At 43.4% G+C, this 72089-nt stretch overlaps 1 protein-coding gene and 1 pseudogene across 1 annotated transcript; both read right to left on the bottom strand.

Annotated features, from left to right (window-relative positions):
* Positions 1–16014: 16014 nt before the first annotated feature.
* On the bottom strand, positions 16015–51386 carry LOC118626170 (annotated as a pseudogene).
* A 3173-nt stretch (positions 51387–54559) lies between these two features.
* Positions 54560–56355, bottom strand: FOXQ1 (forkhead box Q1). Its single transcript, XM_036256871.1, has one exon. The coding sequence runs from the start codon at positions 55763–55765 to the stop codon at positions 54560–54562; it is 1206 nt and encodes a 401-aa protein (XP_036112764.1). The 5' UTR covers positions 55766–56355.
* Positions 56356–72089: the final 15734 nt, after the last annotated feature.

Raw genomic sequence — 72089 nt, 5'->3', positions numbered from 1 at the left:
ACATTCTATATTTGGTGAAACATCATTCTCATACTTTCCTTTAGCTGCTTAGATATAATTGCGTTTAGCTCTTTGGGTTTATTTAAAATTGCAGATTTAAAGTCTTTTCTGAAGAAGGCAAGAACATATAATGGGCTAAAGACAATCTACTCTCAATTAATGGCATTGGGAAAACTGGACAGACAGATACATGCAAAAAAAATGAAATGTTTTTTGAACTGTAAGACCATATTATTATACCATGTATAAGAATAAACTCAAAATGGATTAAAGATGTAAATGTAATACTTGAAATCATAACACTTCTTGAAGAAAGCATAGGCAGTAAACCCTCTGACATTTTTCTTAGTAACATATGTATTTTAATCCTCACCTGAGGACAAGCTTAAAGAAAGGAAAGGAGAGAGACAGAGAGATTGATGTGAGAGCGAACATAGATTGGTTGCCTTCCTCACATGCCCCAACTGGGGATTGAACCTGCAATCCAGGTATGTACACTGACTGGGAATTGAACTGAAAACTTTTTGGTGTACAGGATGATGCTCAACCAACTGAGCCACTCCAGTTTGGGCTTCTGGTAATACTTTTTGATATACTGTATCTCATTGGGCAAGGGAAACAAACAAAAAATAAATAAACAAATAGGACTACACCAAACTAAAATGTTTTGCACAGCAAAGAAAACTGTCAACAAAATGAAATGACAGCTTATTGAATGGGATAAGGTATTTGCTGAAGGTACAGCTAATAAGGGGTTAATATCCAAAAGTTATAAAGAACTTATACAACTTTAAACCAGAAAAACAATCCAATTACAAAATGGTCAGAGGACCTGAATAGACACCTCATAAAAGAGGACATATAGATGACCAACAGACATATGAAAGATGCTCAACATCACTAATCATCAGAGAAATACAAATTAAAACCTTAGTGAGATATCGCCTCTTATCAATGTCTCTCATCAATAAATAAACAACAAATGTTGACGAGGATGTGGAGAAAAGGGAACACTTATGCACTGTTGGTGGGATTGCAAATTGGTGCAGCTACTATGGAAAACAGTATGGAGGTTCCTCAAAAAATTAAAAATAAAACTGCCTTATGACCCAGTGATTTCACTTCTGGGTATATATCTGAAGAAATATAAAACACTAATTCAAAAAAATATATGCATCTGTATGTTTATTGCAGCATTATTTACAATGGCCAAGAAATGAGAGCAACCCAAATGCCCATTAATAGACAAGTGGATAAAAATGTTGTGCTATATACATACAGTGGGATATTACTTGGCCATAAAAAAGAATGAAATCTTATCATTTGCAACATGGATGGATCTAGAAGGTATTATGCTAAATGAAATGTCAGACATAGAAAGACAAATGCCTTTTTGTTTCACTTATATGTGCAATCTAAAGAGCAGAATAAAAGTAAAAACAAAACCAACAGAGTCATTGATACAGAGAACAAACTGATGGTTGCCAGATTGGAGAGGAGTTGGGAGGAGCATAAGTGGGAAGGGATTAAGAAATACAAATTGGGCCCTGGCCGGTTTGGTTCAGCGGTTAGAGCGTCGGCCTGCGGTCCTGAGAGACCCGGGTTCGGTTCCCGCTAAGGGCGTGTACCTCGGTTGCAGTTTGTCCCCAGCCCTGGTCGGTTGTGCGGGTGGCAGCCACTCGATGTGTCCCTTTCACATTGATGTTTCTCTCTCTCTCTGTTCCTCTCTCTCCCTCCCACTGTACCTGAACAAAAAATGGAAAAATGTCCTCGAGTGAGGATAAAAAAAAAAAAAAAAAAGAAAAGAAATACAAATTGGTAGTTACAAAATAGTCATGGGGATGTAAAGTATAGCATAGGGACTATAGTTAATAATAGTGTAATACCTGCCCAGCCGGTGTAGCTCAGTGGTTGAGCATCGATCCAAGAGGTCACTGGTTTGATTCCCAGTCAGGGCACATGCCCAGGTTGTGGGCCTGATGCCTAGTGGTGGCGGTGGTGGTGGGGTGCCGGAGGTGGCCAGTTGATTGATGTTCTCTCTTATCCATGTTTCTGTCTCTCCTTCTCCCTTCCTCTCTCTGCAAAAATTAATAAAGAAAAAAAATTAAAAAATTTGTTATACCTATGTATGGTGCCAGGTGGGTACTAGAATTATTAGGGGAATCACTTCATAAATTATGTAATTGTCTAACCACTATTCTGTACATGAAACTAATATAAAATAATATTAAATGTCAACTGCAACTACAAAATAAAATAAAAATAAAACCTTTTTCTGGTAAGTTTAATGTCTGGGCTTCCTCAGATATGGTTTCGTTTGTTTTCCCCACCCCATGTGTGAGTCATAATTTCTTGTTTCTTTCTGTCTTTTAAGTTTTTTGTTGTTGCAAAACTGGATATTTTAAATACAATGTGGCAACCTTGTAAATAAAATTATCCCCCTACCTAGGATTTGTTGTTGCTTTTGTTTGTTTATTGGATTTCTGTGCTCATTCTGTAAAATCTGTATTATTTGTCTTGTGTGGCCACCGAAATCTCGGCTCAGTGATCAGGTCATGATTGGTCAGCAATTTTTGTAAATGTCTCCAAGCAAGAGTCTTCCGGTTTTTGCCGAGGGGCTTTTTGCGTGCGCCAGGGCGCGCCTTGAACACCGCGGGGCAGCGTCCACTCCGCGTTCGCCCTGGCGCCCACTGGCAGGCAGCCTCGGGTCTGCCGGGGAACCGAAACCCCTCAGGGCTTTTCTGGGGCGCGCAGTTGGCCCCTGGACTCCCAGGAGGATGTCAGAGCTTGTCAGAGCCATCGGAAGACATCTCAGTCTCCAGCTTTTCCTTTCAACCTTTTTTGTTTCTCCAATTTTTGCCCCACTTTTTACCAGTATCAGGCAGTCATGATGTTACACAATTGCTCTCACAAATACCCCTGGGAAAATGTTTTTGGCACTTTATTTGAGTCAGGTCAAATAAAGTGGGATCTTTCAGAGAACACCCGAGAAGCCACAGAATGACGGTTCCCTGGGATTTGGACTCTGAGGAAGTTCCCACCTCCGCCAGCAGTTGCCGGGCTGCTGGGGCCAGGACTTGGGGCTGTTCGTTTCTAGGCTGCAGGAAGGCGAGGAGAGGTGGGGAAGGACCGTTCACAATGCGTGAGCTCTGTTCTCATCGAGGCTCCGCTGGTTGACCCGAATAGAAGATGCCTGAATTATTTCAAGCCTTGGCTGATTTCCAGAGGTCAAACTATGTTAATGATGACTATTTTTGCAAGTGGTTTTGTTGCTGTTATGGAGGAGATGGTATTTGGAGGTTATTACTCTGCTATTCATAGTGATATCTACATTGTTTTTACAGCAAAAACCTGAAAACAACCTTACAATCTGGTGGTTCATCAAGAGAGTTTGATATGCCATGGAACATCCATATCACAGGACACTGACAAACCTCTCAGAGGAATGAGTTAGAGTTATGTCTCTTGCCTTGGAGGGGTGTTCGTGATATTTTAAATTAGAAAAGTTGGAGACAGAATGAGTCCGCGTTTATGTATGTAGGTTGGTATCCATTTATCTTCTATTTTTTTTTTTTTTTAAACTTAACAACCCAAAGCCCCTATGTGTGTGTCTGTATTTTCCTTTGAGTATGGGGCCAAGTGTGTAAGGATAATATTGGGATGTCAAGATTGATTGCAGTGAGATTTGGGGAGCAAATGGAGAGAGGGTGTGTGGGATTGCTTATTAAGTTTTTATTATTTTTGCATTCTTTCAGAGACTCTGGTGAGCATGTGTTTACATTTGCCATTTCTAAAGATAATATTATCTTAAATATTTATGAGGATAAAGCTATCCATTATTTTACAATCCTAAGAAGTTTCACATTTAAAGTTTTCTCTGCTTTTTATATCCATTTCAATACCTTTTCACAGTCACAGCATGGATAAACTTGTATTATTCTTTTTCATGTATACCAAAAGACTTCATAGTTCAAACAACTAAATACTGTACCGACCGTCCATGTTTGTTAAGACGAGTTTTTAGACTCAAGAGAGATGAGCTATTCAGCTGATTCCCAAACACCCAGCTGTGCGCATGGGAGAGCGCGTTGCTCCTGTCGGCCGCGGGGCATCTTCGGGATGCAGTGAAGGGAAGGGGGAGATTTTCACGGAGGCTCGACTCTGTGTTGTAGAGGTCTTGTTGGATTCCTGCAGGACATTCTCTTTTCCTGCATACTCAGCCCTCAAGTGACCACTCTAAAATCTTTAGTTACCCAAGACCTCAGCTAGATGCACTTTACTCTTGAGAGGACACTACAGGAGAGGCCCAGAGTGCTCACTGCCCTGCTCCTGCTTTTCCTCCTGGGAGCCCTGCCTGGGCGGATGCCGGTGCAGGTTCCAGCGGTGGCTCAAGCAAGAAGAGCTGGAGAGCGCCCCCTGCCTGGTCAGCTGGGCTTCTGCTGCGCCTGCCTGGGACGCTGGCGAGCCCTTGAGCAGTCTGTGCTATCCCGACCCCCTTAGAGGTTCATAGAGCAGTAACATGTCCCCACCACACTGTGTCTGGGGATTCGTTCCTTAGCAATTGTGTACTGTTCACGACAGACACCGCGTGCTCGCTGGCTCCCTAGCACCGCGGCAGCATCTGGGACAGGGCACTGTTGTCTGAGGACGGAGGTCCATGCTGTTGCTCATTCACGTTGCTTCTCTCGCCACTGTTAGTATCTCTTATCCCTCCAAGGTCACACATCTCTTTTCTTTTGGTTACAGCAAATATACTATTTAAATGGTGCTACATTCAGGACGGTTACGCTGTTTTTATCCTAAACACTGGTGTGAGGTTGGGGGGGGGGGGTGGCTGCAGCACTGCTCCTGCCTGCACGTGGGTGAAGATCACTGCAGGTCACCACCTGTGGAGAAGTTCACAGCGCCAGCTGTGCGAGGTCTGCGGCACAGGTGTGAATGTGCTGGGATGCTGACTCAGGCCCGCAGTGAACCTGGAGGGCCAGGAGCAGGGCCGAGCTGTCTCCTTCCTGCCTCTCCGAAGAATTTGGCAGGTGGCTGGTTAGAAAACTCTGGGGGCAAAGTCTATGCCACTTGCCTCCTGCAGTCCCGGCTGAGCGCCTGCCCGCATTAGTGGTTGCACATGATGCTTTCTCTCCTGACAGTGGTCACATTTCATAAAGTGTCGACAGGCAACTCAATGACATAGCCCTTACAGCAGGGCTGCCCTCAGGATTTGGGGATCCATGGGCAGGACAACTATATGTTTCAGTTTACAAGATCAGTGTCCATTTTAAACACCTTTCCTGTTACTTCTATAAGTACATGTGTACTTGTTGAAATATGCCTTAATTTTGAGACTCAGAGAATACAGTTGTTTTATGGGTGGGATCTTTCTGGACACTGTTCTCCCAAATCTATTATCCATCTGACTGGTTTGATAATGTTGGAGTGTGTGTGCATACACACAGGTGAGCAAGTGAGGGGAGAGCGGACCCTGGAAGGAAGGAGCCAGAATTCTAAACATGTCACCTCACTCTGAGGTTAATGTTGTTTTTGTTTTCTTCCTTATAGTTTTCTTCCATTTCTTAGTTTATTTGGAACATTCAGTACATTTATGATTAGATGACAAAATAATACATTTTACATCAGTTTCTTCTAAGAGGATTCACACATCTAGCCACTCCATGCTTTTGTTTGAATGAAACAACCTTATTTTATTCTGAGAGCAGGTTTGGTGTGGGAAACAGAAGAGCCCCTTCTGATGCTCAGACTTTGAGTGGGTAGAGATGCAGAGTGAGACCCAGGAGTTAACTTTGAGGAGCAATGAGTACCCCAATAAAAAGAGTATGGGGCTTAAGGGGGGGAAAAACAACAAAATCTGACCTAAGGTCCATCTTAGTTATAAATATATGAAACTTCAGACTTATTCAGAAGCCTCCAGCAGTGATTATTATGGTGATGATTTTCAAAGTTCAAAGTTCACCGTAAAGCCCTTCTATCATAGTGTTTTCAGTGTTTTATTATTAAGACAGAGTTTTTGTGGCACTTGAACATGATTTTGACTTTCCTTAATTATTTTTTTTCCTTAATTATTTTCTGTCTTCAAAATTGTCATCTATTCTGGTGGATTTTGAAGTCATTCTCAGGCAATGGCTTTCACAATGCGAGCGTTGCACCAGCATCATCTGCATCACCTTGAACTTGTTTGAAATTCAACTTTTGGGCCCCATCCAAGACCTCATGATGACAATTTCTGGAGTGGGGCCCAGAAACGTGTGCTTTCGCCAGCCCTCCAGGGGTCAGAGGCCAGCCAAAGGTGAAGCAAAGTCACAGAGTGTAGATCACAGATAAACAGTGTAATAGCTCTTCTGAATTTGTTATATACACATTCATATACACACATATGTATATTTCTGTACATATATACACACATAGATAGAAAAAAGAGAAACGAGAAGAAGCAAGGACAGGAAAATAGCACTGGTATTTTGGAAGCCTTTGGATTGAGTAAGCCCACATTCTTGGAAAAATCAGAGCAGAAATGCATGAACAGTAGGAGTTAATTTGTTTAGAAAAGCCACAGAATTCCAGTAGGGCTTCATCAAGGACAAAGACCTATGACAAAAGAGAATAATGGTACAGAATAATCCATTATTAATAATTTAAAAAATTCATTATAAACTTGTGGTTTTAACAAATGGGTGGTTCCAAATGGTGCCAATAATGGGTTTGTCATGCTTAACTTCCTGCCTTGAGCATTTTATTTTAAAAGTCATTAAAGACATTGGGGCTGACTGAGTGGAAGGACGCAGGAAGAGAGGAGGCCAGAGGAGCATGGGGATGCCCATGACAGCGTGTCTCCTCACCTGTCCAGGACGAAATGCGTGTGCTGTGTTGTCACAAGCCATCTGGGTGTGTTGAATGCAGCCTTCATATTTCACACCAGGGTCCCACTTTGGAGCTTTCTGTGCTGCAGAGATGAGTCTGTGCTGCTACTTACACATTACTTTTTCAAACGCTAAGTTGACAGCTTTTGAAATCTTCAGCATTTCCTTTATGGAGCATCTTGGCTTCATGTGGGGGTTGGTGATCAGTAATTACTCTCTCACTGGTGACAAGTAGTTAAGAGAGCACTTTACAAACATACAGTTGAAGATACAAGTCTCACCAGAGTTAGAATGTGCTGCTAGTTAGTGCCAGGAGCTGGCGCTTGGAAAGCTGACCTCCAGACTTGCCTTCTGGGGGTCATGTCCTAGTTATTCAGAACACCCGGGGAATTGCGATAGTCAGTTTCTCTGGCGCTTATCCACTTATTGGTCCTTCATGTCCATAGCGGTTAGTCTGGGGGAGGTCAGTCAATTCATGGAATCATTCAGAGACTGTGCCAGGCACTGCGCAGTTTGCTGGGATACTGCAGGGCGCATCACAGGAGCCTGCGCAGTCTGGGGGCCTGGTGGTTCTCAGCGGTGGGCTGAGCTCCCTCCCCACGCGAGGTGCTGTGCGGGTGGCGCAGTCCTGCCTTCGCACACCGGCTCGGGATTCATAAAGCACAGCTGGTGCAGAGTTGGTTCCTGATGCAGCAAGGCCTTGGAAAAGTTGTTTAACCGTCCCAGTCTAGTTTCCTTACATGTAAAATGGAGATAATAACAGCACTGAGACCTAGAGTTATTAGAGTATTAAAAGAGATGTCAGACCAGCAGGTGTGGCTCAGTGGATTGAGCATGTCCCATGGACTGAGATGTCCCAGATTGATTCCCGGTCAGGGCCCATGTCCAGGTTGCAGGCTCCATCCCCTATTGATGATTCTCACACCCATGTTTCTCTCTAAAAAAAAATCAATAAAAACATTTTAAAAAAGAGAGAGATGATATATGAGAACTCAACACTTTGCTTAGCATATATATATATATAGTAAGCCCTCATATTAGGTGTTACCATTTTTGGATACAAGCCTGGGGGACAGGGTGTAGATGACTTTGTAAAAATTCACCATTACTGTTAAAAGCAACAAAAATAATACAGTTGTTCTTTTTCATGTGCCAAGGTGCAGATTTGGGCTCCTGTCAAAATGACCTCCCTGAATTTTGAGAAAGGGTCACTCACAGAGATGTAAATACATACTAAGAGAATTAAGCTGAAAATATAGAGTTTCTGTTTAAAAATAGACAAACGTATAAATATATATAACAACGATCTAGTTCTGACCTATGTGCTTCTGTTTGAAAGAGATGAGGGAGTTATTGGCTGGCCTTTTTGTTTTCTTAAGCTGAAAAGTTGAGAAATTTAAATGGTAAAAAAAAAAAAAAAAAAAAAGGCAACGAGTTCAAAAGGTGTGAAATATCTCCCTGGTTGGGTCCCCCAGTCCTTTTCCCTGAAGCAACTACATTGTCATTTTTTGGGGTTTTCTTCCAGGAATAATCTGTGCATATGCAAATGTATGCCAACTATTTATTTATCCTCTTGTTGTTACTTATTTTTAATTGTGGTAAGATACACATAACATTTGTCATCTTACTCCTCTTTAAGTACACATACTAGTCGTTTAAACTATATTCACTGTTGTGCACCCAACGATTGTGATTTTTTCATCTCGCAGAATTGACACTCTGTACCCACCAGCAGTGATGTGAGTTCCTGTTGCTCCACATCCTTGTCAGCATTCGGTGTGGCCAGTGCTTTAGATTTTAGCCATTCTAATAGGCATATATTGTTATCTTATTGTTTTAGTCTGTAATTGCCTGGTGACATTTTTGTATGCTTATTTGCCATCTCTATATCTTCTTTGGCAAGGTGTCTCTGGTCAGACTTTCGCTCATTTTTTAAATTGGGTTTTTTGTTTTGTTTTTTACTGTTGAGTCTTAGGACTTCTTTGTCTATTTTGGATACCAGTTCTTTCTCAGATAATTGCTTTGCAAATATTCTTTTCCTAGTCTGTGGCATGTCTTTTCATTCTTTTAACAGTGTTTTCTACAGAACAGAGTTATTAATTTTATTGTAGTCCAACTAATCATTTTTTGTCATGGATTATAATTTTGTTGTGTATGAGAAATTATTGCCAAACCCAAGGCTATTTAAATTTTCTCCTATGTAATCTAGGAGTTTTAAAGTTTTGTATTTTACATTGAGGTCTGTGATTGATTTTGAATTAATTGTTGTAAAATGTCAAAGGTCTGTATATAGATTTATTTATTTTTACATGTGAGTGTCCAGTTGTTCTAGCACCGTTAAAAATTTTAAATTAAATTTATTGGGGTAACATTGGTTAATAACATTATTTAAATTTTAGGTGTATAACTTTATAATATGACATCTGTATACATTATCATGTGCTCACCACGCAAAGTGATGACTCCTTTCATTGACATGTAGATGATCTCCTTTATTTTTTTTGTCCTCCCCACACATCACACTTCTGTTCTGGTAATCACCATTCTGTTGGCTGTATCTACAAGTTTGTTTTTCTTTGTTCATTTGTTGCTTTTATTATATCTCACAAATGTGTGAAGTCATACAATTCTTGTACTTAATCATCTATTTCACTTAGCATAATACTCTCACGATTCATACATGTTGTTCCGAATGGCAATGGTTCATTTTTTATGCCACTGCATATATGTATCATGTCTTCTTTTTTTTTATTTTATTTTTTTTATCCTCACCCGAGGACATTTCTCCATTTTTTGTTCAGACAGAGCGTGAGGGAGAGAGAGGAAGAGAGAGAGAGAAACATCGATGTGAAGGGACACATCGAGTGGCTGCCACCCGCACGACCAACCAGGGCCGGGGACAAACTGCAACCGAGATACGTGCCCTTAGCGGGAACCGAACCCGGGTCTCTCTGTACCGCAGGCCGACGCTCTAACCGCTGAGCCAAACCAGCCAGGGCTATCATGTCTTCTTTATCAAATCATCTGTCAAAGGATTGGGTTGTTTCCATATCTTGGCTATTGAAAATAATGCTATAAAGGACATAGAGGTACATACATTTTTATAGATAAGTGTTTTCAAATTTGGGGGGTAGATACCCACAAGAGGGATTGCTGAGTCATATGGTAACCCTATTCTTAATTTTTGAAGAACTGCCACATTTTCCATGGTGGCTGCACCAGTTTACATTCCCACCAGCAGTGTACAAGGATTCCCTTTGTTCTTCATTCTCTCCAACACTGGTTATTATTTGTCTTATTGATAATAGCCATTCTAACAGGTATGAGGTGGCATCTCATTGTGGTTTTGACTGGCATTTCCCTTATAGCTAGTGATGTTAGCATCTTTTCATATATCTGTTGGCCATCTGTATGTCTTCCTTTGAAAAGTGTCTGTTTAGGTCCTCTGCTTATTTATTTATGTATTTATTTATTTTTTACCTGATGGTTTGTGTTTTTGTTATCGAGTTGTAAGAGTTCTTTATATATTTTGGATATTAACTCCATATCACAGGTATTATTTCCAAATATCTTCTCCCATTTGATTGGTGGGCTTTTTGTTTGTTGATGGTTTCCTTTATTTAGCATTTACTTCCCTTGCCTTTGGAGTTAAATTCATAAAATTCTTTTTGAGACCAAGTTTAGTATCTATGTATTATTATATTGTGTTGTTTCAGGTCTTATATTTAGATCTTTATTTTTTTTCTACATTTTGAGTTAATTTTTGTGTGTGGTGTCAAATAGTAATCTAATTTCATTCTTCTGCATGTGGCTTTCCAATGACTCCAACTTTATTTATTGAAGGGACATTGTTTTCTCCATTGTATGTTTTGGGTTCCTTTGTTGAAAACTAGTTGCCCATATACATGTGGATTAACTAATTTCTGTGCTCTCAATTCTGTTCTATTAGTCTGTGTGCCTGCTTTCTGCCAACAACATACTGTTTTGATTATTGTAGCTTTGTAGTATAATTTGAAGTCAGGGAATGTGAAACCTCTGGCTTTCTTCTTTTTTTTTTCTCAGGATTGCTTGACTATTTGGGATCTTTTGTGGTTCCATAAAAATTTTATGATTTCTTATTCAATTTCTTTGAAAAGATGTCATTGGGTTATGTTGCATTAAATTTACTGCTTTGGGCAGTGTGCCCCTTTTTAACTATGCTGATTCTTTAATTTCGTGAACACAGAGTATCTTTCCATTTCTTTCTGTTTTCTTTAATCTCTTTTAACAATGCCTTGAAGTTTTCAATGTATAAGTCCTTTACATCCTTTGTTAAATCTATTAGTAGGTATTTTATTTTTTTTGTTGCAGTTATAAATGGGATTGCTTTCTTCATTTTTCTGATATTTTGTTGTTAGTATATAGATTATATATTGATTTTTGTGTATTGATTTTGTATCCTGCAATTTCACTGTATTTGTTCATTGTTTAGTAGTCCTTTATGGGGTCTTTAGGGTTCTTTAAAAAATATTTATAGTAATCCTATTTATTACAAAATGTATATTTACAATGTAAAATAGATTAAATTACAAATAAGTCTGCAATAATAAAAAAATAATACTTAAAATATACTCTCAAAACAAATCAATCTATTCTTGAAAAGATGCAGATAAGTAGTTTATCCTCTTCAAAACAAAAAATTAAATACAGATTTTTTTTTTTTTTTTTTTTTTTTTTTTTTTACTTTATGCAAGGGGCACATTCTATATGAACTGGAATTTAATTCAAATGTAGCCAAGCTTAGCAAGATAGCATAGAAGCTTTGTGGAATTATAAATCCCAACAAAGTATGATAATCACTCTTTCTTAACAAGTTTAAGTTTAGGTTTTCAAAACATCTTTTCTTAACTATATACTACTTTTAGTTTTATCCTACTTTAGGGTCTCCTGTCACCTTTTTTTTTTTTTTTTTTTTTAAATGTTTTTATTGATTTTTTTTTAGAAAGAGAGAAAAGGAGAGAGAGAGAGAGAAATATCCATGTGAAAGAGAAACATGAATCAGCTGCCTCCTGCACGCCCCCTACTGGGGATCAAGCCCCAAACCTGGCATGTGCCCTGGTCTGGAATCGAACTGGGACCTCTCAGTCCATGGGACTGACAATCCACTCAGCCACACCGGCCGGGCTCCTGTCGCCTTTTTCAATTTATACTCAACTTATCCCACTCAAGACATCAACTAGATGATCTTTTCTCTCTCATATTGGCTCCGTGCTCTCTCCTCAACCCCATGCCTCTTCTTCTTCTTTTGTGCCAAGATGTGCACTGCTCTAATTCCTGAGAAGAAAATGCTCTCAATAAAAATGTGGTAGTTATTTTTGCAAGGTTATAGTTTATCTGAATTTTATTTACTATTATAAATCTTTAGAAGTTAGGAAACTTTTCTGTGTCATATTCTTGCCCGCTGACAGGCTAACCATTAAGCTAAGATACAAGCCCTAGTTAGTGGGCTTCAAATAATGCTTCTCAAATATTTCTGCTAATAGGTGTCACTGGTACAAGTAATTTAATTTACAATACAATTAGCAATTAAGTAACTACTACTGCAACTTTCTGGGCTATTTTCCCTACTATGAAAAACAGAGTGGTTAAGAGTGTGGACTCTGAAGACAGGGTATAACTTAGACAAGTACCCCAACTTCTGGGTGCCTATGTCCTTCACCTGTAAAAGGGGAATCACAATAGCACCTTCACTCTGTAAAACTGAGAATTAAACTGTCCCTTGCACATTACCTGAGATGTGAAATCTGTAAATGTTGACTATTATTGTTTTCCTTATTACCACTATTGTTATTTCTGTCATTCACAGTATCTAAACCAAAGGTGGAATTTACTCTTTAGGATTTAAGGGTCCCCAAAAATAAAAGACAGAGAAAGGAGCTGTGGAACAGCAAGGAAGGGGGATCCTGGGACTTAACCAAACAGCCAGAAAACTGGCTATGGTCCTGCTAAATCTCACTGAAGGAGTCTTGCTTTGGGGGGTGGAGAAGAATAGAAATAATCTCTAAAATATAATCATATGATGATTTCTGTCAGATTAAGCCTTCTATTATAGCTGAGTAAAGCAGATTTAAGAGGACAGGAAAAGTCTGGCTGGTGAGGCTCAGTGGCTGAGCATCGACCCTGCACCAAGAGGTCGCCAGTTTGATTCCCGGTTAGGACACATGCCCAGGTTGTGGACCAGAGCCCGAGTGAGGGGCACACAGGAGGTGGCCAATGGATGTTCTTTCTCATTGATGTTCCCTCTCATCAATGTTTCTATCTCTCTCCCTCTCACTTTCTCTTTCTCTAAAATCAATAAAGAAAAAAAAAAAAAAAGACTACAGCAAAAACCCTCAAACGATCCAATTAAAAAATGGGCAGAGGGCAGAGGACCTGAACAGACATTTGTTCAAAGAAGACACACAAATGGCCAGCAAGTACATAAAAAGGTGTTTGACATCACTAATCCTCATGGGAATACAAATCAAAACCAAATGTTATCTCATACCTGTTTCTGTGTATATGTGTGTGTATAAAATGAATATTATTTAGCCACAAGAAAGGAGATCCTGCCTTTTGTGATGACATGGTTGAACCCTGAGGGCATCATGTCAGGTACGATATCACTTGTATGTGGCATCTAAAAGAGCTGAACTATCAGAGGCAGGGAGCGGAATGATAGCTGCCAGGGGGTGAGGGGTGGCAGAAATGTGGAGATGTTGGTTGAAGCGTACAGACTTCTTGTCATAAGGTCAGTAAGTTCTTGGGCTCCAAGGTACAGCATGGTGAGTATAGCCAATAATACTGTATTGTATACTTAAAAGTTGCTACGAGATTAGATCTGGAATGTTCTCACCACAGAAAGGAAATGGTAATTACGCGATGTGATGAATCAGTTAGCTAAGGCGATGGTGGTAATCGTTTAAAATACTAAGTGTATCCAGTCAACATGTCGTGCATCTTAAACATACACAATATGGTGCTACCTCAAAAAATTAAAAATTGAACTTCCATTCGACCCAGTGATCCCACTGCTGGGAATATACCCTAAGAAGCCTGAAACACCAATCAGGAAGAATATATGTACCCCCATGTTCATAGCAGCACTATTTACAATAGCTAAGATCTGGAAACAGCCCAAGTGTCCACCAGTAGACGAATGGATCAAAAAGCTGTGGTACATATACACAATGGAATACTATGCAGCGGTAAGAAAGAAAGATCTCTTATCCTTTGAGACGACATGGAGGGACCTGGAAAGTATTATCCTAAGTGAAAGAAGCCAAGCAGAAAAAGACAAATACCACATGATCTCACTTATATACGGAATATAATGAACATAACAGTCTGAGGAATACAGTAGACCCAGAAACATGGAAGTAGGGCACAGACTGACATCCCTCAGAAGAGGGGATGGGGGGTGGGGGGTGGGAAGAGATAAACCACAGAACTTATATGCATGTATGCATGACCAATGGACATGGACAACTAAGCCGGGGACAGGGTGGAGGGGGGGTGGGGTGGGGGGTGCCAATGGGGTAAAAAGGTAAAATATCTGTAACAAAAAAATAAATAAATAAATAAAATTAAAAAAAAAAAAAAAAAAAAAAAAATAAAATCAATAAAGGAAAAAAATGTTTTAAAAAAAAAAAATAAAATAAAATAAAATACTAAGTGTATCCAGTCAACATGTCGTGCATCTTAAACATACACAACATTTCATCTCAAGAAAGCTGGAAACAAACAAACAAAAGAGAGAAGGTATCCGTCTACAAGCCAAGGAGAGAAGCCTCAGAAGAAGCCAACCCTCCTGACATCTTGGGCATCTATAACTTCCAGAACTATAAGAGATAAATTTCTGTTGTCCAAGCAAAAAAAAAAAAAGTACCATAAATTTAGTATAAAGTACAGGTTATAGTGTTTATGCTCAGATTTGAAAATATTTATAACTTAGAGTAGAAAACATTTGGAAAAGTATTTGGAAATCTTTTTATTTTATTTTTTAGAATATTGATTTTCTATATACATAGTCCTATATTAGTTCCTTTTATCAGCATTCCACTTAGAGAGGTGGAAATGTATACATAGAGACCGCACACTCAGGTACTCAGGAAACTGCTGGATTGCAGCCATTTTGCCTCAAATACTTATTTATTAGCCTGTTGAGTTTGCAGCTGTCAAGGCTCATTCAAATGGAAAATTCTGTAGATCTGAATAGCTACGCAGACACAGTCTGGAAACTATTGTGTCTACCCTGCCACTATTAAGAGATGGGAAAGTAAATAAAGCAATAGTTTTTCTCCAGAATTTAAGGGAGTTAAAAATGCCAGTAAGTATAATAAACAGTTTGCTGTTCTGTATATGTGTACAATAATACATACCTGGCTTATGTTTCTAAAGTGCTTATTAGCACTTGAAAGAAAAAAGTAGTTGGCCCTACTAAAGGTAATGAAATCTATCTTGATCTCTTAATCCTCTTTATTGTTCAAATACTGGCATTATCTATACTCTTCTGTTAACTAAGGGGTTACTTAGTGAGAGAAGACAGAGGTGTAGTATTGAAAGTAACTTAAAGAAGGTGAGGTAGGATGGCCGGCATGGTAAGTGGAACAATGAAGAGTTATCATATTTATTTCATAAGGAAACTTGATAGCAATAAAAATGCATTTTTAAATAGACAAAAAGTAGGTATCTTCAAATAAGTGTACCTCTACATAGGTAAACAATTTCTATAAATTCATTCTATTATAGGTAATTCTTACAGAACTCACCTTATGGTTTCATTGCATAGATATTTTCTCCTTATTTTAAATGATGCCTCTGCAGTTCGAATACAATTTCACATTTATAGACCACTGTGCGTTTACCCATGAATTCATACAAACCCCAAAAAGGTGCTGAATGAAGAACATATCTTTTTTCAGATAAAGAAATTATAATCCAGAATGTTTTTCTATTACCTTACTATTCACAGAATTCTCTGTGTTATTCAATATATGTTCTTGTTACTCAAAATATACAATACCCAAGCCTGACCTTTGGAAACTGACTCATAGCAATTGTCTAGCAAAGCATTAGTAAGGGTAGTTCTGCACAGCAAGTACTTTGCATCCCAGTGTTAGCTAGGTTAATCTTGAATCCTTCCATGCCTCACAGAAAAAGCAACAAGTCTTCTGTAAAACACTCCCATAAGATGATGGTGAGCACCACTATTCCATACATAAGGAAGTGTACACTTGGCTGATGAACACAGGTCTAAGAATCCCTGCTGCACTTCCAGAAACTGTTAACCAGTCCACGTACACAACCTGAAGTTTTGATCCCAGAATTTTTAAATATAATGTATAGGACATAACAATGCAGGATGGATAGCCTACCCCAATTAGCACAGCTGATGTGAGGAACTGGGCCAGATGGATCATTGGGGTGGATAGTCACTAGGCCTGCTCAACTGGGCAACCCGTTGGTCCTTCACTGTGATCTTCTCTTGGAGACCTCCACAGAGAAATAATAATTTTCCCAAATGTGGTCTTATGGGTTCAATTATTATGTAAATCTTTCCACTGCAGTTTGGAAAATTGATTTCCCCAAGGTAACAAGCTGACGAAGCCAACCTAGACAATGATGAGTCCTCCCAGTAGAATAGCACGCTCATCAGTCTTTTGGAAAGTAATTTTATCCCCATGAAAATAATAACTGCCTCAACTCCAAGAGGAGTTTCATGCTGTATTAGTCCATCATATAGCACAGCTTGTTCTCTTTGTCCAGGCATACATACCCATTGTTAATGGAGTAAGGATGGTTTTAACAAGGGCAAAAGATAGGACCATAAAGAACAGAATATTGGTAGTCACAACAGCAACTTGATCAATATGTTTCTGGAGAGCCTGAACTTCTTCTGTACTTGCTTCTTCAAAACTAATATTTTACAGTCTTGTTCTGAGTCATCCACATGATATTCTCTTAATATATTAAGACTCATAAAAATATTTAAAATGCCAAGGAAGCACCAAGTAAAACTGGTGCTGTATACATGTTTATCTGTAACTTCATAGTCTCCACGTCATGCCCTTTCCTCCAGTGAATGCGAAACAGTTCTGAAAAACTGGGTGCTTGATATGCACTTGTGTTTGCCATGGAACTTGTTCTTTCCTGAAGGGAAGTAGCACCAGAAATATGTGATGTAATAACTGCTACATTTCCTGCTCTGAATCCCACTAGCTCTTTAGTAATCAACATGTAGTATTTATTGTGGGAAGCTGGGACATGGACATACGTATAGAGGCAGTTGGCTGCCTCTGAAATGAAGGTGGACACAATAAGAGGTTCTTTTCTTGGTCTATAATTAGACTACAGAACAAATGTAGGTAAAGCTACCATTTGGCCGAGACTAAGCCAAACAATAATCCAGCCCGAAATACTTGCATCAGAGGTCTGATCAATCTTTTGGAGATATGGCCATATTGACATTATCACAATAGAAAATCCTACAATCCTACACTCCTGAGAAACATAGTAAGATAAAGGATCATAATAGATTTCCATTGGCTCTTATAATGCTCCCCAGTTTCCATAATATCCCATTCTCTCCATGTCTCTCATGAAAGGCCATTAGCTTCTGCCATTGCCCTGGCACCCCTTGTTTTGCCCAGTACGGCTTATGCCAGTAAAGGGGTCAGTTACAATGGTGCACAAGGGTGGAGGTGGCTTCCCCCCACATCTGCTCCTAGGTTTTTCTAAATATAGAATCATGTCATTGGCAAATAATGACAGTTTTACATCTCATTCTCAATTTGGATGCTTTTTATTTCTTTTTCTTGCCTGATTGCTCTGGCTATGACTTCTAGTACAATGTTAAATAAAAGTGGTGAGAGGGGGCATCCTTATCTTGTTCTCAATTTTAGAGGACAAGCTTCCAGTTTTTCACTGTTGAGCTTGATATTAGCGAAGATTTGTCATATATGGCCTTTATTGTGTTGAGGTACTTCCCTCCTATACCCATTGTACTGAGTGTTTTAGTAAAAATTAGATGTTGTATCTTGCCAAATACTTTTTCTGCATCTATTGACATGATCATATAATTTTGTCTTATTTTGTTAATGTGGCGTATCACATGACTGATTTGTGCATGTTGAACAATACTTGCATCCCTAGAATTAACCCTATTTGATCATAATGTATTATCCTTTTAATGTGTTTTTGTATTTGATTTGCTAGTATTTTGTTTAGGAATTTTGCTTCTATGTTCATCAGAGATATTGGCTTGTAATTTTCTTTTTGTTTATTATCCTTGCCTGGTAATATTGGCCCAGTAAAATGGGATTAGGAAGTAGTCCTACTTTGGTATTAATTTTTTAAATATTTAGTAGAATTCACTGGTGAAGCCATTTGGTCCTGGATTTTTTATTTTAGGGAGGTTTTGATTACTTTTCAATTTCATTAGTAGTGAACAGTCTATTTTGATTTTCTAATTCTTCATGGTTCAGCCTAGGAAGTTTATATGCAGGGGTAGGCAAAAGTAAGTTTACTGTTGTGAGTACACAAAACATAGAGTTTGTTTATTTATTTTTCAATCCTCATCAGAAGATATGCTTATTTTTAGAGAGAGGAAGTGAGGGAGTGAGGTAGGGGGAGGGGGAGAGGGAGAGAGAGAAACATCGATGTGAGAGAGAAACATTGATTGGTTGCTTTCTGTATGTGTCCAACTGGGGAGCAAACTGTGACCTAGGTATGTGCCCTGACTGGGAATTGAATCTGCAAACGTTCAGTGTTTGGGATGATATTCCAACCAACTGAGCAACATAGGCCAAGGCAGAGTTTATTCTTGTATTATTATTTATTAATTATTATATTATTCTTTATATTATAACTGTAAATCTACTTTTGCCAAACCCTGGATTTCTAAGAATTTGTTCATTTCCTCTAGAATATCAAATTTGGTGGTGTATAAATCTATGGTGTTGTACCTTCTCTTTTATTTCTAATTTTATTTATTTGAATCTTTTTTTTTAATCCTCACTCAAGGACATGTTTTTATTATTATTATTTTTAAAGAGAAAGAAACATCTATGTGAGAGAGAAACATTGATTGGTTGCCTCCTGTATGCAGCCCAGCCAGATGCAGAACCCACAGCCTTTCTGTGCACGGGACAGTGCTCCAACCAACCAAGCCACCGGTCAGTGCATTTTTCCTTTTCCTTTGGTGAATCTAGTTAGAGATTTGTCAACTTTATATTTTCAAAGAATCAGTTCTTTGTTTCATTTATTTTTCTACTGTCTTTTTGTTCTCTATTTTGTTTTTGTTCACTTAATTTGTTATTTTTTTCTAGTTCTTTAAGGTGTAATATTAGATTGAGTTTTTTTTGTTTGTTTCTTGAAGTAGGCCTGTTGTGCTATAAACTTCTTTCTTATTACCACTTTTGCTGCATCCCCCAAATTTTTGTATAATATATTTTATTTGTCTTTTTGTATTTTTAATCTCTTCTTTTATTTCTTCTTTGACCCAATAGTTGTTCAGCAGCATGTTTTTTAATCTCTACATTCTTTCTTCTTGTAGTTAATTTCAGTTTTACACTATCGTGGTCAGAAAAATCTTTGGTATGATTTCAATCCACTGAAATTTATTGAGACTAGTTTTGTGCCCCAACATATGGTCTCTCCTTGAGAATGTCCCATTTGCACTTGAGAAGAATGTATATTTTGTATTTTGGAATGGAAAGTTCTATAAATATTGATTTTGTGTCATTTCAGGTTAATATTTCCTTATTGACATTCTGTTTGGGTGATCTTTCCATTGCTGTCAATGGGGTATTCATGTTGCCATTGTACTTTTGTCAGTTTCTCCCTGTAGATCCGTCAGTAATTGTTTTATATATTTTGGTGCTCCCCAGCTAGATGTATATACATTGATGTGTTATGTCTTCTTGATGAATTTTTTTTGATCATTATAAAGTGTCCATCTTTGTCTCATGTTACTTTTTTTTTTAACATTGAAATCTATTTTTTCTGATACAAGTACAGTTACACCCACTTTTTCCCCTCTTTTAAAAAACATATTTTAAACATATTTTAATTGTTTTCAGAGAGAGGAAGGGAGAGGGAGAGAGAGAGAAACATGGATGAGAGAGAAATATTGAGGCTGCCTCCTGCACGCCCCCTCCTGGGGATCAAGCACACAACCCAGGCATGTGTCCTGACTGGGAATAAAACCAGCGACTTCCTGGTGCACAGGACAATGCTCAACCAACTGAGCCATACTGGCCAGGACATTTTCTCTGGATACCACTTGATTGGAGTATCCTCTTCCACCCCTTTACTTTGAGCTAGTGTTTGACTTTGTAGCTGAGAATGGATCTCCTGAAGGCAACATGTAGTTGGGTCTTGTTTTTCAATCTATCCCACTACTCTGCTTTTTGACCGGTGAGTTAAATCCATTTACATTAAAGGTAATTATTGACATATGAGGGCTTATTACAGCCATTTTATCTTTTGATTTCTGGTTGCTTTGAATCTCCATAGTTTCTTTGCCCTTATGTTTCTGTATGCTATTTTAGTTTGGTGTGTTTTTTTATGATTTTTTTTTCTCTTTTTTTGTGTTATGTGTCTCAGCTCTAGATTTTTATTTGTGTTTATCTTTATGGTTTATGTAAAAAATATTTTATATATCAGTAGTCCTTTTTCTTCTGATTGCATCTAATTTTTATTCACATATGCAAGTTCAGTCCTTCCCCTCCTCCCCTTTTATGTTTTTGTTGTAAAAAATTATCCCTTTTTATGCTGTGTATTTTTTTTCCCAATGCAGAAGTTATAGTCTTTTTAAGTGCTTTTTCCTGCTTAACCTCTATGTTATAATTGTTTAATATTGTATTCTGAAACAGAGTTGCAATTTTCTGCTTCTGTCTTTTGGTTTGTCATCTTACTCAAAGTTTTATAAATGTCCTGCAGTTACAGGTAGATCTCCTTTATACGCTTCTTGTAATGTAGGTCTTGTGGTGACACATTTCCTCAGTTTTTGCTTGTCTCTGAAACCCTTTATTTCTCCTTCATATCTAAAAGATAACTTCACTGGATATATTATCTTGGCTGGTGGTTTCACTCTCAATATTTTAAATATTTTATTTCACTCTCTTCTGGCTTGTAAGGTTTTTTCTGCTGAAAAATCTGATGATAACCTAATGGGGTTTCCTCAGAAGGGTACAGTCTTTCTTCCTCTGGCTGCCTGGAGAATTTTTTTTCTGTCATTAACCTTGACAGTTTGAATAAAATGTGTTTTTGAGAACGCCTTTTTGCATTGAGATAATTAGGTGTTCTGTTAGATTCTTGAATTTGAGGGTTCAGCTCTTTCTATAGGTTTGGGAAATTATCTTTGATTATTAATTTGAATAAGCTCTCTTTTCCTTCTCTGTCTTTTCTCCTCTTGGAATTGTTATTATTTTTTATGTTGCTCTTTTTAATGAAGTTCAAATACTTCTTCTAGAGTTCTTTTACTTTCTTTCTAACTCTCAGTTCTTTCTCTTCTTCCACTTGAGTCATTTCTAGATTTCTATCCTTGAGCTCACTAATTCTCTCTTCCCTCTGGTCTGCTTTATTACCAATGCTCTCTAACACATTCTTCTTCATCTTGTTTTTTTGATTTCTTCAGCTTCCAGAATTTCTGTTTGGTCCTTTTTTATAGTTTCAATTTCTATGGTAAAGTACTCCTTTTGTTCATTGATTTTCTTCTTGAGCCTACTGAACTGCCTTTTTTATTTTTCTTGTATCTCATTGATGTTTTTTCATAAGTTCACCTTAAAGTACAGCCTCCCATGTCTTGTAGTTTTGTTTCTGGAGACTTTTTATTTTCTTTCTGAGGCACCTTGTTACCTTGGTTATTTGTGTTACTTAATGGATTGTTTCTCTGCCTGGGCATTTGAGGTAGTGAACCCTTTTTTTTTTTTTTTTTAACTACTCTTTTGCTCTTAACAGTTCAACAGGTTGATAAATAGAGGTCTTTCTTTTGTTTTCCAGTAGATGGTGATATTAGTGCAGGTTTTGTTTACCTTTACCTGCACTATGGGTACCCCTGGGATCTCAGTGGGGCAGTGTCGCCTTGGTCATGGAATATGCTCGGTATTCCCCAAGGTGGTGAGCTTCCTCTGTGTCTGTGCTCCTCCATCCCCCCAGGACCTATTCCTGTGGTGAGATGTGGCATGTGATGGGCTTCAGGTCTGCAAGTGTCCGGAGCTGCCTCATTGTAACCAGAGACTGCTAGCTGCTCTGTGATGCCCAAGACATCTTCACTGCCTTCACTGTGCTCTGCCGTGAGGGTTGGCAAACTGGAGGTGGGCCGTGAGGCGAGGCCAGTGCTTGAGTCTGCTGCTAGTTCACAGCAGCAGTTCACAGCAGCCGCACCACTGTGCTGTGTGTCTGCCTGTCACCAGCTACACCTGCAATGGGCTTCAGCTACTCAGGTTAGAATGTTTGTTCTGCTTCTCCTACCCTCAGCTGCTGTGTGAGGGCTGCAACCCAACCCCTAGACCGCTGCCATGTCAGCTGGGGCAGCAGTGGGCCCTGGACTGCGTCTGCGGACCTCGTCTCTGTTTTTCCCATCCTGCCTCCCATGCTCGTTCTGCTGTGCCTACCTTCAGACATCTCAATGCATGGGTCTCTCAGATGTGTTTGTGGTGAGAAGGGGATCCCTGTTCAATTATTGTTGTCAGACTTGTAACTTTAAGGGCAGTAATGAAGTGGTCTTCTCACTCTGCCAAGATGCTGAAGACTCTACTTCAGATAGACTGGGAGGCATGCAGAGAGAGAGAGAGAGAGAGAGGGAGATCAATGTGAGAGAGACACATGGATTGGTTGCCTCCCACACAATCCCGACCAGGGCCAGGAACCAAACTGCACCTGAGGTACATTCCCTTGACCGGAATCGAACTGGAGACTCTTTGGTCTATGAGCTGACACTCTAACAGCAGAGCCAAACTAGCCAGGGCATATCACTTATACTTAAAAAAAAAAACAAAAAAAAAAACAAACTTTTTATCAGTGGTCTTTCAGTTTGCAACATACATGTATTACTACTCCAAATCCTTTTTAAATAACACTATACTACTTTTATGGAGTGCAATTAACTTTGACCAACATAGTCCGCTCATTCCTCCCGTCTTTCATTGCATCACTGTCGTTCATTTCATTTGTCCAACAGCTATAATCACTAAATACTTTTTTGCTATTATTGCTTTGAACAAATTGTTATCTGTTATATCAATTAAGAATAAGAAAAATGAAAAAAAAAATGGCGGCAGAGTGAATGGAGCTACACAGACCATCTCCCAGGACCAAACTGGATTTACAACAAAAATAAAGACAAATTGTCAGGAAGGAGCAACCAAAAGGCAGCTTGGAGGACCACATAACCAGGGACACTGACTCAATCCTGGTAGGCTTGCAAGGACGTGAGAGGGGGCCAGGAGCCCACGGTCCGCAGTGGCCTGGGCTGGGACCAGGGGACTCAGCTGGAAGCTGCTGCCACCTCGGCTGTGTGCTAAGCCCTCGGCTGGTGCCGCACGGACTCAGCTGGGACCAGGGGACTCTGAGGGAAGCTGCTGCTGCCTCAGCTGCGACGGTGGCTAAGTCCTGCTCGGCTGAGTGCTACACCCTCGGCTGGTGCCACAAACTCGGCCGCCCTTAGCTGGGAGCAGCGCCCTCGGGTTAAAAGTCCCAGGTGGCTCCATGATGCAGAGTCTGGACAGAGACTAAATTGGCAGCAACCACTCACCTTGGGCTCCGGCAGAGGGAAGGCAGACTGGACTGGAACTGTGTGGGTACACTCGGGATTTGGAGGGTGCTCAGAGCTTTAGCTGAGTGCAGTCACGAAGGACTGTGGTCATTTTTCTCCTTCCCAGGGCCATGGGGATAGGTGGTGCCCCTCCCTCGGAGATTCAACCCCACCCGGTGGCCATTGAAATGCTAATTGAGGCCCATTAACAACCAGCATCTGCCCTACCCTCCGGAAATCCTCTTACACTGAGCACCTGAGGGAGTTTTTCAAGCAAAACTGAAACCAAGGTTCTTCAGGTGACTGCTACTAATAGCCTCCAGGCAAAAAAAAAAAAAAAAAGCTAGAGGAAAGTTAAGACTTGACAGTAGTGGTTAAAGTGGGTCCTCCCTGCCTCATCCAAACCCAGGAGAGGGAGCCACAAACAGCAGAACACCAACACCCACAGGGAAAATTTGGCAGACTCCAAAGCCCACTGTGATAGCCAAAATGGTGAAAAACAGAAACAAAAGCCAAATGAGAAAACAAGAGACCTCTACTGAATATGAGATAAATGAGGTGCAGTTAAGCAAGTTAACAGAACTAGAATTCAGAGCCATGATCTTGAGGAAGCTCAACAGCATGTGTAAGGACATGAACACCATGAGTAAAGACATAGAAATGTTGAAAATCAACAGGTTGGAAATTAAAAACGACATATCAGAAATGAAAAACACATTGGAAGGTCTAAGAAGCAGAGTAGAGGAAGCTGAGGACCGGATCAGTGAATTAGAAGACAGGGTAGAAAAAAATCAACCAATCAGAAAATCAAAAGGAAAAAACAATTAAAAAACAGGAAGACAGCTTAAGAGAACTGTGGGACAACTGGAAACATAATAATATTCACATCATAGGAGTCCCCGAAGAAGAAAATGAGCAAGGGTTAGAGAATATATTCAAAGAAATAGTGACAGAAAACTTTCCTAATTTGGTGAGGGAAGAAGCACAGAGAGCTCCAAGTAAGAAAAACCCAAACAGGCCCACACCAAGACACATAGTAATTAAAATGCCAAAAATTAAGGACAAAGAGAGAATCCTAAAAGCAGCAAGAGATAAGCAACAGGTTACCTACAAAGGAAACCCCATAAGGCTCTCAGCTGACTTCTCACAAGAAACACTACAGGGCAGAAGGGAATGGCATGAAGTAATCAAGGTCATGAAAAACAAGGATCTGAATCCAAGACTACTCTACCCAGCAAGGCTATCATTCAAAATAAAAGGTCAAATAAAGAGCTTGCAGGACAAAAAAAGGCTAGGGGAATACATCAGCACCAAACCAGCACTGCAAGAAATGTTAAAAGGACTGCTGTAATTAGCAGGAGAAATGGGAAGAAAAATAGAACCACACTAAACAAAAATGGCAATAAATTAGTACATATCAATAATCACCATAAATGTAAATAGATTGAATGCTACCATAAAAAGACACAGAGTAGCTGATTGGATAAAAAAGCATGACTCATCTATATGTTGTTTACAAAAGACCCACCTCACAACAAAAGACTCACATAGATTGAAAGTGAAGGGATGGAAAAAAATCTTTCAAGCAAACGGAAAGGGAAAAAAAGCTGGGATAGCAATACTCATATCTGATAAAATAGACTTCAAAATGAAGGCAATAACTAGAAACAAAGAAGGCCACTACATAATGTTGAAAGAATCAATCCAGCAGGAGGATATAACCTTGATAAACATATATGCACCCAATATAGGAGCACCAAAATATATTAAAAAATCTTCTGGAGGACTTCAAAGGAGAAATCGATAGCCAGGACTTCAACACCCTGCTGACATCACTGGATAGATCCTGTAGACAAAAAATTAGCAAGGAAACAGAGACTCTAAATGAAGCACTAGACCAAAGGGATTTAATAGATATCTACAGAGAAATACACCACAAAGCTCCAGAATTCACGTTCTTCTCAAGTGCACATGGGACATTCTCAAAGACAGACCACATGTTAGGGCACAAACTAAATCTCTACAAGTTCAAGAAGACTGAAATCATATCAAACATCTTCTCAGATCACAATGGCATGAAACTGGAAATCAATTGCAAGAAGAACATACAAAGTCATTTGAACACATGGAAGCTAACTAGCATGTTATTAAACAAAGAATGGGTCACCAAGGAGATCAAGGAAGAAATCAAAAACTACCTGGAAACCAATGAAAATGAAGACACAACAACGCAAAATCTATGGGATGCAGCAAAAGCAGTTCTGAGAGGGAAGTTCATAGCATTACAGGCCTATCTCAAAAAAACAAAAAAAATCTCTAATAGACTATCTATCCTCACAACTTAAAGAACTAGAGAGCAAACAAAAAGAAAACCCCAGAGCAAGTAGAAGGAAGGAAATAGTAAAGATCAGAGCAGAAATAAACTACATAGAGACCAAAAAACAAACAAACAAACAAACAAACAAACAAAAAACAATTCAAAGGATCAATGAAACAAAGAGCTGGTTTTTTGAAAAGATAAACAAGACTGATGGACCCTTAGCTAGACTCACCAAGAAACAAAGAGAACCCAAATACACAAAATCAGAAATGAAAGAGGAGAAGTAACAACTGATACCACAGAAATACAAAAGATCGTTAACAACTAATATGAACAATTATATGGCAACAAATTCAACAATCTAAGCGAAATGGACAAATTTCTAGAAACACATCGTCTCCCAAAACCGGACCAGGAAGAGATAGAAAACTTGAACAGACCAATTTCAACAGAAGAAATTGAAGAGGTAATCAAGACTCTCCCAGCAAACAAAAGCCCAGGCCCGGATGGCTTCACGGGGGAGTTTTACCAAACATTTAAAGACGAACTAACACCCATTCTCCTCAAACTATGTCTTCAAGAAGAAGGAAGACATCCAAACTCGTTTTATGAAGCCAGCATAATTCTAATTCCAAAACGAGAAAAAGATACTACAAAGAAAGAAAACTACAGGCCAATATCCCTGATGAACATAGACGCCAAAATCCTGAACAAAATACCAGCAAATCGGCTCCAGCAATACACCAAAAAAAATTATCCACCATGACCATGTGGGATTCATCCCAGGGATGCAAGGCTGGTACAATATTCACAAATTAATAAACATGATACACCACATAAATAAAATGAAGAATAAAAACCATATGATTATATCAATAGATGCCGAAAAAGCCTTTGATAAAATCCAGCATCCATTTCTGATAAAAACGCTCAGCAATGTGGGAATAGAGGGATCATATCTAGACATAATAAAGGCCATATATGAAAGACCGACAGCCAACATCATACTCAATGGGCAAAAACTAAACGCATTTCCCTTAAGAACAGGAACAAGGCAAAGATGCCCACTTTCGCCACTCTTATTTAACATAGTACTGGAAGTCTGAGCCACAGCAATCAGACAGGAAGAAAAAGTAAAAGGGATCCAAATTGAAAAGGAGGAAGTGAAACTGTCATTATTTGCAGATGACACGATACTATACGTAGAAAACCCCAAAGACTCCATCAAAAGTTTACTAGACTTAATAAATGAATTTGGCAAAGTAGCAGGATACAAAATTAACGTCAAGAAATCGATGGCATTCTTATACACCAAGGATGAACTCACAGAAAGAGAAACTAAGAAAACAATCCCATTTATCATTGTGGCAAAAAAATTAAGATACCTAGGAATAAACTTAACCAAAGAAATAAAGGACCTATTCGCAGAAAACTACAGGTCATTGAAAAAAGAAATAGAGGAAGATATCAAGAAGTGGAAGCACATACCCTTTTCATGGATTGGGAGAATTAACATCATTAAAATGTCCATATTACCCAAAGCAATCTATAGATTCAATGCAATCTCCATCAAAATACCAACGGCATACTTCGCAGAATTAGAACAAGTACTTCAAAAGTTCATATGGAACCATAAAAGACCTCGAATAGCCACAGCAATCTTGAAAAGGAAGAACAAAATCGGAGGGATCACATTACCTCAGTGTGAGTGCAGAGAGAGAGTCACGCTTTGTGGAGTCACGCTTTCCTATTGGGTTTCATTGCTTCGGTTCTCGAACAATTTGGTCCTCGACCGTCCTCCTGGAACGAATTATGTTCGAGAACCGAGGTATCACTGTACTAGATTTCAGGTTATACTACAAAGCCACCGTAATCAAAACAGCCTGGTACTGGCACAAGAACAGGCATATAGACCAGTGGAACAGAACAGAGAACCCAGAAATAAACCCAAGGCAATATGCTCAATTAATATTTGACAATGGTAGCAAGAGCATACAATGGAGTAAGGACAGCCTCTTTAATAAATGGTGCTGGGAAAATTTGACAGGTACATGCAGAAAAATGAAACTAGATCATCAACTTACACCCTACACAAGAATAAACTCAAAATGGGTAAAAGACTTAAATGTGACTCATGAATCCTTAAAAATCCTAGAAGAAACTGTAGGCTACAAAATTTCAGACATCATACGCACCAGAATTTTCAATGATACATCACCTAAGGCAATAGAAAGAAAGGAGAAAATGAACACATGGGATTATATCAAACTCAAAAGCTTCTGCACAGCGAAAGATACATTCATCAAAACAGAAAGGCTACCCACTGTATGGGAGAGCATAATTGTCAATGATATATCAGATAAGGGTTTAATTTCCAATATATATATATATATATATATATAGTGCTCATACAACTCCACAAAAGGAAGACAAAGAACCCAATTTAAAAATGGGCAGAGGAACTAAATAGACATCTCTCCAAACAGGACATACAAATAGCTAAGTGACATATGAAGAAATGCTCATCATCACTAATCATCAGAGAGATGCAAATTAAAACAACAATGAAGTATCACCTCACACCTGTCAGAATGGCCGCCATCAACAAATCATCAAACAACAAGTGTTGGCGAGGGTGTGGAGAAAAGGAAACTCTAGTACACTGCTGGTGGGAATGCAGACTGGTGCAGCCACTATGGAAAACAATATGGTGTTACCTCAAAAAATTAAAAATGGAACTTACATTTGACCCAATGATCCCACTTCTAGGAATATACCCTAAGAAGCCTGAAACACCAATCAGAAAGAATATATGTACCCCCATGTTTGTAGCAGCACTATTTATAATAGCTAAGATCTGGAAACAGCCCAAGTGTCCTTCAGTAGATTAATGGATAAAAAAGCAGTGGTCCATATACACAATGGAGTACTATGCAGCTGTAAGAAAGAAAGAAAGATCTCTTGTCCTTTGAGACTACATGGAGGAACCTGGAGAGTACCATCCTGAGTGAGGCAAGCCAAACAGAGAAAGACAAGTATCATATGATCTCACTTATTTGTGGAATATACTGAACACAGTCTGAAGAATGAGGTAGTCCCAGAGACGTGGAGGTGGGGTACAGACTGACAATCCCCAGAAGAGGGGGTGGTGGGGGAGACATAAACCACAGAACTTATATGCATGTATGCATGAACAGTGGACATGGACTGCAAACTGGGGACAGGGCTGGGAGGGATAGGGAGGGGGGAATCAGTGGGCGAAAAAGGAGAAACATCTGTAACAAAAATTAATAAAAAAAAGAATAAGAAAAATGAAAACTTTTTTGTGTGTGTGTGGTACGTGCCCCTAGCAGGAACTGAACCCGCGACTCTCTGGTCTGCAGGCCAATGCTCAACTGCTGAGCCAAACTGTTTATGGCAAAAAATGAAAACTTTTATTTTACCTTCACTTATTCCTTATCTAATGCTCTTCTTTTCTTTATATATACCTGAATTTCTAACCTATATCATTTTCCTTTTCTTTTAACATTTCTTTCATGGTAGAGCTATTGGAGACAAATTCCCTCAACTTTTGTTTGTCTGAGAAAGTCTTTATCCCCCCATTCCTCCCCCCGCCCCCATTTTGAAGAATAATTTTGCTGGATACAGAGTTCTAGTTTGGTGGGGCTTTTTCTTTTTCTTTTTCTATTAACACTTTAAATATTTCACTTCACTCTCTTCTTGATAGTGTGATTTCCAGAAGTCTGAGCTTATTCTTGCTCCTCTCTTAAATAAGGTGTTTTCTTCTTCTCTTTGCTTTTGATTTTCTGCAGTTTGAATATGAAATGCTTAACTGTGAAGTTTTGGGTATTTATCCTGCTTGGTGTTCTCTAAGCTTCCTTGCTTTGTGGTTTGGTGTATGACATTTATTTTGGATTTTTTCCAGTCATTATTGCTTCAAATATTTCTTTTCTTCTTCCCTTCTCTTCCTCCTCCTCTTCCATCCTCCCTTTCTCTCTTCCTCTCCTATTCACTCTCCCTCTCATCCTTCTAGTATTTCCACTGTGTGTGTTACATCTTTTGTAATTGTACCACAGTTCCGGGACATGCTGTTCTATCTTTTTCATTATTTTTATCTTTGGATTTCAGGTTTGGAAGTTTCTATTGACAGTTCTTCAAGTTTACTGATTTCTCCTTGGCTGTCTTGTTTACTGATGAGCTCTTCAAAGGCATTTTCCATTGAAGTTACTACACTGTCTTTTATTTCTGTTATTTCCTTTTGAATTTTTTTTAGAGTTTCTGTTCCTTTGCTTACATTACCCATCTTTTCTTGAATGTTACTCATGTTTTCCATATGAGTCCTTAGCATATAAATGATAGTTGTTTTAAACCCCCAGTCTAATAATTTCAATATCTCTAATACATCTGGGCCTGGTTCTGGTACCAGCTCTGTTTCTTTGAACTGTGTTTTGTCTTTGTAATATGCCCTGTAATTTGTGTTGAGAACCGGCCTGACGCACCGGGAAGGAAACTGGGACCAGCTTGAGTGTTGTGTGTTTGCTCCGGGGCTTCTCGCTCACGCGCTGAGGGTCTCTGTATCTGCCTATCCGCCTCTCCAGTTTCGGGGGCCGCAGCCTTCCCTGTGATAGCAGCTGTCTGATGGGTCTAAGAAAAGTTATTGATTTTCATTCTGTTCCGTTTGTTTTCTTGTTGTGAGGATGGGTAACGACTTTCAAACTCTCTACATGCCTGACCGGAACTGGAAGTCCTTTGCTGCAGTTTTAACGAGATGAATAAACAAAATTTGTTAACAGATACTTTTATTCTCTGAATTGGTAGTTAGAAATTCTCTTGATTTCATCTGCCATTTGCTGGCACCGGCTCTTCTCCCGGAACAGAGGGCAGTGGCGGCTGCGGCAGCACAGAGAAACGGTGCTTTGCAGACGAGGACAACTGGCAGGCGTGCGGAGAGCTTCTGAGTTCTAACTGCTCCCTGTGAGAAGGAGCATTGGACCCTGGAGACTCGAGCTTCCTTGGCCTGCCTTTGACTTTGAGGAAGAGGAAGAGACAGGGAAATCTCCTTATTATATAAGTGGCAAACAGAATTGTTTGAAAGCGTGGAATTCAGGTGTGGACATGGTGCAGGTGAGGGAGTTGGACCGCTGCAGCGTCAGAAGTGGCGTGATCACTTCTGTAGGACGGGCTCTGAATATTGGTTAAATCATGTATAAAATTATGCATTAAGTGCAGTAGGAAGGTATTTCATTTACTTACAATTTAAATTTAATTTTTGACTACATGAGGCTGACACATGGTGCCACATTCAGAAAGAACAGGAGCACTCGATGGGCTGTCTCGCGCCCCTTCTGTTCCCCAGCACCAAGCCCCCGGAGTCCGCCTCACACACCTGAGGCCATGTGCTTATGCCCCCACCGTTACGAAAGTGGTAGTAACGGACACACTGTCTACATCTTGCCTTTTCCACTTCAGAATACATCTTTCCACTTCAGAAAAAAGTGTAGTTTTTCAGAAAGAAGGGAAACACACACTGCACAATAAATATCTGATTGCCAATCTCAAAATGTAAACTTGTATGGGAAACGCTGTTCCTTGTGCTGGGACAAACGCAGTTCGAGACAGGTGAGCGGAGACCCTCAGGTGGGTTTTACATGAAGCTGCGCACCCCCCGCACCTCCACACATGTCCTGATTGAACACGGGTTCTTCCTTGTAAAGCTTTGTACCTCGCGATTTGACTACTCCTTTATTACCCTCCACAGAATGGACAGTGCTCTTCTCATAGTTAAGTCTAATAGATCTTGATTATTTCTGAAGTGAGTCAGAAAGATTTTTACATTTTTTTAGTTGGAATGATCTGTCTTCAGAGTGGAGACTTTTTGATCACTGGGCTACAAATGAATGGAGTGCAGACGCATAGCACCCGGGGCACACTGCGGCCTCATCCCTCTGGCCAGCGGCTGTGGAGCACGCACATCTCACCTAAACTGCGTCGTGCACGGTGCTGGTCTCCGTGCTTTGCTTTGGCTGCACAGTGCTGATGGGGTGCCATCGAGAGCTGCACATATGACCTAGGTCGGGATGCAGCACAGTGAGGATGTGGTGAGACTGGCCACGTGCCTGATGGAGGAGAAAGTCAGCCTACATAGTGTTAGTTCTGGGAAGAGATGAGCAGATTGAGCCACGATGGGTGGTCCCCCTCTGGCGTCAGTGCTGCTTGGTGCCTTCCCTCGTTCCCTAACTCTGGCCGGTGAAGGAGACACCACGCTATGGTTCAGTAACCTTGACTTTGGAAAGAATGCCTGCGTTATTTTGAGATTGGCCTTGCCGGTGGTGTATCCTTGGAGGAGAATGCAGCTGAGGCTGGGGTTGTAGCGGTAGGGCTGAACACTTAGTGACAACTGAAAATGACCACCAGCCAGCAGACACCTTGACCTGAGCAGTGTACCTGAGCAAGAGCAAATTATTTTCTCCCACTATGACCATGCAGTAGGCACAGTTTGGCAAAACAAAATCAGCTGACATTGGTGTCAGCTCAGCCACGGACATCTTTGAGCTAGCAGAGGAAGGGGATAAAGCCAGAGCTCCTGAGAGAGTCCTGGAGAGCCCTAGGGGGTGAGCCCAAGGCCACCAGAATGTTAGGGGCTCCCCGGCCTCTAGAACAGGAAGGAGGGCTGTAAGAAGGTAGGTTGGAGGAAAAGGGTAGCCAGGTCCTTTTCAGGGTGTGCATATGGTGAGGCTGGCTGGATTAAATTCATTCTCTAAAATAGCACTTCTCAAAAATGAAAGTGCATACAAATCATTTGGGAGTTCATTAAGTGCAGATTCTGTTTCAGTAGGTCTGGGATCGAACTTGTCACCCTGCATTTGTAACAGGCTCTCAGATGATGCCTTAGCTAATGGTCAGAGATCACCTTGAGTAGCAAGGCTCTAAATTAAATCTAAGCAAGAGTTGGCCTTTATATCCTTTTTAAAAATATGCTTTTCTTGATTTTTAGAGAGAGAGGAAAGGAGAGATAGAAACACTGATGTAAGAAAAAAACATCGATCACACACCCCCAACTGGGGATTGAGCCTGCAATCCAGATATGTGCCCTGACTGGGAATCGAACCAGGACCTCTCAGTCCATAGGATGGCCCTCAGTCCACTGAGCCACACCAGCTGGGCTATTTTCTTTAAAAAATTTTCTTTTGTATATTGATTTTAGAGAGAGAGGTAGTGAGAGGGAGAGAGAGATAGAAACATTAATGAGAGAGAATATCGATTGGCCGCCTCCTGCATGCCCCCCACTGGGGATCGGGCCCACAACCTGGGCATCGGGCCCACAACCTGGGCATGTGCCCTGACTGGGAATCGAACCAGCGGCGACCTCTTGGTGCATGGGTCCATGCTCAACCACTGAGCCACACCAGCCGGACTATTTTCTTTTTTTCTTAAATTACTCTATTTCCTGAACTTACGTACCTGCTTTAGAGACTACTCTAATCAGTACATTAGGAATATCTCCCTTTTTATTTAAAGGCTGTTTTGTATTCCATGGCAAAATTTTCTTTCATTATTTAACCAGTTTCTGTTGATGGACGTTTGGCTGGTTTCTCATTTTCACTCTTCCTAGTCAGGCTGTGAACCTTGTTCTCATGTGTTGCATATAAGTATGAAAAGACAAAAGGGTATATGGGGACACTTGCATACTGAAAGTCTGATTATTGTAATTAATGATGATACCAAAGGTCACACTTTTTGACAGGCTGGTTTTATTTTTGACTCAGATGGAGCTGGCAGTCACCTGAAACGCTGTTGGTTTTGCACGTGCTATTATTTAGACACATTATCTTCCCCATCTTGTTCTTGGCAATTGATTTTCTGAAAGCAAAGTACGGGATCGATTTACACAGCCTTTTAAATTCCACTTGCTAGCCTCAGATTATCATTCTCACCTGTCAAGATAATTTTGGGTGTTGACTTTGTCGTCTAATATTTTCCCCAACTCTCCTGGGTTTATGTCATCTTCATATTAGATAATCATCTACATCCATTCGTCCGTCCATCCGTCTGTCTGTCCATTCATATGTTGATAGATGACTATACACTGAGTACCCTACAATATGCTAGGCACTTTTCTAAACTCTAGGGATACAGTAGTGAACAAAGCAGAAGAAATCTCTTTTCTCCTGGAGTTTTTATTTAAGAAGAGAAGACAGACACTAAACAAAGATAAGTAAGTCACATGTATGGTGTGGTAATGACAAGTGCTAAGGAGGAAAATACAGCCGTGAAGAGAGATGGGACAGAGAGATGTTCTGCAATTTTAGATTGGGTGGCCAGAAAGACACTTTGAGGTGTATTAAAATCTGGAATTCAGCATCCATGGCGTTCCCTGGTCTTGGCTGGTCAAACTCTTACATAGGGGAAATGCGTTTGATGTGAGAGACTACTTTTCCTTTGTAAACTTGGAGTCACTCTTAGTGATTAGCAAGTACCACGATTGAGCAGTGATGGCTACTGTGGGCAGAGAAAGTTGACAGGGTGATTCATGGTCCATTTTCTACCCTCATGGACCTCGTCTATAAAGCACAGGTGAAAAGGCTAAATGTTCTTGACAATATTGTGGGAAATTAAACTTTGGCAAATATAATTCTGAAAAGCAAACCATGCCTTAGGCTCCATCATTTCAGTCCAAACCCAGAGTTTGCCATCTCTCCACCCAGTTTCTTTGGGCGTCTTTACTTTTGTAGGGGTGAGGCTGTCGGAAGACCTGGCCCTGTGCTGTCAGGTAGCTCTATCCAGGTAACACTGCTGTTATCTTCCAACTTACCTGCAGGCTGCAGTGTTGCCACGGCTATATCTCTTCGTCCAGACCACGGCTGTCCTCCAGGTGCACGACAGGTAGGGTGGAGGATTCAGATACACTGAACTCACAGGGGCGACAAAGAAGGCATGTGAGATTAGCAGGTACTCCAAGAGTCTGGTAAGTTCAAGTGCCTTCGCTAGAGCCCCCAGATGTTTGTAACTAAGCTTACCTCCTGTCTTCCCTGGCCTCAGTTTCTTTATCTGTAACATCAGTCGACTAGACTAGATTATTTGTAAAACTAGTTCTCTAATCCTAAAATTCAGGTTCCATGTATTCATTTAGTTAAGTAACCAGGGCAATAATGTAGAACCCTGATAACATAAATATTTAGTCTGATGAAAAAAAAAAAATGTGTGGCACATAAGGACAGTGATTTTGCTGACAAGAAGCCTGGGACAGGATTAGAAAGCAAGGAGGCCCAATGGGAGGTACTGTCCCAGTTGGTGAGCGGAGACCGGTGTGGTCAAAGTCGCACTGGTGACTTGAAGGAGACTGAACCCAGCAGCAGAGACAGAGGATCCTCGCCCAGTCTTGCTCTGCAGCAGACCCGCTGCCATGTCTTCTCCCACATCTCCAGCTTCCCTTCCTCCACCCTTTCCGCTCTTACCGGAGCGAATGTGCAAGAAATGTGTCCTTTCTGGAGAACAAACACGGACAATACTGGAGTGCCTCCGTGGTCGGAACGGCCCTTTGTTCTGCTGCTCGGTGACTAATTATCGTGCTATGGAAAGGGTTATGCAACGCGGCAGCGCGGGGCCCTTGCAGGGCTGCTGGAAGTGTGTAATTTGCAGAGTGCTGGGACCGCGGCCTTGGGGTTGCGTAAGAAGTAATTACCGAATCTAGCCGGGGCTTGCTTCTTATTACAGGCTCCAGGCTCTTACCCCCAGTAGCTTTACATGCTCGTTAATATTTAAACTGTCGAGTAGTAGTAGAATATTTTGTAAGCTCCGGTCCTGTTTGCAGAGTTCAGTGTGGGGCCGGGAGCAGAACAGGCAGGGTAGGAGCAGGGCGTGAAGGCCGAGGCCTCCTTTGTTTTTCTTGGAGGATTTGCCCTTCTGTTGGCCCCTTGGTAGGGCTACAATTTTCTTCTTTTCCAGAGAAGAGTTATAGAAAAAAGACCTCTTAAAGTCAATTAAAAAAAACCAAACAAACCAAAAACAGCTCTTAAAAAAATTCTCTGCAATAATCCATTATCTTTTAAAACAGACCTAAAATAGGACTTTAATTTTTAAAAATAAGTGAAAAAAATTTAATGTAGCTTCTGGTCAGCTACTGGAATCTTAAGGGGAAGCACCAAGCTGATTTGTCTGCAGCACCTCATGCACCCGTGCAAAGACGCCGCGCTCACAGGGCCGGACTCAGGCCAGCGCCTGTCCCCATCCCCGAGGGGCGGAGGACTCAGGCCAGCGCCTGTCCCCATCCCGAGGGGCGGAGGACTCAGGCCAGCGCCTGTCCCCATCCCCCAGGGGCGCGCTACGCTTTAGAAAGCAAGCCTCTTGACCTCCGCATGTCTGTCTCCTCTCTGCGAAATCAGGGCGAGTTCTCTGTCCGTCTGTGTACTTTTGTGGCGCCTGTCACTGTGGGATCTAGGCACAGAGACAAAAACATCAGGCAAAACACAAATTTGTGTATTATGGGAGGAAGTGCTGTCTGGCTTCCTGGAGCCCCACTTGGCTCTGCCGCCTGCCCAAGGCCTGGATCTGAGGTAGTCTGCAAAGACCCAGAGAAAGCAGAGAAAACTTCCTTGTTTTCAGCTATAAGAGCAGTGTTTGTGAAGTTTGGTAAAATGCTAAAGTTTTATTTATTTTTTTATTTTTTTATTTATTTTTTATCCTCACTCGAGGACATTTTTCCATTTTTTGTACAGATAGAGTGGGAGGGAGAGAGAGGAAGGGAGAGAGAGAGAGAAACATCGACGTGAAGGGACACATCGAGTGGCTGCCACCCGCACGACCAACCAGGGCCGGGGACAAACTGCAACCGAGGTACATGCCCTTAGTGGGAACCGAACCCAGGTCTCTCCGGACCGCAGGCGGACGCTCTAACCGCTGAGCCAAACCGGCCAGGGCAAAATGCTAAAGTTTTAAAATGTGCTAATTAATATCTGTCTCCTGTCCATCAAAACAGGTACAAGGGCTCATCTGCTCAGGAGAATGGGGAAGTGTTTTCTCCCCCTTCCCTGGACCGCTCCTGTGCTCATTCCCTTTGACCCCCCCCTTCTTTCTCTCGTTTTCTTTCCCTTTAGTAATCTATGCTTGTTTAAATTGTAAAGTATTGCACATTAATGGTAAAACTGATTTTTTTCAAATAAAATAAAAGTATATAAGATGAAAGAATAAAATATTTTCTCTACACCCCCAATCTCTCCAGTCCTATCAGTTACCTAGAGCTAACTTGACAATTTAAGCATTTCTTAAAATCTTTCTAAAAGTCCCCTGTGCGAGGACATGTGGATGTATACGTAAAGATATTTAAATGAATGGGGCCATAGTCCACACTTTGTTCTGCAGTTTGCTTGCCCACTTAACAGACACCTGTCCATGATAGTGCAGAGACCCACCATTCACTTCATAACCGCCTGGCAGTCGTGCGGCGGTACTCTAATTACTTTAACCAGGTCCTCAGATTGGTATGAGGTTTTTGCAGGTTGGGGGATCACAAACAATGCAGCCACACACTAGCTCGTGCACACGCACACTTTGCATAGTTGAGAGAGCACACCCTTAGGATGAATTCTTAGCAATAGAATTGCTGGGTCAAAGGGTATGTGCTTTTTGCATTTTAATAAATATTGTCAAATTGCCCTGCAAAAAAGTTGCGCCAACTTACAGCCCCACTAGCAGTGTATGAACAACCTATTCCCTCAAAACCTCACGAACTTCATGTTCTATTAAACTTAAATTTTTGCCAATACACAACAAATGACAAGTTGTTATTGTTTTAATTCACATTTTAATGATGAAAGATTGAGCATTTTCATGTTTATGAACTATTTGCATTTCTTTTTCTGGAAACTATCTGGTCTTGGCTACTATCCATTTCTATTCAGTTTTTAATAATTTAAAATTTGATTTATAAAATAATTCCATTTGTTTTTTTAAGTTTACAATATTTGTGGAGTCAAATTTTCCTGCCTTTCCTTGGACAGAACTTAGGGTTCGCACCCGTGTAGATGAGCCCTGAGTATGCCAAGAAGACTCAAAACTGTTCCTTGCTTTCTTTAGCACTCATACGGGTTTGCTTTCAGCATGTAAATCTTTTCTATTTCACACATTTATTTTGGTGTACGGAGTGAAGCAGGGATTCAGTTTGAGGCGATCCTATGGGCTCTATGTAGTTTTGCAAGTCAACCTCTCAGCTCTAGTGACACGCTGCCCGTGAAGGCTTTGTGCGCCCTTAGAAATAAAAGCACCCAAACAGGCTATTATTATTATTATTATTATTATTATTATTATTATTATTATTTTTACTCCTCACTGAGGTATGTGCCCTGATGGGGAATAAAACCAGCAACCTTTTGTTGTACGGGATGATGCTCCAGCCAACTGAGCCACCGGCCAGGGCCAAACACACGGGCTTTACGTGGAGTCCAGGCTGGAACTTGCCTCATTCTCTCTCTCTCTTTTTTGGATCAAAGATTCTGCCCCTTTTCACTCAGGCAAATACTTGGCTGTACTTTGAGGGAGGCCTCAGAGGAAAGGAGAAGATGGCAAGAAGATTGAGAGAAAAGTGGAAAACAGAGATTCTGGTGGCAAGAGAGAAACACAAATTTGAAATGAGATTGCTGCCTGTGTGCATCAGCCAAGGGCGAAGGGGCCTGTCTCTACTTGAACAGTGTGAGCAATGGGGACAGAATCAGTGGGCTGAAGAGACAATTGAGCAGATGATTCTGTTCATCTTTCCTTCATTTAGCTCTGCTCGAGAAGAAAAGAAGGAATGTACAACTTTGTGTTGCTCTCATTTTAACAATATTTTTGGAGTGAATTTTCTTGGTTTAACAGATAAAAATTCTTATGGGAAGGTCAAAAGATCTCATTCACTATATTCACTAGGTTTTCAGTGTTGCTCCCATGATTCATAAATATGTGGGGCATTTTTCCTTTAAAAACCAAATAAGTCAATTGCATAATTGGTAACATTAGAGGTTTATATTTCTTGGCATGAGTGATATGATACACATATTGGCAAAGACCTACATGACTTTGATTTGCCACATAAATAATATAATCCTGTAGATCAAACTCCAGGTAATTTATTTAAAAGGTACTGAAGAACTCTTTACTCCCCCCCCCCCCGGTATCTACCTCAAGGTGAATTGTGTAATTTGTATAATAATTATAAGTCGATTGATGAAGATTTGATTTCATCATTAAAGGCTAAGGTGTATTACCCCTCTGTTAATACTGATAACCATTTGTGCTATATACTATATGGTACTCAACAAATAGACATGTGTGGATTCTAATTGAATCCTAATGCCTCCAACAAGGCCTACACAACCAATTATGTCCACTCTACAAATGAAGAAACAGAGGCTCAGATGGACTAAGTATCTAGAGCAAGATCTCAAAAGTATTGATTACAGAGGTGAAACCTAACCCAGGATTTTATACAATCCCTTACCTCAAAGAGAGATGCACATACAATTAATATAGGACAATTTTCTGTGGAACTTTAATTCCACATCAGCTTAAGGAACCAAAATTGATCATGCTCTCTCTTCCTGCCCCAGCCCCCTTCATCAGATGCGCCGTCCACTTGTGGCTGTGGAAACCTTCCCTCTAAGGTCCCAGAGAGCCTCCATTTCTGCCCTAATATTCCAACTGGTACCTAGTGACCCCAAGACAGTCCATGTGAAGCCCTGGGCAGGGCAGACTTAGCTCCCAGCCTGGCCACACTTAGCTCCGGCCGAAGCGAGGGCTTGCACAAGGACCAGGGCTGGGCTGGAAGAGGTCTAGTAGTGGCTCTTAGACCTCCACCCATCGGCCAGGTGTCTGTGACTAGCCCCTGTTGGGGGCCCAGGGTCTTGAGTATGACTACACCCCCGATCTTCCCCTTGCTACTTCTTTTCAACCATCTGTCGCTTCTCTCGCCTCATTCTTTCCCAGTAACACATAAGAATGTTCAAGCATTTGTTTTTCTTACAAAGAAAGAGTAACCTTCTCTAGACACGCCCCCTAACATGTCCCTAATCTGTCAGTGTTCCTGAGAAGATTGTCACGGTCACCGCTGCTGTCCCCCAGCCCCACCCACCATTTCTCTGCAGTGGGGCTTCCTCAGGTCACTGTTGGTCTTGCTGGGAAGTTAAACCTAATTATCTTATTGGACACATCTTCTCTTCATAAAATGTAATTTTTCCTAGCTTTTATGATTTCATACTGTCTTTTTCACTTTCCCTTGCTCCTGTCTTAAATACGAGGGTTAGCCTTGGCTCTCGACTCCTGTCTTTGCTCAGGGTACTCCTCTGTTAGCTCCAGGAACCGCCTCCCCTGTTCTTGCCCTGCCACTGCCACGTGCATATATGTGTGTTTGTCCGCAGGCTCACGGTGATTCCCCAAGACATACGTTGCACCCCCGAGTTCAGCACAGTTCACCCCCCTGGATAACGTGGTCTTTGTGGTTGTAAAATCTATATGCTGATGTTTCCCAACGTACATTGCCAGCCTGGATTCTCCTGAACTTCGGGTGTGTATATTCACATGCCCGCCTGATTGCACCCCTTAAATATTCCATCGGCAGCTCGAACTTAGTGTCTTCACAGTGTAACTCCAAACTGCCCTCAGGGCCACGGTTAGCCTTTGAGCAAATCAGAAGAATATATACTCCTCAAAAACACTTAACTTCCATTTGGTAAAAATTGTTGTAATTTATGTATGAATTATTATGACTGTGGTGTGAATGGAACCCCCCTTTCTTTTTGCACTGTATTAGGGACCCAGCAACTACACACTCACTCCCCCACCATGTGCAAACAGAGTTGGCTCCTTCTTTTTTTGTTAATCCTCATCTGAGGATATTTTTTCTTTGACCTTTATAGTGAGAGGGAGGGAGAGAAAGTTAGAGAGAGAGAGAGAGAGAGAGAGAGAGAGAGAAACAGCTATGTGAAAGAGACACATTGATTGGTTGCTTCCACATGACACCAACTGGGGCCAGAGATTGAACCTGCAATGCAAGCACATGCCCTTGACTGGGAATCGAACCGGTGACCCTTCAGTCCTTGGGCCTATGCTCTAACTGTTGAGCCAAACCAGCCAGGACTCCTTTTTGAAAATTCTCACCAGAAGATGTTTATTGATTTTAGACAGAGAGGAAGGAAGGGAGACAGAGAGAGGAGCACTGATGCAAGAGGGGACATCTACCAGTTGCCTCTAGTCTGTGCCCCAACTGGAGATTGAACCCGCAACCTGGGCATGTGCTCTGACCTAGAATCAAACCCACAACTTCTTTGATACATGGAACAATACTCTAACCAGCTGAGCCACACTGGCCAGGGCAAGAGTCAGCTCCTTCCTGATGCCTTTGCTTCATGGACGGCCTCACACCTGCCAGGTGTACTTTCCTGCTCCCCCACATCCAGTCAGCCTCCAAGTCCTGGTCCTCACCTCAAAGCTCGTGGGAACCTACCTACCCTCCATCCCCACTGTGGGCACATTGACACACCTGCACTTTGTGTAGCCTCCAGCTTCCCACCCATTCTGTTCTTCAGAGGGGCCAGGGTTTTCTTTATAGGGGACTCTCGTTACTCCTCATTATCCTCAGAATGATGAGCAAGGTCCTTCATGATCTGGCTTATATTTACCTCTTGTCTTGGTCTCCTTTTCCCACCCACCACGTGCTCTGCAGTCTGCGTGCAGGCGGTTCGCTCTGCCCTGGCTGCGCTGTGCTCTCCCTGCGTTCCGCGTCCACGCCGCGCTCTCTCTCCGCGTGCTGCGTCCACACCGTGCTCTCTCTCCGCGTGCCACGTCCACGCCGCGCGCTCTCTCTCTGCCTGCTGCGTCCACGCCGCGCTCTCTCTCTCCGCGTGCCGCGTCCACGCCGCGCTCTCTCTCCGCGTGCCGCGTCCACACCGTGCTCTCTCTCCGCGTGCCACGTCCACGCCGCGCGCTCTCTCTCCGCGTGCCGCGTCCACGCCGCGCTCTCTCTCTGCCTGCGGCGTCCACGCCGCGCTCTCTCTCTCTCTGCCTGCGGCGTCCACGCCGCGCTCTCTCTCTCTGCGTGCCGCGTCCACGCCGCGCTCTCTCTCTGCCTGCTGCGTCCACGCCGCGCTCTCTCTCTCTGCGTGCCACGTCCACGCCGCGCGCTCTCTCTCTGCCTGCGGCGTCCACGCCGCGCTCTCTCTCCGCGTGCCGCGTCCACGCCGCGCTCTCTCTCTCCGCGTGCCGCGTCCACGCCGCTCTCTCTCTCTCTCCGCGTGCCGCGTCCACACCGTGCTCTCTCTCCACGTGCCGCGTCCACGCCGCGCGCTCTCTCTCTGCGTGCCGCGTCCACGCTGTTCCCTCCACCCGGAGAGCGCCCCTTTTACTCCTAGCCCTTTACCCCAGGCTCCTTCAGGTTCAGGTTTCGGTGGAAATACCACAGCTTACAGGACGGCTTCTCTAAACCCCTGGGGCCGGGGATGCTGCTCCTCTTACGTGGCTCCACGTGGCATCCACGACCGGCCTCCTGGTGCGGCACGACCGCAAGAAGGGCACCTGCCTGCTCACGGTGAACCTGGAGGGCAGGGGCGCGTGTCGCCCTCGCTGCTTCAGTGCCAGGCACACAAGGAAGGGCTCACAGAGGTTTGGAGCTGAACAAAATCCATGGCAGACTTCATCGTACCCTTAGATTTCCTATTCACAGAGTTCAGCTGGAACTCTTTATCTTGTTGAAAGCACTTGACAGACCAAAAAAAGTATAAAAGAAAAGTAAGGCATCTGTTATCTAAAATAGTTTTAACCTGAGACTTGTGCTGTGCAAACAAGGTAGGTCGGCTTCCTAAGACCTGGGTTAAAAGGTTTGCTCCTCTGATTGGTTGTGGCATGGATTAAATGTCTCTCATCAAGAAGAGCCTCTCCTCTCTCTCTCCCCCTCCCACACACACACTTCCCTCTCCTCTTCTTCCCCTCCCCCCTCCCCCAGGATTAATTCTGGGTGTAATTCCACCTGATGGAAATGCAGCATCTTCAGGGGAACAAGACAGCTTCATTATGCTCTTAGGGTCCTGGCTGATCAACTGCTCACTCCCATCCTAAGTAACAATGACTAAGTAGTGTTTACTAACTCTAAGTATGTGTCAGACACTGTTCTAAGCACTGTGCATATAATAACTAACTCACTTAATCTTTACAAGAACCTTGTGAGGTAATTACTGTTATTATCATTATTATTCTCATTTTATGAGGAAGGAAACAGGCACAGAGAGGTTAAGTAACTTGCCCAAGGTTACATGGTAGAGTTGAGATTCCAACCTGGGCAGTTTGGTTGCAGAGTTTATGCTGTTAACTGTCATAGTACATTGACTCAACCCTCAAGTCAACCCTTGAACTTTGAAAATCAGTTCTAGACACACAAGCTGCTACTGCGTCAAGGATCTCCTACAAGAGAGATCCTTTCCCCAGGTGACAGTAGGTGATGAGGGTGTGGCCAGTGGCTCAGCACCTGAGCACCAAGGCTGGGGACCCCTACCCCACTCTTTGGTGTAGAGCAGGCTCCTGCCAGCTTGAGACACAACAGCCAGTTGCTAACTAGTCAGGAAGGTTGCATCCAGGGTTAGACTGTTGATGACTTGAAATCAGCCATGGTAGAAGCATTTACACCACAGAAATTGGCAAACACTACACATCAGAGGCCATATCCCCAAGCAGTATTCCTGCTGGAAGATCCCAATCTTGACGGAAAGAACCTGATGTGGGCCTGGAGGATGATTTTAAAAATTTTCCCAGGGCGTGGCTAGGCGGGACTGGATTACATGCTTTCATCTGGGAGATGTTTTCAGTTGCTGGTGTCAGCATGAAGCTCTTTTTGAAGGCATAGAAAGCCACACAGACTTATGCGTGGCAGCCCAGAAATGTCAGGGGATCAATATTCCCTGGCCCCTCTGGCCCCCAAACCTCTTCACCGATGACTCCCTTGTCCCTCTGGTCACTAGTAGCATATTTCTGATGCAGGCATTTTACACTGTTCTCAGAATTTCCACATGGCCTTAAGTTCTAGTTGCTCACAGTCACAGTGGGCTTGATAACTCCCCCTGTAATCTCTGCTGTCCGTTCATGGTCTTAATTCCTTGGGCCCATCCTGGTACAGTGATACCTCGGTTCTCGAACGCCTCGGTTTTCGACCAAATGGAGATTCGAGAAACTTTTGTCTCGGAATCCGAACAAATATTTGGAACTCGAACTTCCGAGATGAGCCGAATGGCGTTCATTCGGCCCAGCGCGCCTTGCTTGCGTCATCAGTGTGAGTGCAGAGAGAGAGTCACGCTTTGTGGAGTCACACTTTCCTATTGGTTTCATTGCTTCGGTTCTCGAACAATTCGGTTCTCGACCATCCTCCTGGAACGAATTATGTTCGAGAACCGAGGTATCACTGTATTTCTTGCACCTACCAAATAAACATGTAGCCCAATCCGTTTCTGAGAGTACTTCTGGGGGTACCCCAACTAAGAGGGGCTGAGCGGATGGACCGTGGTTCATGCAAACGCAGGGCATCCTGGCCTAGGCGCCGAGTAGCTGAGCCTTCCCTCCAGTGCTGGGCCTGCCTCTGGGCCTCTCGTTCTGCATTTTAGAGGCTCAATTCTGTGATCTGCTGGTTCCGCGCTGCCTGGTTTCATGGTGTGGGCCCCGCCTGCCCAACGTGCCCCTGCGAGTCAGAGTGCGTGCTGACTGCCCAGCCTGCTGCCCAGGGGGCCATTTCTCCAGGGAGGACCTTGCAGCACCTGGAAGCGTTTTCCTCAGTGCAAGAGTGACGCGAATCATTGTCATCTTTCTGACACTACCTGAGAGTGCTTCCCCCTAGGCCCAAGTAGGTGTTGTCGGGGTCCCACCCCAGGAGGGCAACGTGAACTTTGCTGCAGAAAGTCACCAGCTCGCCCTGGCCGGTTTGGCTCAGCAGGTAGAGCGTCAGCCTTCGTTTCAGAGAAAGTCACCAGCTCGCTTGGGTGCGGCCATAACAAATATCTCCAGCATGATGTTTGGGGAAGCAGTCTGTTTGAACTGGTCTGTTTCCTGGGTCTGGCAGGGAATCGAGATTTTGAGCTGATATGTCTGATTACAGTGATCCCGTTTATTCTTTAGATTACTTCTTAGAACCGAAGCCTGCCGTTGGCTACCAGGGGTGCTCAGTGCTAACAACACGTTTTCATTCTGCAAAAAGGCAAAGCGGGAGAAAGCAGAGGAAACAGGGCCTGAGCCACAGCGGACGCAAAAGCCGCGCTGGGAGGGCGCAGCGGTATGGCCCTTCCCAAGTCACTCGGGTCCTGTCCCGGCCCACCTGTATCACTCCCATTTCCCTGCAACCTGACTTCTAAGTGTGATTGTAAGTCCTGCGTTTGGTAACTTTGGTAAAAAGCTGTAGGCAGGAGTAAAATGATCTGCCGAGGGAATTTAAAAGTAAATAATACCACAATGGGGTATTATTTCATATCTTGAGACAAAGGAAAAGTGACCATCAGATTACGAGGGAACACTGTGGCCTCTGGGCAGCAGAACTTACCGTCACACTCAGTGTACGGACTGAATGCACGCAGGTCCCCAGAAGTGTCTCATCCAGACCTAACACCTCGAGTGGCGTGCAGGAGACAACTCTTAAGCTTGGCACCAGGAATTTTTCTGTGCTGGGTTTGTCTATGAACAGATGTGTTTTGTGTAAAAACCTTAAGTGTTCCAAGGCCAACAAGCAGGTCCACGTGGGCCCTGCAATTCCAAGTAGCCAGGCGTGGGGAAGGGAAGTTGTGTTTGTCGTGGAATAATGATTACCTCTGTCTCCCCACCCCTTTTCTGTTTTTTCTATTGTAGTATAATTCATGCCCCATTTTTATTATATAACTTAGAACGAATCAAATGGTGATATTTCAGACAACAGAGCGAGCCAGGGAAGGGGGAGGGGCTGGTGGGCAATCAGAGAATTTGGGGAGAGCTTCCCCAGCAGAGCATGTGTCTCCCGCCCCGAACCACTCTGTGTAAGAACCAGCCAGTGTCCCAGATGTGCGCTGGACCTTGATTCTGTTGAATCAACTGTGAGTACAGATATGCTGGTTTAATTTCCTGGGACTCACTAAGGAAGCCCTACTGGGCAAGCCTTGTTTCTCAGGCCGAATCTCTCAGCACAAACACTTTGACTCCGCTCACGGGCACAGCTCGAAGAGGTGACTTGGGCCGCCAGACGTCTCTTTTTAGTCACACGTTTCTGGAGTTACATATTGAAAAATATGGGTTCAGACCTATCTTGACTAGTTCCAAATTGGCTGACATCTCTCACTGACTTTGAGCCCCTGAGTAAGTTCAACAGGCGCCCACGCAGCAGAGGCCGGGGTCGCACTGGAACACGTTTCAGCCGCAGCCTTTCCTCCTTGAGTCTGGGCAGAGGCCTGCTTCAGCCCAAATCCAAACTGACCCACATCACTTTGCCCTGAACAATGATGAGGCCTTTTATTGCATTTATAAATGTCCCCGCAGGCCATTCTCAACCGGGTTCAGCTAATAAACATGAGAACTAATGATTATCTTGTTTCAGACTGCTGACTTGTGTAACTGCTGCGAGGGGTCAAACACATCCAGTTTGCTCAACATTTCTCCAGTGCCCAGCATTCTGACACTGGTGATGACAGAATTGGGGTGCAGAGAGGAGTCCCACGGGGAGCACAGGGAATGAACTGTGTTTATGCAATCTCTTCCCCTGTAGGGCTGCTTTCTGGAATTGGTGCTGTTAGGCGAGCGTGTTTGATAGGTTTGGGCAATGCCATGTAATCCTGGTAGTCCCATCTTGGGTCCCTCTTCTAGTGACCTTCCTCGCAGGGGTGCCGGGTGCTGATCCAGGTCTTAGCGTGGGTGGTGTCCCGCAGGAGGTGCTTGGTGAACTAGCTCGGACTAGGCGGCCAGGGGGCTGCAGTGATGCTTTCTCTTCCACTCGGGCCGTCGCTCCCAGTCCTGCGTCCCTTCTCAGCCAGCCCGCGATGCAGAAAGCTGTGTCTGAACGTGGGAGGCACACCCGCAGGTGCCCTGGCATGGCGTCCGGGTCTGCCGTGGTTCTTGAGGCTCCCATGTGGAAGCGGAGTGGACGCCGGTGCCCAGGCTGCCCAGAGTGGGCAGGGGCAGCTGGGTGCTGTGTATGACTGAAGAGGCACAGGAAGTTTACTTTTCCTCTGAAAATACTCCTCTAACTAGTACATTAGTTGAGATTTCATAAATAAAGCTTCATTTCCTTTAAGCTGTTTTGGGGAAATGTTCCTGGTTTGGGCAATAGGGTAAGTCTTACCACTCATTCCCCACATGAATGAGTTCACTTGTTAGGTGAGGGTTATTGAAATATCATCTACATGCAGCAACACACGCTTTTAGGTGGACAGCACTGAGTATTGACCCACATGTACCGTCATGAAACCATGTCCCTAATCACGATGTGGGTTATTTCCATCACCCTCAAAATTCCCTTGTGCCCGTTGGAGTCCCCCATCCCAGCCGCTGTCCCTTTTGCCTTTTCTGCAGTGTCCTGCACATGGGCTGCACGGACATAACCTTCTGTGACCGGCTCCTTATACTCAGCCCGTGCTGTGGAGGGTTCCCTGGGTCACCGAGCTCAGCAGCCATGCCTTTGTCTTCCTGAGTGGCCATTCATAGGGTAAGGTCGCCTCGACTTGTTGTTCGTCCCCCCAGGAAGGGAAAGAGCTGCCGCACTGCACTGACTGCATGGTCCCCCACTTCCCACTTCCCCTACCTTCTGTGACCCCCCCTCCTCTCCCGGGGGGCTTGGTATGTCCAAGGAGGACCAGTAGGAAGAAGAGGTTCACACAGGAAAGGGAGTAAGAGCTTGAAAGCCACCTGGACTGACTCGCGCTGTGCCTGGGTGGCCCTGTAGGACGTGAGGAGGTGACTGATGACAGAAACCCAGATGGATGTGAGCCAAGCAGGACTTGATGGGAAGGATTTCCCTGCAAAGGAGAGGAGCCAGGGCGGCTCCGGGGTCCCACAGCAGAACCTGATGGACCAGGGCATTGGAGCACCTGGGAGAAGCCGACTCCATTGTTTGGTCCTGAATCCTGCTCCTGGTTCCGAGTCCGGGGAGGAGGAGGCCTGCTTGGCCTGCAGAACGCCCTCCCGCAGCGGGAGGTGGCTCCTCCTCAGAAGTCAGGGTGCTGGGACCAGGGGAGGGGCAGGCGCTGGGATGGCAGCTACAAATGGTGACTCCTCCAAGAAAATACCGGCTTCCCCAAATGAAGGAGGTCTGTCTGCCGGATCGTGTAAGCTTATCACGTAGGCCTTGCTCAGGCCTGAGAATGCATCTGGAATGCACTTGACTAAAAACTACGTGGGTTGGCATTTTCAGGGCTATTCTCTAGTTTCCAGATTTGCACTCCTTTAGTGTTCCCACATTTCTTTTATTTTAGTATTTAATATTAGCATTTTCATGTTATATTTGTACACACACATGCACACGTTTGTTTCCATGCCAGGAGTCCCTTGGTGCTAGTTGCATTTTTAGGTTGTATGACTCCATTACCCTGAGAAATGCTTTTGGGATCTGTGGACTTTGTCCGTAAATAAACCAGCGAGGACTGACCTGACCCTCTCATGCCGGGGTTTGAGCACTGGCCCGGGAGCCGGCCCTGGAGCCAGGAAGAGTCCTGGATGCCTGGCTTATGACGAAACCCCCTTGAAAATAGCTCAACCTCTCTCAGTCTCAAGTTCCTGTCAATGAAATAAGCATGTATTTTACACCTAATTCTGAAAGCTAGGATTTTGTGCAAAAGTTGTCAAGAGCATAGTGGGGGAGAATGTCATTTGGAAATACATGTTAGGATCCATTCGAATGATAAATTACATATGTCCACTGCACCCTAATGGTTTCAAATATGTTTTGTAGTGTCTATGAGTGTTTTATTTATGCTGAATCACTCTAATGAGGCCTGTTCCTGAAATACATATTTGATTCCACGTTGATTGAATTTAGGGGAAAGGAGAAGCATCCATTTGCGTGACATGTTTGACATTCTACGTGGGCTTTCTTGGCCGTGAACTGTGAGCCGAGGTGTGAGACCATGTTCTGTCTCAATCCCCTAGTCACACTGAGGCATAGAGGGGTGACCCTTTCCCCAGCCATCCAGCTGTGGGAGCCGGAACCAGGATTTAGACTCGGGTCTTCTTGGGTTTTTATTTGGAGTTGTTTCTTGAATGGACCACTTCTGTGATGTTGAGTGTTACCAGGCATTTAACTGCAATGAGCTTGTCCAGCCAAGTGTCAAGCTTTTCTGTCTTTCCCCTTAATGGTTAGAAACTGGTGATCAGAAAAAACAAATACATGTCAGGGATGTTGAATACGTATATTATTTGGAGCTTCAAACATGTGATAAAAAGGCTCAGTTATGGCAAGCTTTCTAAGTTAAACTTTTCCTGGAAAGAGCAGCAGAGAGGGTCCCGAAGTGGTAAGGAAAATGTTGCATTATATTAATGTTTATATTTAGCTGTAGCTCACCAAAAATGAAGGTTAATACAGTTATCTCTGCTAGTCTGTAAGTTGGCAAATGACAGGAACAACATTTGCTTCTAATCAGCCATCCGTCTTAATAATGAGGACAGACACAGTGCAGAGACTGTTGCACAACCTCCACCCTCTCGTGACATCGGAATCTTTGCCAGTTTGAAAGAGGACCTAGAATCTGGGGAAAGTTACATTTTTATGGTTTCCATCATGATCTTAGAAGATACTTACGAGGCCTATTTGCTGACAACATTAAGAATTAACAAATTATGTTGTTAAAGCATAAAAGTCTGATGGTTTCACTAGAGAACTATAAAGGCTGTTGCTTAAGAGAGAAATACTGTGGTGTTTGAAAGCAGGAAATATTTACTGAAGGACTCTTTGGACTCTAATTTCTAGAACCACGGGAAAACTCAGCTATTATGATCTAAAGAATTAAACAAAACAAAACAAAATAAAACAGAGGAACAATATCTTTGTATATTTGATGCCAACAAAGTTCCTTAATATCGAAGAAAGCTGTCAGTCACGTGGGTGTTTTGAGTTGGCATTTTTTTAAAGCTAAAAATGGAAGGCAAATTATCGTAAATTTTAGTCTTTTTCCAATGTGGGAAAGGGGCTGTTTTTGTTTTGGGCCTGGTGTGAGAAAATAGGACAGGTGGGTGTCAGGGAGTGCTCATTTGTTAGTGCGTGTCACCAGGGGGCAGGGACTGCGGAGTCCCACACACTCCTCTAGCAGACCGTCTTTTTCTGCACAGATTCTTGCTGCCCTTGGGAGGGGCGTGCATCTGGCGCCTGCCCAGCAGAAGCGAGAGGAAGCAGCGCGCTGCACTGTGGACGCAGGAGCACTGCCTCCCACCGAGCTGCAAGTGCGGGTCTCAGGGGGCTGCAGGTGCCTCTTCTAGAAAAGGACAATTATGGGGACTGAGGGACAAAGTTCTTACCAGTTTGGGAAATCTGCTTACCATTGTAATAAAAGCGAATCTCAATTATCTGAATAGTTCAACCAAGTTCTTGCCAGAATATGTTTTGGTCTGAATTACCCAGATAATTGTGTTACAGTGCAAAGAACTGTGAACTGGGGGTTGGGATCTTGGTTTCCACCTGGGTCTGTCACAAAGGAATGTTTAAGCTACTCTTCCGGTCCTTGTTTTTCATCTACAGATTAGGGTCTATCCAAGACAGTCCGTGAATTTGACTCTGTATCTTGTGTGTGAACATACATTCCCTCAGGCAGAAAAATGTCAAGTTTGTGAAATTGTGCACTAGTGGAACCAGAGTGGCTCTAAGTAATTCTCCTTAGGCTTGCTTCCAGCTCAACAAGGTCACCCGGGAAGCCCCTACAGTAACCCATCTCTATCCACTGAGGATGAAACTTTCTCTGATTTCTTCTTCCTCCCTCCCTCCCTCCCTCCCTCCCTCCCTTCCCTCCTTCTCTCTCTCCTCTCTCACCTGACTCAGAACCTTAGTTAGGAACCCTAGTTAGTCCCCTACTCTAAGGGACTTGAAGCCAGCCAGCCAGTGTGATGGCTGAAGTCGCTGGCTCCCTGGCTCACACACAGAGGTGGGGCCTAGAACCAGGGCACATCCACCACCCAGCCCCAGTCTCCTATATTGGGGGTGAAGGGTGTAGGCTGATCAGAATGTTGTGCGTTGCTAACCAGAGAAGTTTTCAGCCCCAAAGGCAGCGGCCTTGATCCCTGGTCGCGGGAAGGTCTGGCAGGGAGACTGGAGCAGGTCCCAGGCCCTGAAGGGGTGGCTCAGCTGGGGCAGGCGTCCCGCGGTTGCGCACTTCTCTCCTCCCACGTGTCCAACTGGCCTGCAAGGGTCTTCTAGGCGGGAGGGGAAACGGGGCTGTAAAGCGCCAGTGCGGGGGCCAGAAATGGGGTTCTCAGTCTCCATCGCGGTCTCCAGGCAACACTTACGATAGGACGTTTACCAAACTAGACAGCCCCCCACCCCCAGTCCGCAGTCCCGCGACCCCGCCGCAGCCGGCGCCCCACGCGCGGCCGGGGAGCGCCGGGCCGGGCTAGGAACTGGGTGTGGGCGGCGGGGAGGGCGGGCTGCGCGGGGTTGGGCTGGGGGAGGGACAGGCCCTGCCCTCGGCCCACCCGCCCGACGCGTGCGGAGCCCCGAGCGCTCTCCGGCGCCGCCGAGGAATCCAGCTCCCTGGGCGGCTGCCAGAAGGAACAGTCCTGGCGGGGTCGCACCGCCGTGGCTGCGGCCGGGGGCCCGGGTCCTGCGACAGTGACCGAACCTCACCGCCGAAGGTCCTGGTCTTCGTCGCGAGGTGCGGTGCCCGCGGAAGGGGTGCGCCGCTGGAACTTAAAGCTTTCTGCAACTTTCTGTGTTCACGTGGAAAACCCGGGTTTGCGCGGGTTCCTTCCGCCCGGGCCTCCGCCCCGCAGGTAGCGGCCGAGACTGCAGGGGCCGGGGGCCAGAAGGCCTGGTGGGGAGGCGCCCACACAGCCCCGGACCTCTTTGTCCTACGCCCCCCACCCCCGCCCGCGTTGTCCTTTGGGTCCTGGGAGTAGGAGCTTGGTCATGGAACGCCACACGGGCGCAAAGGTCACGCGACCCCACCACTCTCTAGAAAACCTTACAGTACCCGGGGATCAGAAGCCGAGGAGGGGACCCCAGTCAACCGGACTCAGACTCCGGAGTATTCGTTAGGAAGGAGGGAGTTTTTTGAAGGGAGGAAAGAACAGCTGTTAATTTAAAAAACACCATCTTTGCCTTCTATTTTACATCGATTTCCTGTGCTTTTAAACATAAATCAGTGCAGATTTAAAATCTCCATTTGCAGAGCTGTCGCCATGTACCACTGCAGAAATGAGAATCGTGGCTTTCCAAAACGGATGTAAGAGGCAGCACCCCGCCTCTGGAGGCAAGGCGCGGGCTGCTGGGACCCGAGATGGGAAGCAGCTGAAGTCGCTGGCTACCCGCTCACCTTCTGTCTTCAGAGTGTGTTTTCAAGAGAAAAGCAAAGAATTGATGGTGGGTCCTGATCATTTCAACCCAGTGAACTCACTGACACATACACACACACACACACACCCTCCTTCTTCCTTCTAGTCTGTTTCAGTTTTATTTTCTGGTCTAATTATTAGCCTTGTGGGTACAAATCTCCACTTAAATGCCTACCCTTTGTCCTAATTCAACCCTATTATTATGATCACTCTTCATGATACTGAGTAGATAGAATGAAAATCAGTCAAACTTGTTAGTTGATAAGTAGACTTAGGGATGGGCTTTCCCCCTTCCATTCCTGCCAAAAGACAGCATACTGAAATCCCCCCCCCCCTTTCTTTCCCCACTTCATAATATATTGGTTCCAAATCATTCTCTTGGATGAGATGAGATCTGTACAAGAATGGCAAGAACAATAGGGCCTACGTTTCCAGTCTCTGAATTTCTCAGGGTTTGTATTACTCTTTAGACTATTTCAATCGATACATTGTTAAGGGTCCCACTGCCTTTGAATTTATTGAGAAACAGATACTCACACTTTGCTGATACTTCCTGATCAAAACCTCCCATTTTTAATATGGGGAATTGTCTCCACACAACTGAGGTGGCATTTTCTCTTCAGATCACAACTGAAAAAGGCCTGACAGCCCCACATCTACAAATGCTCTCTATACAAAAGAGGAGAGTGAAAACAAAACAAAACAAAACAAAACAAAACAAAACACTACTAATAGGTTCACACCCAAATGGACTTTTTGCATTCCTAAAAAGGTAGAAGGTTTTGATTTGAAAACAAAACACAAACTTTGACACTCAAGTTGCTCTTAAAACTGCCTTCAGGAAATCTGTGCTGGTTAAGATAATTACATGCCATGAATGTTTTTGAGCCCCAAATCAGGACCAATTTGCCTGAATATGTCTGCTTGAGTATAAGCTTGTTGATGATGTCTGCTGGAGGATTCTTGAATAAATCACACCTTATGATTTGTTCTGGCAACTCTTAGGAGAATTCTTACAGAGGTCATTGAAGTTTTAAGAAATCCCATTGTTGAAGTCCCATCCTGAAGAGTTGTACAGCAATTTATCAGGTAGGGAAACCTGCAGACTGACTCTACCTTTATTGAATCATTCAGGAAAGTGTTTTTACTCCCCGCCCCAGGGAGTTTCTTCAGACTTAAACCTAAACCCATGCGGGGGTGTGAGGACACGGGCGGATAAAAACTCTCATCTCCAGCCCACCACCACAAAGCGCTAGTCGGTTGTGAGTTTTATTTAAAAATAAGCACTATGCCTGGGTTTCATAAAATTTATATATGAATATGTACACAGATACAAATAAAATAACATTAAAAATAAAAATCACACTTGCTTTCACTGGCAGTGGTCCTGGCACCCCACATGCGTAACATCAACTTTTCCTTTAAAGAAATTGCTTGGCTGGGGAGACCACAGGAAAAGATCACCAAACCAGTAATAACGCGGTAGCTCGTTGCCTGCAACACTTTCAATTCAGATTTCAAAAATATATAAATAATTTAATTACAAAACCCAACAATATATATATTTTTAATCTTTTGGCACAGTGAAGCATTGGTCAATAGCAGAGAAATGACTGAAGATTCGCTAACACCTCTCTCACATTCAGTCATACCTGTAAATGACACATACGTACACATGGAACAGGGGCCCAAAAGACCCCAAGTAGTAGTCATATCACTTATCATATGGAATAGTTCCCTGATGTGCTTTTTTCTCTTTTTAGGAGCAAATCAATGGAAGGTGCAACAAAAATAGTAGGAATAAGGGGTGCCTGGGCAGTAAGAAGAGAGGAAAAGTCTGTGAAGGGGTGGAGGGTGGGGCAGGCCTGGTAAAGAAACTCAAACAACTATGAAAAATTGCGTTGGTCCTCTGTAAAATTATAAAAGAAGGAAATATTCTGGACTAAGTTAAAACACTTCTGTCAAAAACCCTTTAACTGTAAGGCACGGTTGATGGAGGATTTTCTTTTAAATTCTCCTTTTCTCTGGACAGAAAGTGCAAAGCACTGAACCTGCGATACTGGCATCTCCTATGGCGCCCACCCCGGCGGGGCTCAGCCGCGCTGCTCAGGCCAGGAGTGTCTCCACCGGGTAGGGCAGGTGCGGGCCCGGGCCGCGGGCCGAGGCCGCCTGCAGGGCCCCGGGCAGCCGCAGGGGGCAGTACAGGTGCGCGCCGCCGCCGCCGCCGCCGGCCGCTGGGCCTCGGAACGGCTTGGCAGGGGCGGAGGCGGAGAAGGGCGCGAGCAAGAGGTGCGGCGCGGGCCGCGGCGCCTCGGCTCCGCGCGCCCCTAGCAGCGCCGGCTCGGCCGCGCCGTACGCGCAGAGCGGCAGTAGGGCGCCGCCGGGCGCGCCGGGGAGGAGCGCGGGATACGCGGGCAGCGGCGGGCAGGGAGCGGCGCCCCACGGCAGCCGCACCCCGGGGGCCGCATCCCCGTCGCGGCGGCTGCGAAAGGGCTTGCTGAGGATGCTGTCTATAGCGAAGGAGCTGGAGAACTTGCCCGCCGGGCTGACGCGCCCCTCCTGGCGGGCGGGGGAGCGCGCGCCGGGCGAGCCCAGGGCGGCGGGCGCCGGCGGCGGGGCCGCAGCCTCCTCCGGCCGCAGCCCGGGGGCGGGGGGCGCCGCCCGGTGGCTGAGGCGCTTGCGGCGGCGGCGGAAGACCCCGTCGGCGAAGGTGTACTCGCTGTTGGGGTTGAGCATCCAGTAGTTATCCTTGCCCCAAGGCCGCGAGGGGTCGCGCAGCACCTTGACGAAGCAGTCGTTGAGCGAGAGGTTGTGGCGCACCGAGTTGCGCCAGCCCGTGTAGCTGCCGCGGAAGAAGGGGAACTTGCCCATGAGGTACTCGTTGATCTCCGCCAGCGTCAGGCGCCCGCCCGCCGAGTCGCGGATGGCCATGGCGATGAGCGCGATGTACGAGTACGGGGGCTTGGGCCGCCGCGTGTACGGCTTGCTGCGCCCGCCCTCGCCGACCCCCGCGCCCTCGGCCCCGGGCCCCGCCGCGCCCGCTTCTGCGATCCCCGCTGCCGCCGCCGGGCCCTCCTCCTCGGCGGCAGGCTCACCGCTCGCATTTCTCTTGCCACCGCCTGCCGCTGGGCTGTTGGCCGCACAGTCCCCGTCCGAGCCCAGAGAGTCGTCGCCGGCTGCCGACAGCGGAGAGGGCGCATCGCTACTGCCTGCGCCCTCCAGGTCACTACCCGGCTTGTCCCCGTGAGCCGCGCGGGGGCTGAACACCTCCAGCTTCATGTCAGCGCACCCTGTCGCGGCCCAGCGCGCCATGCCCCTTTCCTCTGCGCGGTCTTCGGAAGCTGGTGCGGGGGGCGCGGGGGCGCCCCGGATCCGGGAATCCTCGCCTTCCTCTCCCAGAGAGCTCTCCCTCCTCCTGAGACAGTAACTTTTCCGTAGATGAGTCCTCTTCCGCAGAATTTTTCGTTGGAGGTGTTGTGCTTATTGGGTAAAAACTAAGATGGGCAATGAGGGAGGATTTGGGTGGCCGCTGTCTTCAGTTCGAGGATAAGAGACTTAGGGGTGAAAGTGTGCAGGGTGCGGTTTTAACTTCTGATGCCCAGGCACAAGGGCCTTGGGGTTTGCTGCTGGAGAGAAGAAACGTACGCATCTGCTCAGTGTCCCAGAGACCAGGAGGGTTTCTTCACTGGACGTCCCAGGTCCCGGGCAGGCGTCCGCGGGGAACGGAAATGGTACAGGCTGGGGTGCGTGCCACCCTTGGGGGAAGGTTCGGTGTCTTCAGCCTTGAGCGTCCGCGGCGCCAAGTCCCCGAGGCCGTGGCTCCCGCAGCCACCTTCCCGCCCCCGGCCTCAGGAGCAGCATCTCCGTGCTGGCCGGCTGCCGCTACGTCTGGCCTCCACCTTCCGCCCGGCCCAATATAACCCTGTGGCGGCTCCCCGGAGGCGGGGCCTGGGCACCGACGACAGAGGGGTGGGAGAAAGAGGTGGCTTAGGTGGCTGTGGCTCCCAGGCGGGCGCGCACCAGGTTGAGGCCACGAGGCTGCGCGGCAGCAAAGTCGCCTTGCGCAGGTTGTTTGTTTTGGGTCTGACCAGCCCCGCCTTCCGCCTCCAGCCAATGAGGAGCGCGCGCGCGGCTGGGGTGTGCGAGTTGCTGTGAGTGTGCCGGTGTCCCTGTGTGCCGGCCCCGCCCGCCGCTCCTAGGCTCAGGTGGGAGCGCCCCTGCGCCCGGGAGGGGTCTCTGCGTCCCCGAGCTCAAGGAAGAGATTTGGATTAGAGGGCCTGGGGGCGGGGTGGGGGAACCTGGAAGGGCTGGGGCGTGTCAGCAGGGACTTTGTTCGGGCTTGTGGCCTTCCTAAGGTGCACGAAGTGTACGTTTGCTTCTCTTGTAGTGAAAACGGTGCTGCTTCTGAAAGTGAACGCCTCTTGTCCCTGACAAGGTGCTGAACCGTTGAGACCTCACAAGCTGCACTTTGCAGTGACCTCTTACGGGAGCCACACGTTGTGCCCTGTTCTATGATTTCCTTCTGAGAATTATTGTCTTCTTTCCTTTTTTAATGAATAAAATACTGCACTTGAAATTGTACACGCCTTTTCGGATGAACTTGACTCTTGTTTGCTAAATGGCCTCCGACTTTCACTTTTCTTTTGCCTTTACCTTTCTCTGCACCTGGCTGGCGGCCCCTGGGGAAAAGCAGCTGTGTCTAGAGCGGGATTCCAGGCTTTGCCTGCGTGCGTGCTTCTCTCGACTCCGCGCCGCTCTCTTTGTGGGTTCCCACAGACAACTGGGACGGCTGGGAGGGTCTGTTCCGGGAGCGGGGCCCAGAGCACGACGTGGTTGCGGCCATTTCTCTTCAGTCCTTCTCCTTGAGGACTTTTGCTGTAGTTTCAGTGGCACTGGTGTGGGAGAGTCTAGAAAGGGGGTACTTTTTTCACCCCAGGAAGTTCAGGACCTGACGCTTCACAGTGTCAATATTTAAGGGAGGGGCTCACTGACCCCCAGAAGGGCGCATTTCTAACCCGTTACCCTTTCACGCTGAGGTTTCCTCCTTTTTCCTGTCTTTGTTGCAAATACAGAAAGAACTGCAAGTACGAGGGAGCTCACCTTTGATGTTTATTTTATTACTTTCCACCATTTGTGTGATGTACACAATCCTCTCTTATCTTCATTCAGGCAGTTTTAAAGGCATTCAGCATGGGGTGGGCAAAATGACAGACCCATGGAAAGCTCTGTTATTTTTGTGTTTGGGGAAATGACACGTTTGGATATTGAGTTGACATTTATTGTGTGTTCAAATGGAGAGCTGATGAAGGATGGCTGCTTTCCAGGGGATATGCTCCCCTAAAGAGGATCTGCTCAGCTCCAGCCCTGGGAGTTCATGGCCCCTTGGACCTCGAGAGGGGGTTGACTGGCGCAGGTAAAGAGGGTTCAGTTTGGCTAGGGGTAATAGGCTCTCAGTGAATGTTATCCTTGTTTGAACTCTGGGGGTGGGCAGGGCATGAGGATGAAGGCCTATTTTATGGAGGAGATAAGCTTGGCCAGTTGATGTATGGACCCAAGTTGGCTGGTCTAATGAGGCTGCTGAGAGATTACAGGGTCAAGGTCTCCTGTCCATCACCAGTTCCATCTTGGAGACCACACAGGTGAGCTGCCCTTCAGGCATAAAGCTGCCCAGCTTACCACCACAGCCCTGCCCCCTTGCAACCCAAACATCCCCAGGTTTGGGGTAACACCTCCCTCTGCGTTTACAGCAACCTTCCTGCCAGACTCACCCCATGGTTTCCTTCACCCTGTGCAACACCCTCCTATCTCCATTTAGCCCTCTCCCCAGGTCCCCCAGCCCAGCTGCTTCAGGTCCTCAGGTTAGACTGGAAAGTTCCATTGAACTTTGGCCTGTTGATAGGGATATTGTTCAGGGAGGGGAGAAAATTGTGCACCACCGTAGGCCCTGCTGCCACTCACACATGACTACATAGCCTCGGGGCTGCTGTTCATTGGCCCTGTCACCTGTGAAAAGATGCCAGTCTGCATGGACTCAAGGATTTCTTTCAGCTCCTGCACAGACTGTTGTTTGGCAGTAGTCTTTTCTTGGGTTGAAGGTATAGCAAGTGCATTTACCCTTCTGGTTACTTCTCTGGGCCATCTGGTGTAAACTCCCAGCTAACCAGACTACAGAGGCCCAGGATGTAGGTCCAGGTGGGGAGGGGTTGGGATGGTGTTGTTTCTCTCCCTGGAGGGCAACCTGAGGTTGGGGGGTTACATCCCTCAGCCTCTCCCCCCTGCAGACAAAAGGAGTACTGGTCACTGAGAAGGAAGATATACTCCCTTCATCCCCCCTCACTTTCCCCTTTTCTTACTCAGAGACCTCCCCATCCCAACAGCAGCAGCTCCCCATTCCACATCTCAGGTGGGGAAAGGACCTGCCAATCACTCCTGTGGCATAGACCTTCACTTTGTCTCAGGGCTGAGCCACTGGTGGCTGCTGCCTATAGATTTGGAGTCCGTAAAGGTCTGGGAGGAAGGGAGTGGGATAAGGTGGGAGAATTCTCAGCAGGGAAGCCTTTCCTATTTTCAGAGTGAGCTAGAGCATTGAGAGATAGGCAGTGGACTGTTAGAAAGGAAGGCCCTATGCTAGAACGGCCGGCAGAGCCTTAGAAAGGATTAGAAGATCCCCTGGAACCAGAATGAAAGCCCGATGAAGACCAGAGTTTTGTCTTGTTTCTTCATTCTGTACCCCAGTCCTTGCCTCGAGAGTGACTGTCACATTGTGCCACATACTGGGGCTGGGCTGCACTTATCTTCAGTTAAAGTCAGAAATAAAACCGCTCTTTCTCTTTGTGGTTGATTTTGTTGTTATTATCTTTAATTGTTGTTTTATATCTGGGAAGCCATTTACCTTTTGCAAATATAAGAAAAACGGGGATGGATGGGAAGTGCCTCCATTCACTGCATCTTTATTCACAGCATCCTCAAAGCTAGATACATTAAGAGCTCAGACTCTTGTTAGTTCATAAGTTCCCCAGAAATGCTGGGAATTTCTGTCCTCTAGATCTAAATCCTTTTTATTGGGGAAGTCTTCTGTTGATGGGTTAAAAATAAATGCCCATGGGCGAAGCTTGACCCAATTACTTGTAGGTATGAAAGACCCACTAGCTAATTTTGCCTCTTGCCTCTTAATTTCCATGAAAATAGGTGAATAAACTATGGCAAAGAATGAACTCATTTCCATGATTTCCTGGCTTCCTAAGGTGGTTTTAGGCAAAGGAAGATAATGCATCTCTCCCAGACACCAACTAAATTAACTATGGGAAGTATCTGCAAATATAAGACTTTCTGTAATTTGATAATGCTTCATTGCCCCAATTCCTAAACACTGATGTGGGAAGGAAATGATTTAATTCCTAACATATCTAAGGTCACTCAGCAGACTGGAAATTGAGTCCCAGTGGAAATATTGACGACTTGTCCCATGCATTAGAAGAACACACACAAGCCCCTAGCACAAAAGGAGCTATGAAATCACCTTGATAACACGCCCCTGGGCAACCTGGAAACAGCTTTGAGTTTCTTGCCATGTTAACCTCTGCCAGTAGCCAGGCTGTTGTCATCTGGATCTGAAAGGAAGGTGAACGTAAAATAGCCTTCCCACAGGGACATGTGCCTCTGGAGACGCTGGGAACTGAGGAGACCCAGGCCCAGAGAACTGGCTTTGCATCTGTGCAAAGTCTCTCTGGTAGAGCAGAGAGGGTTGACAGTCTGGCAGTGAAGGGTCTCTTCAAAGATAAAGCCCAGCTTCCTCTCTACCCCTATTTTCTTAGTGAAAACATATGGGAAGTAATGGAATACTTTGTACTCCGGTCTAACCCACAACTCCATGATCTGGCTGGTTCCGTGTAATTGCTGAACACTTGGGAAGAATCCTGCAGAGATTGAGGTGGGCGTGGGAGTAGATAGATAAAACCTAGGTCTTTTTACATATTTACGTAATCCAACCAGGCTGGATTCTGCATGTTTGCTGCATTTGTTCAAGCAGTCTTCTTTTGGTTCTTTGGCCTGTAGTCAAGGTTTATTCAAAGAATCCCAAGATATGTCTGGGCATCACTGACCAGGTACAAATCCAAGGGCTGTACATAGGGTCACAACCAGCAATAAACCCCTTGGACTTCCATTGAACTTAGGAGTTATGCTACAAGAGTGCTCCCTCCAGGCAGTGTGCCCTGGGCAGGAGGGATGGTGGGGAGGCCGGCCTCATGGTGGTGCAGCAGAGAGAAAGCAGCTAAAGGCACATTGAGGGAGGTGAGGGGAGGAGAGAATACGTGGGGATGCGAGAGAGATCAGCCACCGCACGACTGGCGTCAGAGATCACACAGAAAGCTGCCTGATTCTGTAATTCAGAGATGAAACTTTGCCCTGTGTGTGAAATGTTACCAAAGAATGAAAGAAAGCCCCAGCATGATGTATTATAAGTGGTGATGCTCAACTGGAGCCCAAGCTGTACCTCTAGACCACATCCTGAGTACCCAGAACCTCAGAACTTCCAGCCCAGGAGCCCGGAGCCCTCTACAGAGATGAGTCTATCTTTTTGAGTGTTGAATCTGCTATCACTGTGTGCTGGTGGGTGTACCCATGCATATGAGACCCCTCCAAATGCAGGATGGAGATGGAGGATGAGAAGGTGGCCGAAACCCCACAGATGTTAACTATGGGCCTGTATAGCTATGGCAATTTTCTCATTGGCGCTAGAAAAAGATAAGGCAAGGTGATTTTCATGTATGTGTGCGCGTTTAATCTTTTCAACTTTTTCCATTACTACCTAGGGTGACCCTCTGACAATTTAGATCAAGGAGAGAAACTTTATGTTAAATAAAAGATTCTGTTTATTAATGTATCCTCTACAGTTGAAGAATTCTTTAGAGGAAAAATAAACTTGAGCATTTAAAAAAAAAAAAAGAAGATGACAACTTTGATACTAGGGTCGTTGAGTCCATTCCTTTAAAGCTGACCATCTGAGGAGCCTTCCTTGTTCAGTTTCAGTTCAGTTTTCCTGTTATATGAAGTTTTTTAAACTGTTACATTTTAAAAGCAGAATGAAAAAAATTGAGCTTCACTGTACAATGAATTATCTAGTCCTCTCTTTTGAGCTTTGAGGCTCTCACATTCCATAATAAATAAAAAATCAGACTTTCTCATGTCACGGGAAGGAGACAATCTGTCTTTCTATTAGGAGAGCTGAACCCATGACTCTCACACTCTTGGGTACTGCCACACAAATCCTGGCAAGAATGGGGAGGTGGTGAATGAGATCTAGTTAGTCTCCTTGGATATTCAAATATCAGGCTGTACAACAAAACATAGTCTTTGCTGGGCTCCCACTCAGTCCTCCCCATGGGGCAAAGAAGGGTCTGTGTCATTCCTGGCCGGGCAGTGGTCCCCAGTGGGTGGAGGTAGGGTGAACTTCATTTAACTCTAGAGACAGTGTTGTCACCTTGGATAGGTGTGTACTTCGGAGATACGTGACCTTGGGATTATATCCATGGTCTACCAGGTAAATTACTGTTTCTCATTTTTTGTTTTTTAATCTAGAAAAAGAACGGTTATCAGAATTCTAACAACTGAATTACTAGATTCCAGGCCCTTATTAAATGTTCTTCTTCTTTTTTTTTCTATTTCCTTTCATCCTTGGGATGTTGTCTTGTGAGGCTAAACTGTCTTCTTCTGCCCAGATGGGCATATTCCCTGGCACTAATTGACTAGGCAAAGTTTCCAGGTAAAAGTTGGAATAGTGAAAAAAAAGTCCCTGGGTGATGGGCAACTTCCTGGGGTCATTTAGACCTAGTATGTGGCTAATACCTTATTAGCCAAAGTTCCAGAAGAAAAAAAGTCAGAAGCCTCTTCTTCCAGAAAATTGAACACAGTTGGGTTGCCCAAAGAGGGTAAAATCCATGTTAGCAAATCACATAAGAAAGATAGTGATTGGGCTGTGAAGAGAGTATCTCTTGTCTGTCTGTCTATCTACTTTTTAATCAGGAAATATTTCATGCATATGCAAAAGTGAAGAGACTAGTCTAATGAAGTCCTCTGTAATCATCATTCTGATCAATATTAAAAAAATTTTTTTTGTTAATTCTTACCTGAGGATATTTTTTGCATTGATTTTTGAAAAAAAATTTAATTTTTTAATTTATTTTTGTTACAGATGTTTCTCCTTTCCCCATCCCCCCTACCCCATCCCCAGCTTTGTTGTCTATGTTTATCAGTTATTTTCCATTGATTTTTAGAGAGAGAGGGAGGGAAAGAGAGAGAGACAGAGAGAGAGAAAAAGAGAAACATCGATGTGAGAGAGAAATATTAATTGGTTATTAGACCACAGCTGAGATTCAAACCTGCAGCCTAGGTATTTGTCCCCACCAGGAACTGAACCTAAAACCCTTTTGGTGTACAGGATGATGCTTCAATCAACTGAGCCACCTGGCCAGGCTTGTTTGTAAAAGTATGTTGTTTGTTTGTTTGTTTGTTTATTTATTTATTTATTTATTTATTTTAATCCTCTCCTGAGTATATGTTTTCATTAAAAAAATATTTTCTTTATTGATATTAGAGAGAGAAGAAGGAAGAGGAAGAGAGCGATAGAAACATTGATGAGAGAGAACATCAATGGGCCATTTCCTTCATGCCTCCCACTGGGAATCAGGCCCATAACCTGGGCATGTGTCCTGACCAGAAATTGAACTGGCCACCTCTTGGTGCATGGGTCTACCCTCAACCACTGAGCCACACTGGTCAGGCTATTTTCATTAGTTTTTAGGTAGAGGGGAAGGGAGAGAGAGAGAAACATCAATCTGGTGTGCTCCTGTATGGGATGGAACCCACAACCTAGGTATGTGCCCTGAGCGGGAATTGAACCTGCCACCTTTTGGTGTACTGGACGATGCTCCAACTAACTGAGCCACCCAGCCAGGACTCCTTCATGGTTTTTAGCTGGTTTCATGATTATATGATATCCTGGTTTCAAATTCAAAGCTATTAACGAGGTATAGTCATGAAAATTTAATTTTCATATTGGCTTCTTTCACCTTTACTCTAGGTGACCATTTGATAAAAGTTTTAAAATTACCCTTTGGGGTTAATTTTCAATATATATAGAGTGCTCATACAACTCAACAAAAGGAAGACAAAGAACCCAATTTAAAAATGGGCAGAGGAACTAAATAGACACCTCTCCAAACAGGACATACAAATGGCTAAGAGACATATGAAGAAATGCTCAACATCACTAATCATCAGAGAGATGCAAATTAAAACAACAATGAGGTATCACCTCTCACCTGTCAGAATGGCAGCCATAAACAAATCATCAAACAACAAGTGTTGGCGAGGGCGTGGAGAAAAGGGGACTCTAGTACACTGTTGGTGGGAATGCAGACTGGTGCAGCCACTATGGAAAACACTATGGTGTTACCTCAAAAAATTAAAAATGGAACTTACATTTGACCCAGTGATTCCACTCCTAGGAATATACCCTAAGAAGCCTGAAACACCAATCAGAAAGAATATATGTACCTCCATGTTCATAGCAGCACTATTTACAATAGCTAAGATCTGGAAACAGCCCAAGTGTCCATCAGTAGACGAATGGATAAGAAAGCTGTGGTACATATACACAATGGAGTACTATGCAGCTGTAAGAAAGAAAGATCTCTTATCCTTTGAGATGACATGGAAGGACCTGGAAAGTATTATCCTAAGTGAAACAAGCCGAGATGACATGGAGGGACCTGGAAAGTATTATCCTAAGTGAAACAAGCCAAGCAGAGAAAGACAAATATCACATGATCTCACTTATTTGTGGAATATAACGAACATAACAGTCTGAGGAACAGGGTAGTCCCAGAGACAAGGAAGTGGGGTACAGACTGACAATCCCCTGAAGAGGGGGTTGGAGGGAGAGATAAACCACAGAACTTATATGCATGTAGGTATGGACAATGGACATGGACAACAAAGGTGGGGAAGGGTGGGGAGGGAGGGGGAAGGGGGAATCGGTGGGTGAAAAAGGGAAACATCTGTAACAAAAATTAATTAATTAAAAAAATTAAATTAAATAAAAAAAATAAAATAAAATCACCCTTTGGATTAGTTTTCTAGGGCTGCCCTAACAAAATACTACAGCCCAGGTGGCTTAAACAAGAATTTATTTCTCACCATTCTGGAGGCTAGACATCCGAGACCAAGATGTCAGCAGGTTTGGTCTTCTGAGACCTCTCCTTGGTGTGCAGATGGCATCAGGGAACTGTGAACTTGACTAGTGAAAATGGAAGCTGTGCACTTGGTGTTGTGTGTCGCATGGCATGTGCAGGGTCCTTAAAGGTGATGCGATCAATTGTTTATTAGAACATGCTGTGGTTTTAGTTGGTGTGACCATATATTAATTGCCCAGAACAATCCCAGTTTCTCCTTGTTGTCCCCATGTCATTATTAATAGTGTCCCCCCTCTTTAAAAGTGTTCTAATTTTGGGCAATAAATTCTATGGGCACCCTAGTTGTGGAGATCCAATAAATGATAATAAGCGTATAGACTGTGTTAAAAACATTAGGACTATCATTTTCTCTGCATGGCTTGAAGTCTGAGTTCTACATTATTTCCAGTTAGTTCTTTGGCAGATTCTGGTGCTAAGGCAGAATCAACCTGGTATGAGGAATCCTCTGTCCTTTTCATAAATGATCCCATGAGCCTTGGACTTTGGCGTTCAACTTTAGTTTGTAAAAGACTTGTTTGTGTCTTTCTGAGACTAGACTGGTACATTCAAGAAACTTTCAGCTACTTTCTAATTAACTTAGCTTCCCAACATGGAGACCATGCTGCTACCTAAAGTGGAAGCATCCCAATCTGTTGGTGTAGTCTGACCACCTGGAAGCAGTTGACAGACTATATAAGACTGCATCATGAAATGTGCAGAATTTAAACACTGAATATAATGTTGAGAAACCATGCTGGCAATGGAGACTGAATTAGCATATTTGTTTGCAAAAATAAAAATAACTTGCCTTGTGTAATACTGATAATGATTTGCTCTAATTCTCTCTTTTAAGCTTAGTAGAATTTCTGTAACTTCTTTACCAAGTTATAGAAGTGGAGACATCTATCCATATTACTACTGCTACCTCCAGCTACTTTTGCACATCGTCGTGACTTAAAGTCTATGAGGCTAGTTTTGTCCTCCGGCCAGACTGGAATGAAGCTATTCTCTCTTGAACTAATAGTACCACACGAGGGAAAGATGGCACACAGCAAGTCATTTACCATTTTTAGTTTCCTTTCAGGGAGTTTGGTTTATTTCTCTTCCTTCTTTCTTCTCCTTTAAGCTCTATATCTACAAATTAGAAAGTTATCCTAACCATGGTTAATAAATAGCAAACTAGTGCTGGTAATACTATATTAAAAGAGAACAATGTACAGTTATGATGGGCAATTGGACTTAATGAAGAACACTGATGTCTTTAGAAGTGTTAAAAATTATTTTCAAAATTTCCACAAAACCTCCTTCTAATTCTTTAATCTTGTTTAAATTAAACTGAGTACTGATGATGAAGCAATAAGAATAGTATGAGAATATTATTTTACAATTTTTTATTTTTATTAAACTCATTGGGGTGACATTGGTTAATAAAATTATATAGGTTTCAAGTATATAATTCTATGATACATCATCTGTATACTGCATTGTTTGCCTACCACCCAATGTCAAATCTCCTTCCATCACCACATACTCAACTCCCTCTACCCTTCACTAACTTGACTCCCCTTTCTTTCTGGTAACTACCCTATTGTTGTCTGCTGACATGCATTTAATTTCCAATGTTATTAACATTATTAACATTACTAGCATAATCTCCATCACTTTCTCAAGTGTTTGGCACTCAAGGAGACAGTAAGTCAAACCCAATTTGCAGCATTTGCTGATGTCTGTGGCCAATTTTTAATTAATTAATGTTACAGATGTTTCTCCTATTTCCCCCATTGACACCCTCCTCCCCATCCCTCCCTGCCCAGTCCCTAGCTTTGTTGTCCATGTCCATAAGTTATGCATACATGCATATAAGTTCTGTGGTTTATCTCCCCCCACTCCCTCTTCTGAGGATTGTCAGTCTGTACCCCACTTCCATGTCTCTGGGACTATCCTGTTCCTCAGACTGTTATGTTCATTATATTCCACAAGTAAGTGAGATCACATGATATTTGTCTTTCTCTGCTTCGTTTGTTTCGATTAGGGTAATACTTTTCAGGTCCCTCCATGTTTTATTTTTTTATCCTCACCCGAGGACACCTTTTTGTTTTGTTTTGTTTTTTTGCATTTATCTTCAGATAGAGCGGGAGGGAGAAAAGGAGGAAGTGAGAGAGAGAAACATCAATGTGAGAGAGACACATCAAGTGGTTGCCACCCACATGACCCCAACCGGGGCCGGGGACAAACCTCAACCAAGGTACATGCCCTTAGCAGGAACCGAACCTGTGACTCTCTGGTCTGCAGGCCGATGCTCTAACTGCTGAGCCAAACTGGTCAGGGCTATTATTAATTTTATTGATTATTTTTATTAATTGGTTTTTGTTACAGATGTTTCTCCTTTTTCTCCCATTGACACCCTTATCCCCATCTGCCCTGCCCCTTCCCCAGCTTTATTGTCTATGTCCATTGGTCATGCATACATGCATATAAGTTCTGTGGTTTTTCTCTTTCCCCCAACCACACCTCTTCTGGGGTTTGTCAGTCTGTACCGTACCTCTATGTCTCTGGGTCAATTTTGTTCATTTGTTTGTTTAGTTCATTATATTACACAAATAAGTGAGATCATGTGATATTTGTCTTTCTCTGCTTGGCTTGTTTTGCTTAGCATACTACTCTCCAGGTACCTCCATGTCATCTCAAACAATAAGAGATCTTTTTCTTACAGCTGCATAGTATTCCATTGTGTACATGTACCACGGCTGTTTTAAAAAATTAATTTATTTTTGTTACAGATGTTTCTCCTTTTTCCTCCATTGACACCCTCCTCCCCCTTCCTCCCCACCCCGTCTCCAGATTTGTTGTCCATGTCCATTGGTTATGCATACACGCATATAAGTTCTGTGGTTTATCTCCCCCACGCCCCCTCTTCTAGGGATTGTCAGTCTGTACCCCACTTCCACATCTCTGGGACTATGCTGTTCTTCAGACTGTTATGTTCATTATATTCCACAAATAAGTGAGATCATATGATACTTGTCTTTCTCTGTTTCGCTTGTTTCACTTAGGATAGTCTTTTTTTTTTCTTACAGCTGCATAGTATTCCATTGTGTATATGTACCACAGTTTTTTTTTATCTATTCATCTACTGATGTACATTTGGGCTGTTTCAAGATCTTAGCTACTGTAAATAGTGCTGCTTTGAACATGGGGGTACACATATTCTTTCTGATTGGTGTTTCAGGCTTCTTAGGGTATGTTCCTAGAAGTGGGATCACTGGGTCAAATGGCAGTTCCATTTTTAATTTTTTGAGGTAACACCATAGTGTTTTCCATAGTGGCTGCACCAGTCTGCATTCCCACCAGCAGTGTACTAGAGTCCCCTTTTCTCCACACTCTCGCCAACACTTTTTGATGATTTGTTAATGGTGGCTATTCTGGCAGGTGTGAAATGATACCTCATTGTTGTTTTAATTTTTATTTCTCTGATGATTAGTGATGTTGAGCATTTCTTCATATGTCTCTTAGCCATTTGTATGTCCTGTTTGGAGAGGTGTCTATTTAGTTCCTCTGCCCATTTTTTAATTGGGTTCTTTGTGTTTCTTTTGCTGAGCTGTATGAGCACTTTATATATTTTGGAAATTAACCCCTTATCTGATGTATCTTTGGCAATTATGCTCTCCCATATAGTGGGTTGCCTTTCCATTTTGATGGTTGTTTCTTTTGCTGTGCAGAAGCTTTTCAGTTTGATGTAGTTCCATGTGTTCATTTTTTCCTTTGTCTCTGTTGCCTTAAGTGATGTATCAGTGAACATTCTGCTGCATATGATGTCTGAAATTATGTTGCCTACATTTTCTTCTAGGATTTTTATGGATTCATGAGTCACATTTAAGTCCTTTATCCATTTTGATTTTATTCTTGTATATGGTGTAAGTTGATGGTCTAGTTTCATTTTTTTTTGCATGTAGCTGTACAATTTTTCCAACACCATTTACTAAAGAGGCTGTCTTTACTCCACTGTATGCTCTTGCCACCATTGTCGAATATTAATTGAGCATAATATTTTGGGTCAATTTCTGGGTTCTCTGTTCTATTCCATTTATCTATCTGCCTGTTCTTGTGCCAGTAGCAGGCTGTTTTGATTACAGTAGCTTTGTAGTATAAACTAATATTTGGTATTGTGATCCCACCTACTTTGTCCTTCTTTATCAAGATTGCTGTGGCTATTTAGGGTCTTTTATGGTTCCATATGAACTTCTGAAGTATTTATTCTAGTTCTGTAAAATATGTCATTGGTATTTTGATGGGGATTGCATTGACTCTATAGATTACTTTGGGTAGTATGGACATTTTAATGATGTTAATTCTTCCAATCCATGAACAAGTTATGTGCTTCCACTTTTATATATCTTGTTCTATTTCTTTTTTCAATGTCCTGTAGTTTTCTTAAAATAGGTCCCGTACTTCTGTGTTTAAGATTATTCCTAGGTATCTTAATTTTTTTTGCCACGATGGTAAATGGAATTTTTTTTTTAGTTTCTTTTTCTGTGAGTTCATCATTGGTGTATAAGAATGCCATCAATTTCTTGATGTTAATTTTGTATCCTGCTACTTTGCCAAATTCATTTATTAAGTCTAGTAGATTTTTGATGGAGTCTTTAGGGTTTTCTATGTATAATATCATGTCATCTGCAAATAATGACAGTTTCATTTTCTCCTTTCCAATTTGGATCCCTTTTATTTTTTCTTCATGTCTGATTGCTGTGGCTAAGACTTCCAGTACTATGTTAAATAAGAATGGTGAAAGTGGGCATCCTTGTCTTATTCCTGTTCTTAAGGGAAATGATTTTAGATTTTGTCCATTGAGTATGATGTTGGCTTTCATAGTTGGTCTTTCATAGATGGCCTTTATTATGTCAAGATATGATCCTTCTATTCCCAGATTGCTGAGCGTTTTTATCAGAAATGGGTGCTGGATTTTCATCAAATGCTTTTTCAGCGTCTATTGATATGATCATATGATTTTTATCTTTTATTTTGTTTATGTGGTGTATCACATTTATTGATTTGCAAATACTGTACCAGCCTTGCATCCGTGTGATGAATCCCACTTGGTCATGGTAAATAATGTTTTTGATATATTGCTGGATCCGATTTGCTAGTATTTTGTTCAGGATTTTGGCATGTATGTTCATCAGGGATATTGGCCTGTAGTTTTCTTTCTTTGTAGTGTCTTTTTCTGGTTTTGGAATTAGAATTATGATGGCTTCACAAAACAAGTTTGGAAGTCTTTTTTTTTGAATTTTTTGAAATAGATTGAGAAGAATGGGTGTTAGTTCTTCTTTGAATGTTTGGTAAAACTCCCCCATGAAGCCGTCTGGTCCTGGGCTTTTGTTTGCTGGGAGAGTCTTGATTACATCTTCAATTTTCTTTGTTGTTATTGGTCTCTTCAAGTTTTTTTTTTTTTTTTTATCTCTTCCAGGTTAAATTTTGGGAGACTAGGTGTTTCTAGAAATTTATCAGTTTTGCTTTGATTGTTCAATTTGTTGATGTATAATTGTTCATAATGTTTATTAACAATTCTTTGTATTTCTGTGGTGTCAGTTGTTACTTCTCCTCTTTCATTTCTGATTTTGTGTATTTGGGTTCTCTCTCTTTGTTTCTTGGTGAGTCTAGCTAAGGGTCCATCAATGTTTATCTTTTTAAACAACCAGCTCTTTGTTTCATTGATCCTTTGAATTGTTTTTTTGGTCTCCATGTCATTTATTTCTGGCACTGATCTTTACTATTTCCTTCCTTTTACTTGCTCTGGGGTTTTCTTTCTGTTTGCTTTCTAGTTCTTTAAGTTGTGAGGTTAGATAGTCTATTAGAAATTTTTCATGTTTCTTGAGTAGGCCTGTAGTGCTATGAATTTCCCTCTCAGAACTGCTTTTGCTGCATCACATAGATTTTGTGTTGTTGTGTGTTCATTTTCATTGTTTTCCAGGAAGTTTTTGATTTCTTTCTTGATCTCCATGGTAACCCATTCATTGTTTAATAACATGCTATTTAGCCTCCATGTTTTCAAATGTCTTTGCATGTTCTTGTTGCAATTGAATTCTAGTTTTATACCATTGTGATCTGAGAAGATGCTTGATATGATTTCAATCTTCTTGAACTTGTAGAGACTTAATTTGTTTCCTAACATGTGGTCTATCTTTGAGAATATCCCATGTGCACTTGAGAAGAATGTGAATTCTGTAGTTTTGGTGTGTAATTCTCTGTAGATATGTATTAAATCCCTTTGGTCTAGTGCTTCATTTAGAGTCTCTGTATCCTTGCAATTTTTTTTTTTTTTTTAATCTATTCAGTGATGTCAGCGGGGTGTTGAAATCCCCTGCTCTGATTGTGTTGCTGTGTATTTCTCCTTTGAAGTCCTCCAGATGATTTTATATATATATTGGTGCTCCTATATTGGGCGTATATATGTCTTCCTGTTGGATAGATCCTTTTAATATTGTGTAATGGCGTTCTTTGTCTCTAGTTATGGCCTTCGTTTTGAAATCTAATTGATCAGATATGAGTATTGCTTCCCAGCTTCTTTTTCCTTTCAATTTGCTTGAAGATTTTTTTCCACCCCTTCACTTTCAACCTATGTGAGTCTTTGTTTTGAAGTGTGTCTCTTGTTAACAATGTATTTGTGAGTCATGCTTTCTTATCCAGTCAGCTACTCTGTGTCTTTTTATTGGAGCATTCAGTCCATTTACATTTAAGGTGACTATTGACATGTACTTATTTATTGCCATTTTTGTTTAGTGTGGTTCTATTTTTATTCCTTTTTCTTCTACGAATTACAGCAGTCTTTTTAACATTTCTTGCAGTTCTAGTTTTGTACTAATATATTTCCTTAGCCTTTTTTTGTCTAGGAAGATCTTTATTTGACCTCTACTTTGATTGATAGTCTTGCTGGATATAGTAGTCTTGGATTCTTGCTTTTCATGACCTTGATTACTTCATGCCATTCCCTTCTGGCCTCTAGTGTTTTTGTTGAGAAGTCAGCTGAGAGTCTTATGTGGGTTACTTTGTAGGTAACCTGTTGCTTATCTCTTGCTGCCTGTAGGATTCTCTCTTTGTCTTTCATTTTTGGCACTTTGATTACTATGTGTCTTGGTGTGGGCCTGTTTGGGTTCTTCTTACTTGGGGCTCTCTGTGTTTCTTGAACTTAAATGCCTTCTTCCTTCACCAATTTAGGAAAGTTCTCTGTCACTATTTCTTCAAATATATTCTCTAACCCTTGCTCATTTTCTTCTCCAGGGACTCCTATGTTGCAAATGTTATTATGGTTCCAGTTGTCCCACAGTTCTCTTAAGTTGTCTTTCTGTTTTTAAATTGTTTTTCCCTCTTGGTTTTCTGATTGGTTGATTTTTTCTACCCTGTCT

Source organism: Molossus molossus, unplaced genomic scaffold (genome assembly GCF_014108415.1).
Source record: "Molossus molossus isolate mMolMol1 unplaced genomic scaffold, mMolMol1.p scaffold_m16_p_12, whole genome shotgun sequence".
Taxonomy (NCBI): domain Eukaryota; kingdom Metazoa; phylum Chordata; class Mammalia; order Chiroptera; family Molossidae; genus Molossus; species Molossus molossus.
The sequence above is the reverse complement of the archived record's forward strand: the minus strand, read 5'-3'. Positions and strand labels throughout refer to the sequence as shown.

What these genes read in the sequence shown, in the direction of transcription:
- FOXQ1 (XM_036256871.1), bottom strand. Translation starts at nt 55,765, where the DNA reads ATGGCGCGCTGGGCCGCGACAGGGTGCGCTGACATGAAGCTGGAGGTG.